The sequence below is a fragment of the Castanea sativa genome, chromosome 12, assembly GCF_040712315.1.
Source record: "Castanea sativa cultivar Marrone di Chiusa Pesio chromosome 12, ASM4071231v1".
Classification (NCBI taxonomy): domain Eukaryota; kingdom Viridiplantae; phylum Streptophyta; class Magnoliopsida; order Fagales; family Fagaceae; genus Castanea; species Castanea sativa.
In genome coordinates this window covers 28,679,370-28,751,458 of record NC_134024.1, presented here as the reverse complement: position 1 = coordinate 28,751,458, position 72,089 = coordinate 28,679,370, and the positions used below count along the sequence as shown (strand labels likewise).

At 34.0% G+C, this 72,089-nt stretch overlaps 2 protein-coding genes across 3 annotated transcripts; both read right to left on the bottom strand.

The window, feature by feature from the left end:
* Positions 1 to 29,477: 29,477 nt before the first annotated feature.
* LOC142620490 (cardiolipin synthase (CMP-forming)-like) lies at positions 29,478 to 32,380 on the bottom strand (the record flags this gene model as incomplete). The annotated part of the gene is made up of 7 exons (XM_075793855.1): positions 29,478 to 29,981; positions 30,062 to 30,156; positions 30,519 to 30,593; positions 30,719 to 30,804; positions 31,760 to 31,811; positions 31,940 to 32,010; positions 32,221 to 32,380. Coding segments are annotated over 7 exons (633 nt in total), but the record flags the coding sequence as incomplete, so codon positions are not given.
* A 14,228-nt stretch (positions 32,381 to 46,608) lies between these two features.
* Positions 46,609 to 57,777, bottom strand: LOC142619917 (metal transporter Nramp7.2-like). 2 transcript variants are annotated; one of them, XM_075793294.1, is made up of 14 exons: positions 57,571 to 57,777; positions 57,359 to 57,437; positions 57,226 to 57,266; positions 56,243 to 56,321; positions 56,018 to 56,122; positions 55,743 to 55,852; positions 53,581 to 53,762; positions 53,388 to 53,457; positions 52,669 to 52,842; positions 52,375 to 52,479; positions 52,125 to 52,256; positions 51,930 to 52,025; positions 51,084 to 51,467; positions 46,609 to 46,863 (listed from the first exon to the last, which is right to left on the bottom strand). In XM_075793294.1, exons 1-13 carry the CDS (start codon positions 57,730 to 57,732, stop codon positions 51,126 to 51,128), a joined length of 1,677 nt encoding a protein of 558 aa, XP_075649409.1. In that variant the 5' UTR covers positions 57,733 to 57,777; the 3' UTR covers positions 46,609 to 46,863; positions 51,084 to 51,125. The 2 variants fall into 2 exon arrangements, with proteins under 2 accessions (XP_075649409.1, XP_075649408.1); XM_075793293.1 differs by lacking the exon at positions 46,609 to 46,863 and having other exon boundaries at positions 50,834 to 51,467.
* Positions 57,778 to 72,089: the final 14,312 nt, after the last annotated feature.

Here is a 72,089-nt window from a genome sequence, read left to right as displayed (position 1 = left end):
ATTAGAAGTCGTGAGATTAATTATTTAGGTGACAATTGTTGATTGAATAATTAATCTCACAGCAGTCCAGTTTAATATGTCTAGATCTTATTAATCTAAATGATGTTCAAGATTGGTGAAAGATGGGCGTTTAGAACCATTATTTTGTTATGTTCCCAGTTTAGAAAACAATCAGGGACAATGCTTAGCTTTACCAAAACGGAAACATTTTTCTTTTGGTCATACTTTTGAGTTTACTTTCCTTTTGGCAACTACTAGGGCAACTGGCTTGTCTAGCTGTTTGGTATTTTAATTCCTCTTCTTACCACTCTTACCTTTCGATTCAGGCTAAGAATTTGAATTAAATCATATTGATCCTAGCCTTAGCTTTTAGGATGTCTTCCGTTGCGTAGAACTCACTCATTAATTCAGATAAAAAAATTTTATTTTCAAAACAATCTGAATTGATCAAATGATTCTAACAAGGACTTGTGGATCATATCCAAATGAAATTAACATTTAATCTCTATATCCAAGAATTCCAATTCATTTTAAAAATATAAAACATTTTTCATAAAATGATATAGAATTGGAACTCCTTAAGCCTTTCTTAGCACTCAATATGATTCATACCAAACATCTCATTTAGACTTAATATAAAGTCTAAAACTAGTACTAACTCCTGCATCTCATGCTTTAGTATAATTGAGATAGAAGCCAATGTAACATTTTAGCATTTCTATGGAGACTATGATCACATCATAAGCTATCTTCCATAAATATGTACTTCAGCTCCTTTAAGTACCATGTCTAAAATTATTTCTTAGTTAATGTGATTATATTAAAATAGTAGTTAGAGAACAAAAATTTATGATAACTTTAATTTGAGACTACGAACTTAATTACAACGACATTATATTTTGCAACCATAACCATATAATATGCAACCCGAAAACCATACTATACTAGGTGCAATGACAGCCTAATCCCACAATTAATATTCCTCAGCATAGAGTGAATATCAACCACTATGATTAGATGAGAATTACTCTCATTATTAATGCTATCATGGTAACTCTTACCAAAAAAAAAATAATTTGCCGCTCTTCCTTTAGCCTCTAAGTAATAATGGCAAGAACTCAGCATAGAGGATACTATCAACTTAGCCTAGTACACCATTGCCTAGACCCATGTGTAGCCACATAACTCTACCCTTGTAAGGTTTAATCTTGTGATACCATGATGCAAAACACCCTCCGCATGGAATGCAAGGCTCGAGGCCAAGACGAGGTACTTGCCCCACACCACTATAAACCGGGAAGTTCAATCTTGTAGTACCATGAAATAAACACCCTCCGTATGGAACGCAAGGCTCGAGGCCAAGCCAAGATGTTTGCCCTACACCACTATGAACTGATAATGGAGGCCGTGAGATCCAACCCTTTAATCTCTCTCCCACTAGAAATTTTAGAACAAGTGGATTGTATTGAAATCATTGTGATCTTATCACAATTTTAACCCTACACATCAAATGTGTTTAATTGTTTAAATTCAATGTGATCTGACTAAGTCACATCACAATAGCGTAACAAACATTCGCGTAATCACAAAGAAGTTTAACCTTGTAATCCATGAAGTAAATACCCTCCGCATGGAATGCAAGACTCGAAGTCAAGACAAAGTATCTATTCACATTACAATAAACTTAACAAAAAGGGTTATTTCAGCACTCCCACTCGTTATTTAGGTTTTTCTTAAATAATTGTGATCCCATCACAACTAAGAACCTTGCACTTGTTAAAGACTCTAATCTCATTAGAATCACTAACTAAAATGGAAGTCCTAAACTATTTAGGATTCCTTAAACACTAATGAATCAAAAATTAGTTATATAGAACTCTATCCTTAATTTACTAGATAAAGTATTCTAATCTCATTAGAAACTATACAACTTTAATTAGAATTTTAATCTCATTAAAAACCTCTAATTAAAATAAATTAAGGACTATAAATCATATAACAATTTAGAACTAAGGGTTCTATTTAACTAATATCTTTGATCTTATTAGGTCTTTTAGTTAGACAATGATTAATAAATCTCCTTAACTTTTAAAGACTATAAAATTAATCACTTTATATATATTTATGTGTAATCTCATCACACATGGCTTTGCACTTTATCTATGTTTTAACACTTGATCAACACTAATCAAATTAGTTTTACATGATAAAAGAAAAAAAAAAAACATTTTGATTATATAAATAAAGATTTATAGATCAAACATTAAGGTTTTCAAGATCAAGATCAAGAACCCTAATAATTCCAAGAACCCTTGAAAATAAAATCCTAATCCCATTAGGAATAAATTTCATTAAAGGATTTTAATCCTAGCATTAATATATATAAATATATAAACCAAGGCAAGCAACAAAGCTAAGTTCATCATTCAGATTTTAATATATATATTTATATATATATCAATCTATTCATGAAGTTAGGCCTTGAATCCTTGTATCAAGAATTTGCATATATATATATATATATATATCTATGATGAATCCTTTATATAATATGCGGATTCAATACATCAAAGAAAGTAGTTTTCATGCTTATAATATATATGACAATTATCACACCATAATGTTAATTGCCTTGTTATATAGCCAAGCGGTGCAAAACATAATTTACATGTATGTGTCATCCAATCCGTAAAAACAATCAACAAATGCAAGATGGCCATCAAGACAATTAACATGCAATTATCTCATGCTTATAAGATGGCCAAGCGGTGCAATAACTTGGTTCACGCACATGATAGTTATTGAAATTCAATAACTATATATCCTTGGTAATCACTATTAAGACATGGCACCATACATATATAACAAACCAAGATGTCCATTGACAACAATAATCAATAGTTATTGAATGAAATTTGTTGGAAAATTTAGACCCCGGTTGATAGAACTAAAAAGTTTTAAATCCAAGTTGTTAATTAGATTTATTATGAATAAACTTGTTAAAAACAAACAAACATCAATATCATGTCACAAATAATGCAACAGAAAAATAAATAATATAAGATATGATGACCTAGGAAAATCAATGAAACTAACTAGTTTCACAGTAAAAAACTTGGAGGAAAACCTTCCTGAAAAGCAATCTACTATAGTAAAGAGAAGTTTCAGATCTAGTACAAAGCCTTTGTCCCTACAATCCTCGTAGATGAACTTACAACAGAAACCTTCTTCCGCATCAGAACCTCTGAACTCTTCAATATATGAACGCCACCCTTTAATGCACGAATCCCCAATATGTGACTAACCAATTGCGCGGATCCCAGTACGCGACTTCAATCACCAACTAGAGAAGAAGATGTTGGCTACAAAGTTCTTCACTTCATCAACAATGAAGATCAAGAAGCACTTGGTTACAAAACCTTAAGGTGCAAAGACGCAGTAGCTCCTCTCAGAGAGAATAAGGCTTCTGTCACCTTTTTCATGTGTTCTCCTTGTATTCTCTTATGTGACGGCCTCTAAAATAAGCCTTATATATGTCTATGGTTGTGAGAAAAGAAACCCTACACAATACAAAATCATGGGCCGAAAACCAGATCTAGAAATCTAAATTCCCATAACCTCGATATATACCTCAATCGATCGAGAAGCTGTCGAGCTTCATTCATTAAATCTCGATAGATAGCTATCTGTCGAGCAGCTGTCGAGTAGTTGTCCGCAGGTGTCCAACAGGTGTTCAGCTATCTGTCCAGCTTTAGTGAGCACTTTTTCTTCACTTGTTTCTTGGTCTAATCTTCATGGCTTTGATACTAGACTTGAACAACATGTTTTTTGAAGTATTAAACGCATCCTAGATCTACCCAAATACTAGACTTAACAATCTCCCTCTTTGGCAATCCGTGACAAAACCACAACAAACAAATGAACATATGAGAGAAGTCATAAATCACTCAACTCATACTCACTTTTTAAATACAATAAAATCTATCCTAACACAAACTCTTGAAAAACTTTGTAAGAAAAGAGTTTATGACAAGTAGACTTTGACAACCTGTATTTCTGAAACAATTTAAACAAAACACATCAAGGCATCTTTGTGTGAAGCAAAAATAATAGATTGCATACAAATAAAGAAACATGTGTATAAAGAGAGAAAAGAAACAACACATGTAAAGGTAGGTGAAGAAAACATACATCATCATATATACCACTTGATAAACATCATGTATGTAAAAATGGTCACAAGACCTAAGGTACAAGAAGAAGAAGCTAAAAATAGCTCCTACAACAACAAGGAGGTAATCACTCCCCCTAACGAGATGAAACACATCTCCCCCTTACAAAGGCATGTATTTCTCCCCCTAACTTGTAGAATCTTAAAGAAAAGAAACCACAAATTCACTAATTTCTCCCCCTTTTTGTCATGATTGACATAGGATACAAGAAGCTAAAAAGCTTCACCCGAGAAACATAAACATGATCAAGGATGATCAAGGGGATACAAAGAATCCATATAGATGCATGAATGTAATGAACCATAATGCTATGGATGATAAGATAAGAGAAATATGCAAAACAAGTGAAAAACAATGCATGCAGAGGATCTCGATGGATCAAGAGGTGTCGAGAAGCTATCGAGCATACCTCGATGGATCGAACAACTATCGAGAAGCTATCGAGGAGACAGGAACTTTCTCGATCGATCCACCTAACTATCGAGAGGTGACGAGATTGCAATAAAAAATCAACTGAAGATCTCGACAGATAAGCCAAGTATAGAGAGGTGTCGAGAAGGTGTCGAGATGGCTTAAAAACAGTTTTTCAAAGAGGAAAAAAACACAGATATGAATGCAATCAAACATGCAACTCAGCTAATGAACCAACCAACATTTTAACCTAAAAAAAAAATCTCTTAAGCAATAAAGAGTTAAGCATTTAGCTCCAAAAACACACACACAAACACACACACACACACACACACACACACACACACACACACACAACAAGTCTAACCAATTTTATATTTCAAAAACAAGTTAAGACAATTTAGTGAGCATACATCAACACATGTTAACCTTGTGATGGCCAAATCACATTGTACCTACACATGTATCAAGAGTAGCAAAGAATATTGCGTGTTGAGTGTGAAAAACATCACTAGATTGCACAAGTGTCTCAATGTTATGATGATTTGAGATATGAGAAAATCACTTTAACTCACACACAATCATAATTGTTTGATGGGGACTATCACCTTCGAGGTACATTCTATAACTCCTACATCTCCTAGAAAACACGCTTGCAATCATATTTAAAGCATTTTGTTCTTTTTGCTTTTATTTCTTTGCATATTTTCTTTTTATTAAGCAAACCATGCATGGGTATACAAAGGATAGAAAAGAAATACCCAATTATGTTAAGCTTTTTGACATTGCACTTTTGCTATGCCGAAGCATACAAATGTCATTGTCATGATTGGCGGGTAACAGTGGTGAGATGGTTATTTATGCCTTTCTCTTAGGATTTTTTAGTTCTTCCCGTCAAAAAGAGTGATACGAGTGTTAAGTACAAGAGATCACTTAACCTTACTTATCACAAACAATGAGCCACAAAGCTCATTTTCTTAGTTGTGCAAAAGAATTCTCATCTAAGCTACAAGAGATACAAAGTTTAGAAAACTCTGTTTCAATGGCCATCCAAGGTGTACAAGCACCAATGTACACAAACACACACTGTTTTTTTATTTTTTCCTGATTTTTCATTTTTATCATTATTTTTTAAAAAACAACACAAAATAAAAACTAAACAACCAAACAAAAACAAATAGACAACATGAAAGCATGAAAGAAAGATGCAAATGCATGAAAACATGATAGAAAAATGCAGATAAGAAATCAAGCAAGAAAGTCCTACTATAGATAGAAAGTATTAAAGTAGAGGACAAACTAAAAAGACAGTTAAGTTTTAGGCTCCTTTCTCACCCACACAGCACGAGTTTTTGGCCGTGAAGATAAAAAGGCACGTGTCCTAGTATGTCTACTAAAGGACATAAAAGAATTAAGATTCTTCTGAAATTGAGTTAAAAAGCTCAAGACTTTTAATAACTCTCCAAAAAAAGGTGTAGGTCCTTGAAAGGAAACCTGTGAACTTTTGGACACTTGCTTTTGAGGATACAACTTAAAGCAATTAGGACGAATGTGTCTAGAAACACCACAATGGTGACAAACATGAGGTCTAGCAAAGGATTTAGAATTAGCCAAAATAGTTTTGGATTTCATACCTTTATTACCTTTCTCGGATTGAGGCACAATGACAGTCTTTGATCCAGAAGCTGTGGAAGAGGAGGGGTCGGAGGAGACAGCATATCCTAAACCAGTCTTGTCAGAACTAGGTTTTTGAGCACTCAAGACCTCTTCAAGCTTTGCACTAGACATCCTCTCTATTTGAGTTCTAGCTTGACTAAGCTCAACTTCAAGATCCTTGACCTTCTCTTCTAATGAGGTGTTCTCCACATAAGAGTCTCAACTAACCTTGTAGTTTCATCCAGTTTGACTAACATAACAAAATTTTCAGTTTTTACCTCATTAAGCTCTTTTCTACAAAGATGAGAAGTCTTTTCAGATTTTATGAATTCAGTGCATAGCTTATCATAGACCTCCTGAAGGGTCATCTAAAGGAAAAATTCTGGTTTTGCATCTCATGCAAAACCCACAGCGGAAGCAACGAACTAGGATCTATTTCATTCATGATTGATAACGTGCACAATGTAAATTTCAGAATTTAAGAACAAGATAGCGTACCTTGGTGTGGGAAAATTCAAAACAAAGATTAGAAGCACTTGGGAACACTTTTAATCTTCACTCCAATTCCACTTTACGCCCAAGATGTGTGGTCTCTCAATCAGTTTTTCAAAGGGAGAATGAAAGTGTGTCTCACACTCTCTCACACACCGTTTCTTTTTCTTTTCTAATCTCTTTTAATAAAAAATTCTGTATGTTTCTCCCTTTATAACTAACTGATTATCTAATTGGACTGGCCTATTGGGCCTTTCCAATTGGGCTTTAGTGTGTGGCTTGGAGTGGGACCAAAAGGGACCAATAAAACACTAACTCCAATGGGCCTTGGGCTTTTCCGTCAACTCTTGACAAGTCCAAAGTTACCATTAATTATATTTAATACCACTATTAAATATAATTGCACTCTAGGCCTTATTAATAAATTATATCCCAAGACTTTATTATACACGTAACCCCTTCATAAAATATTCGTAGTAACACAAAGTCATAAACGTAGACTGCCACTTTGTAAATTATTACATCTTATCCTTGAGTACCCGGTTTAATTCTTTAAAGTTATTCATTATATATTTATGAAATCCAATTTCATAAATATATACTTTAGTAATTTCTTACTAAAGTGGTTAGGCCTAACTCTCTGAATAACTGAAACTATTAAACTTATCTCAATGGAATATTTTATATCTCCATTAAGAGACTATGAATTCCATCTTGAGAATATATGTTCCATCAACACTAAATGTGGCTGCCCAACATACTGAGGTTTTGACCGTCACTTCAGATCTTACTCCTCATATATCAAAGCAACCTACACTTCATGATCAGGTCCATTATTCTCTCAGGATTAAGAGTTCATGCAAATAGAAGTCGTGAGATTTATTATTCATTTGACAGTCGTTAGAAGAATAATAAATCTCACAACGGTCCTGTTCAATATATTTTAACTCTTAAAACATATCAACATATCAACTAGAAGTTTCCATTTCCATGATTAAGACAAATCATCTTAGTTGACACGTTATAGTCTTCGCAGATGAAATGCCCAATTTCATCACCGACTACGAACTATAAATTCTGAGTTTACAAAGAACTTGTGATTTACATCTTCTGTGACTTTTCACATAAATCACATACAATGCATCTCATGGACTATATGATAATGTCTCATATTCATGTTACCATTATTTTGGATAATAATAAAATAACTTTATCAAACACAATATTAAGTCATACATCATGTCATACATAATGTCATACATAATATCATACATAGCATCATACAATAGGATTTAAGGGCACAAATCCTAACGATCTCCCACTTGCCCTAAAGACTATTGTGCACTAATCTAACTCCCATTCCCTCCAAATGTGACTCGAAAGTCCTTTGAGGCAAGGCTTTCGTAAAGGGATCTGCTAGATTATTTGCACTTTCAATCTTTGCTACCACAACATCTCCACAAGCAACAATGTCGCGAATGATGTGGTACTTCCTCTCAATGTGCTTTCCTTTCTTGTGATTCCTTGGATCTTTGGATTGTACAACCGCTCCACTATTGTCACAAAATAATGTGATGGGAACTTGCTCCATTCTCACAACACCAAGATCAGAAAGGAATTTCTTGAGCCAAACAGCCTTCTTTGCTGCTTCACAAGCAGCAACGTACTCGGCTTCCATGGTGGAGTCCACAATACAACATTGCTTAACGCTCCTCCAACTTATGGCTCCACCTCCCAAGGTGAAAACACATCCTGAAGTGGATTTTCTAAAATCTAGATCTGATTGAAAGTCTGAATCTGTATAGCCAATGGGAATCAAATCCTCACTATGGTAAACAAGCATATAATCTCTCGTTCTCCTAAGATACTTGAGAATATGCTTTACAACTTGCCAATGTTTTGGTCCTGGATTTGATTGATATCGGCTAACCATGCCAACTGAATAACAAATATCTGGTCTAGTACAAAGCATGGCATACATGAGACTTCCCACTGCAGAAGCATAAGGAACTTGTCTCATCATATTTTCTTCCTCTTGAGTCTTAGGCCTTTGGTCATCAGACAGAGGAACTCCATGTCTAAAAGGAAGCAATCCTTTCTTGGAGTTTTGCATGCTAAACCATTCTAGAACCTTATCTATATATCCAGCTTGTGATAAGCCTAACATTTTATTCTTGCGATCTCGCCAAAGCTTGATCCCTAGAATAAAGTTAGCCTCACCCAAGTCCTTCATATCAAATTGGCTTGACAACCAAACTTTAACCGATGACATTACCCCTACATCATTCCCAATGAGTATAATATCATCAACATAAAGCACTAGAAACATTACTACTTTGTCTCGATGTCTTTTGTACACATATGGTTCATCAAGATTTTGTTCAAAACCAAATGACTTGATTGCTTGATTAAATCTGATGTTCCATGACCTAGATGCTTGTTTAAGTCCATAAATGGACCTATTCAACTTGCATACCATATGCGCCTGGTTCTTTGCTATGAAACCTTCTGGTTGCAACATGTATATTTCTTCTTCAAGATTGCCATTAAGAAATGCAGTCTTGACATCCATTTGCCAAATCTCATAATCATAATGAGCAGCAATGGATAAGAGAATTCTGATAGATTTAAACATGGCTACTGGCAAAAAAGTTTCATCATAATCAATACCTTCTTTTTGTGTATACCCTTTCGCCACTAGTCTTGCTTTAAAGGTTTCAACCTTTCCATCTATCCCTCTCTTTCTTTTGTAAACCCATTTGCAACCAACAGGTTTAATGCCGTTAGGCGCCTTTACAAGATCCCATACATGATTGGAATCCATAGAATCCAATTCAGATTTCATAGCTTGAACCCAATGATGTGCATCTATATCATTCATTACTTCATCATAAGTGTAAGGATCCGATTCAGCCTCTTCTGAGATAGCCTCATAAGTTTCTCCCAAACCTATGAATCTTATAGGAGGCCGAATAATTCTCCCACTACGATGAGGCAGCTGTGTACTAGACATCTCATGAGTAGTATCTTATGGTGTATCTAATACAGTCACATCATCCCTAGTTTCATCCATTGGTTGTTCAACTACAGGTTTATTCATTTCAGCCAAGACAACTCTACTTCTAGGAGTAAAATTATTCATATAGTCATTTTCCAAGAATTTGGCATTTGTGCTAACAAACACTTTATTATCCTTATGACTATAGAATAAACCTCCAACTGTTCCTTTTGGATACCCTACAAAAAATACCACTTCTGTTTTAGACTGTAACTTGTCAGACTTTCATTTCAACACATGTGCTGGACAACCCTAAATGTGGAGATGTCTCATACTAGGCTTACGCCCATTCCACAACTCTACAGGTGTTTTAGGAATAGACTTCGAAGGTACTAAATTCAGAAGATACATTGCAGTATTTAAGGTATATCCCCAAAAAATAAATTGGTAGAGTCGAATAACTCAACATGGATCTAACCATATCTAAAAGAGTCATATTCCTTCTTTCTGCTACACCATTTTGTTGTGGAGTTCCAGGTGCAGTCAACTGGGATATAATCCCATTTTCAGTCAAGTAATCCTTGAAATCACCAAGAAGGTATTCCCCACCTCGATCAGATCGAATGACCTTTATGTGTTTACCCAATTGATTCTCAACTTCAGCCCTAAACTCTTTGAACTTTTCAAAGGCTTCAGACTTCCGTTTCATTAGGTACACATAACCAAATCTAGAGTAATCATCAGTGAAAGTAATGAAATACTCATAGCCACCTCTTGCTTGGATTGACATAGGACCACATACATCGAAATGTACTAGTTCTAGCAAATCTTGAGCTCTTCTACCTTTTGCATTAAAAGGTCGTTTGGTCATCTTACCTTCCAAAAAAGATTCGCAAACTGGAAAACCATCAAAGTCCATGGACTGTAAAAGTCCATCTTTGATTAGTCTTTGAATCCTACTTGAATTAATATGACCCAAACGCAAGTGCCATAGATATGCATCACTAGTAGAAGGAAACTTTCTCTTTAATGATTTTACATGAGAGCTACTATCTAATTCAGAATTGTATAATTCATGCTTATCAGGAGTTGAAATATAAAGACCATCTACAATATTGCCAGAACAGATAAACACTTTATCCTTCTTTACTACAACATTGTCTTTCAGGATAACACAATATCCATGTTTACCTAAGTAAGTTGCAGAAATTAAATTCCTACGAACATTAGGTACATACAAACAGTCTTCCAATATTAAAACTCTAGACTTAAAACACAAATTAAACACTCCAACAGCTTCAACCGGAATCTTGCTCCCATCAGCCAAAGTAAGAAATAGTTCTCCCTCATTCAACTTTCTGGTCTCCTGGAACCCCTGCAAAGAATTGCAGATATGATTAGTACAACCTGAATCTACACACCAGGAATCTGTTGGATTCTGTACCAAACATATTTCAAGAAGAAATGAACTTTTCATACCCTTATTCTTGGCAGCCTTGAATGTTGGACAATTTCTCTTCCAATGTCCTTTCTCACCACAATGGAAACACTTTCCTTTGGTTTTCTTTCCTTTGTTGGCAACCCCTAAGGCAATTTGTTTACCATCTTTCTTAGTGAAGTCCTTCTTCTTCTTCTTCTTACCCTTGCCTTTCGACTTAGGTTGAGAAGTAGAAGCTTCACCCACATTGGCTTCAACACTAGAAGTACCAAGGATGCCTTCCGCCGCCACTAACTCATTCATTAATTCAGACAAAGAATAAATCTTTTTGTTCATATTATAATTGAGTCTGAATTCCTTGAATGATTCTGGTAGTGACTGGAGTATCATATCTACTTAGGATTCTCCATCAATGTCGGCACCTAAAACTTCTAATGTGTTCAGATTAGCCATCATCCTAAGACAATGCTCCCTCACTGAACTTCCTGCAGCCATTTTGGTATTATAAATTTGTCTCATGATTTCTTGCCTTGCAGAACGGTCTTGCTCACCAAACATCTCCTTCAGACTATGTATTATGTCCGAAGCAAGTTCTACATCCTGCATTTGATGCTGTAGAACATTTGAGATAGATGCTAGGATATAGCACTTGGCCATCTCATTAGATTTCTGCCAACGATCATATCGTTGTTTTTTCTCAAGAGGAGTATCTAATGAAGGAAAGTTAGGACATGGTTGAGTAAGCACATACTTGTGCTCTTCAGCAGTAAGAACAATGTCCAAATTTCTTTTCCAGTCAACATAGTTGGATCCAGTCAGTTTGTTTTGGTTAAGAATAGAAACAAGTGGGCTAAATGATGCCATGACAAAATCTGAAAATAATAAACATGAATATAATAAGTAAATTGGACATTATCAATTTAGTATAAAAGCATATAATATGGAACCTTAACAAAACCATAAAATAATATATGCAACGACAACCCAATCTCATATTCAATATCCCTCAGCATAGAGTGAACATAAAATACTATGATTGATTGAGAACTATTCTCATTATTAGTACTATCATGATAACTCTTATCAAATACTAATAATATGCCGTTTTATATTTAGCCTCTAAGTAATAATAGTAAGAACTCAGCATAGAGGATACTATAATACTTAGTCTAGTGTATACCATTGTCTAGAATTATGTGTAACTACATTTCATCCCTTTAACAGGCTTATTTTGTAGTACCATGATAAAACACCCTCCGCATGGAATGCAAAGCTCGAAGCTAAGACAAGGTGTTTATCAAACCACTATAAACCAAGAAATTCAATCTTGTAGTACCATGAAATAAATACTCTCCGCATGGAATGCTAAGCTCGAGGCAAAGACAAAGTATATATTTCACACTACTATGAACTAACAATGGAAGCCGTGAGATCCAACACTTGAATCTCTCTCCCACTAGATATTTTAAAATAAAGGTTTTTAAGGTCAAGAACCATAATAATGCTAGACACGTGAAAAAAATAATCCTAATCTAATTAGGAATAAATTTCATTAAACTAGTATTAACATATATAAATATATATAACGTAATAAAAATCCTTATTATATTATATATAATATAATATACAAATTAATATATATAATATATAATTATTACATTATATATATTATATAATATAAAATAATATACCTACATGTATTTTATTATATATATATATATATAATAAAACTTATGGCCATCAACAATTTGCACACAAAGCCATTCATCCGTGGGCCATAATATATAAGCAAGACAAAAGAAACTTTGAAAAAGTCAAGTCATGCACTCCATGCAATTGGATTAAGTCCAAGCCATGCAAGAATAGACCAAATCATGAAACAAAGTCTAAGCCATGCATGAAAACACCATTTACGTATAACACATAAAGTTATATTATGTATCTTTCATTGACCAAGTCAAACGGTGCAAAGAGAATACAAACCATGCAATAACTGAAGCTGTTTTTTTTTTTTTTTAAATGGTTACTACATCAATTAATAACTACATGGCAATCCGTACATCAACTATGAAATAACAATCAATGCATCAACACTCAATTGTATTCATATCCAAGCACTTTTCTACAAGACACGGCTTCACACAAAAACAATATATCCTTGTGAAGAAACGGATATGTATATACAAGTGATGCAATTCTCTTCATTATATTCATATGATGCAGAAAATTAAAAACACAAAGACAACAATTTTTCTTAAATTCTAAAATTTAATCACATATTATACAATCATGATATGAAAACCTGGCTCTGATACCAATTGAAGGAAAAATTCTGGTTTTACATCTCATGCAAAACCCACAGCGGAAGCAACGAAATAGGATCTATTTCATTCATGATTGATAACGTGCACAATGTAAATTTCAGAATTTAAGAACAAGATAGCGTACCTTGGTGTGGGGAAATTCAAAACAAAGATTAGAAGCACTTGGGAACACTTTTAATCTTCACTCCAATTCCACTTTACGCCCAAGATGTGTAGTCTCTCAATCAGTTTTTCAAAGGGAGAATGAAAGTGTGTCTCACACTCTCTCACACACCGTTTCTTTTTCTTTTCTAATCTCTTCTAATAAAAAATTCTGTATGTTTCTCCCTTTATAACTAACTGATTATCTAATTGGACTGGCCTATTCGGCCTTTCCAATTGGGCTTTAGTGTGTGACTTGGAGTGGGACCAAAAGGGACCAATAAGACACTAGCTCCAATGGGCCTTGGACTTTTCCGTCAACTCTTGACAAGTCCAAAGTTACCATTAATTATATTTAATACCACTATATAAATATAATTGCACTTTAGGCCTTATTAATAAATTATATCCCAAGACTTTATTATACACGTAACCCCTTCATAAAATATTCGTAGTAACATAAAGTCATAAACGTAGACTGCCACTTTGTAAATTACTACATCTTATCTTTGAGTACCCGGTTTAATTCTTTAAAGTTATTCATTATATATTTATGAAATCCAATTTCATAAATATATACTTTAGTAATTTCTTACTAAAGTGGTTAGGCCTAACTCTCTGAATAACTGAAACCATTAAACTTATCTCAAGGGAATATTTTATATCTCCATCAAGAGACTATGAATTCCATCTTGAGAATATATGTTCCATCAACACTAAATGTGTCTGCCTAACATACTGAGGTTTTGACCGTCACTTCAGATCTTACTCCTCATATATCAAAGCAACCTACACTTCATGATCAGGTCTATTATTCTCTCAGGATTAAGAGTTCATGCAAATAGAAGTCGTGAGATTTATTATTCATTTGACAGTCGTTAGAAGAATAATAAATCTCACAGCGGTCCTGTTCAATATATTTTAACTCTTAAAACATATCAACATATCAACTAGAAGTTTCCATTTCCATGATCAAGACAAATCATCTTAGTTGACACGTTATAGTCTTCGCAGATGAAATGCCCAATTTCATCACCGACTACGAACTATAAATTCTGAGTTTACAAAGAACTTGTGATTTACATCTTCTGTGACTTTTCACATAAATCACATACAATGCATCTCATGGACTATATGATAATGTCTCATATTCATGTTACCATTATTTTGGATAATAATAAAATAACTTTATCAAACACAATATTAAGTCATACATAATGTCATACATAATATCATACATAGTATCATACAATAGGATTTAAGGGCACAAATCCTAACATCATCTTCTTGGATACTTCATCATAAGAAGAATCCTCACTGTCACTAGCACTCTCCACAATCATCCTATCGGTTGAGGCAGCAAAGGCCATAATGTGACTACATTCATCCACATACTCATCAGAAGAGTCATTCTCAATGTCACTCCAAGTAGCAACCAACCCTTTATCTTCTGACTTCTTGGTCTTTTCCCTCATAAGGTAGTTTGGGATCTCTATCCTTATATGACCAAAACCCTTGCACTCATGGCATTGGATGGGGGGCTTCTTATTCTTATCCTTCCTAGAGGATTTAGACTTCCAAGGAGGTTTGCCCTTATCCTTTTTCCTAAACTAAAGAAGCTTGATAATTTCATCAGTTATGAAGGTTAGATCCCCATCCTCATCCTCATTATCATCTTCATCTTCATCTTCAGAGTTCTCAATCTCTTCCTCTATACCCTTAAGAGCCAAGTTTTTACTTTTTCCACCTTTTCCCATTGAGCCTAATCTCATCTCATGGGTTTGAAGGTTCCCTACAAGCTCAGTCAAAGGAATTTGATCAATGTCCTTTGCTTCTTCAATGGCAGTGATCTTGGCATGGAATATTTTAGGTAAGGACCTAAGGATTTTCCTAACAATTTTGGATTCTGCTATAGACTCTCCAAGGTTGAAGGCAGAATTCACAATATCCTTGAGTTTAGCATAGAACTCATCAAAGGTCTCATCCTCATCCATCCTTATTTCTTCAAAACTACTAGTGAGTCTTTGAAGCTTCACGGTCTTCACTGTCTTGATTCCTTCATAGGTGGTCTCCAGAATGGTCCATGCTTCCTTGGCAACTTTCGTGGATGAAATTTTCTTGAATTCCTCATTGGTTACCCCACAAAACAAAGCATTCAAGGCCCTACTGTTGAAATTTGCCGCTGTAATTGTTGCATCATCCTAGTCCATTGGCGCTTTCTTTGGCTTAATCCAGCCAACCTTAACAGCTTGCCATACTTGTTCACCTAGAGCCTACAAAAACACATTCATACGAACTTTCCAGTACACATAATTAGTGCCATCAAATAAAGGAGGAATCAAAAGAGATTGTCCACGATCCATGACAACGGGGGTCAAGGATCACATTTAAGAAATTAATCCAATCAGAGTGTACCCGCTCTGATATCACTTGTTAGGAAATTTAGACCCTAGTTGATAGAATTAACAAGTTTTAAATCCAAGTTGTTAATTAGATTTATTATGAATAAACTTGTTAAAAACAAACAAACATTAATATCATGTCACAAATAATGAGCGAAAAAATAAATAAGACAAGATATAATAACCTAGGAAAACCAATGAAACCAACCAGTTTCACAAAAAAAAAACTTGAAGGGAAACCTTCCTGGAAAGCAATCCACTATAGTAAAGAGAAGTTTCAAATCTAGTACAAAACATTTGTCCCTAGACTCTACAATCCCCATAGATGAACTTACAGCGGAAACCTTCTACCGCATCAGAACCTCTGAACTCTTCAATATATGAACGCCACCCTTTGATGCACGAATCCTAGTACGTGACTAACTAATTGCGCGGATCCTAGTACGTGACTTCAATCACCAACTAGAGAAGAAGATGTTGGCTGCAAAGTTCTTCACTTCATCAACAATGACGATCAAGAAGCACTTGGTTACAAAAACCTAAGGCGCAAAGACCCAATAGCTTCTTTCAGAGAGAATAAGGTTTCGGTCACCTTTTTCATGTGTTCTCCTTGTATTCTCTTATGTGACGGCCTTTAAAATAAACCTTACATATGTATAGGGTTGTGAGAAAAGAAACCCTACACAAATACAAAATCATGGGCCAAAAATCAGATCTGGAAATCTGAATTCCCGTAACCTCGATAAATACCTCAATCGATCGAGAAGCTGTTGAGCTTCATTCATTAAATCTCGATAGATAGCAATCTGTCGAGCAGCTATCCGCAGGTGTCCAGCAAGCGTCTAGCTATCTGTCCAGCTTTAGTGAGCACCTTTTCTTCACTTGTTTCTTGTTCTAATCTTCATGGCTTTAATACTAGACTTGAACAATATGTTCTTTGAAATATTAAATACATCCTAGATCTACCCAAATACAAGTAAAATGTGTTTTGTCAAAGGATTAGTAAACTACATAAAATATGTCCTTAACAAAATTCAATAACTACTCCCAAGGCCAATAATATCCAAGCCGTGCATAACAAAAGTAAACCCATTCACAAGATGTGTAGATGGTGTCCTGGATGAATAAAAACACCAAAAAAATAAGGCACAAAACAAAAGTTACAGCTGTGTCCTCTTGGAACCATGCAAAACAGTATATCGCATATATTGATTAATGCACACAGGGTTTATGGAACAATAACTTTATGCAGAAATTTGAAAACACAAAGATAACAGTTTTCTTAAATTCTAAAATTCAATCACATGTTATACAAACATGATATGAAAACCTGGCTCTAATACCAATTGTTGAAAAATCTGGTTTTGTATTTCATACAAAACACATAGCGGAAGCAACAAACATGAATCTATTTCATTCATGATTGATAACATGCACTATGTAAATTTCAGAATTTAAGAACAAGATAGCGTACCTTGGTGTGGTGAAATTCAGAACAAAAAATTAGAAGTACTTGAGACACTTTTGATCTTCACTCCAATTCCACTTTACGCCCAAGAAGTGTGGTCTCTTAATTAGTTTCCAAGAGAGAATAATCGAATGGCTTCTAACCACACATACACACCATTTCATAATGATGTATCTTTTTTTCTGATAAAAAATTATGTATGTTTCTCCCTTTATAACCAACTGATTATCTTATTGGGCTGGCCTATTGAGCCTTTCCAATTTGGCTTTAATGTGTGGCTTGGAGTGGGACTAAAAGGGATCAATAAGACACTAACCGTAATGGGCCTTGGGCTTTTTTGTCAACTCTTGACAAGTTCAAATTTACCATTAATTATATTTAATACCACTATATAAATATAATTGCACTCTAGGCCTGTTTAATAAATTATATCCCAAGAGTCTAATGATATCATTTGACCTCTCCATGAAATATCCATAGTGAACAAAGTCATAATAAACTGTTACTTTGTAAACAACTATTTTATCCTTGAGTACCCGATTTAATCTTTTAGTTATTTACATTTATTGAAATCCAATTTCAATAAATATAAGCTTTAGTAACTCTATACTAAAGTGGGCACCCTGAATAACCAGTTCTCATTAAACTTATCTCAATAGAATATTTCGTGTCTCTACAAAAAGAGATTATGGATTCTATCTTGAGAATATGTGTTCCCTCAACACTACGTGTGATTACCCAACATACTGAGGTTTTGACCATGAGTATTAGATCTCACTCCTAATATATCAAAGTAACCTATATTTCATGATCAGGTCCACTATACTCTCAGGATTGAGAGTCTATGAAATTAGAAGTCATGATATTAATTATTTAGGTGACAGTTGTTGATTGAATAATTAATTTCACAGTAGTCCAGTTCAATATGTCTTGTTCATAATTCTTAACTATTACATTGAGGTTACCACTTAAATATGCTTTCAATTATTTTTTACAATTATTAAATTCAAGGTTTTTAATTTAAGTATGCACTTTAATTATGCAAACTCCCTTTATATTTTTTTAGGCATCTCCTTTTTATATCAGTTGCATAGTTATTTACCATATTCGATTCAATTAATTTTGGACTTATATATGATTTTTTTTTTTTATAAAAACTTAATCTTACACAATATGCATTCATTATATAACTTAAAGTAAAAGGTAACTTTATTTATAAAAAAAATAGAGTAAAAGATAACTTGGTGCAACCACGACTTCTAAGCCCAACATTTATTATATAGTATATGATTTAATTTTAATTAAAAATATTTTTTTTCATTAATTTACACATGATTCTTGATTAAGCCGTGCATCGCACGGGCATAATACAAGTAAAAAATATAGATACATTAATTTAGAAAATCTAATATATTGTATCAAATACTTTATTAGAAAATAATCACACCATTTTAAGAAGGGATTGAGACTAACACTTATAAATATCATCTATTATTTTCATTTTTCACTAAACAAAAAAACAAATCATTTGATTTTTCCGCACATCACATGGGTTTGGGTTAGTTAAAATAAAATATAGTAGAGGAAACAATATTGGAAGACGTATCAAAGAGTATCACTTTTTATGAGCAAATGCCAAAGTAGTTCACATGAGCAAGCTCTTTGATTTTTTTTTTTTTTTTTTGATGTGAGGTTAGGCAAGAATTCTTGAGTGAAAAATCCTAGTAAAAATTTCAAATAAAATTCTAAAATAAAAGAAATAAGCAAGAATTATAGGGCACACAGACAATAAAACAACTTACAAAAGACGTATCACAATCATTTTTGTTGTAAACTATAAGAATTACACTTTTTCACCATTGATTATATCTCATTTTACACTTATCCCCTAAACTACAAGAATACACAATTTAACTCTCTAAACTAAAACTCATGTAACATGTGTCTCATAATCAATTAAATCTAACGGAATGTAGCATTAGAAGACCAATTTACCATTCCCTCTAAAACACAGACAATAGAGGGTAAATTGGTCTTTTAATGCTAAATTTTTTTTAAACTTAATTTCAAAACAAAAGGCAGGGGATTAAGTAGTACATGGTTATAACTTTTTTGGGGGGGGGGGGGTCATAGTTCAAGGGGTAAAATGTAAAATTTAGGGTTCAATCATGCATTTAAAATTTTCAATACAGCCGTTACCTACTTCAAATGTCATGTTCAACTCTTCAGGGAATGCACAACTTACTCTCAATCAACCAATGCTTTGACTTGTATATGGTTCTAGCTCTAGGTTAGGTTTTAAAAAAAATTAAAAAGAAAAAAAGGAGAGAGAGAGAGAGAGAGAGAGAGAGAGAGAGAGAGAGAGAGAGAGAGAGAGAGTACATTATACAAGTTCTAACCACACATTACATTATTTACAAAATATCTCACTTTATATAATAATTGAATGTAAAATGCATTATATTTCCTGAAAAAAAATTATAAAATTTAAAACACTTTCAAATAACAAATTCTAACCACACATTACATTATTTACAAAATATCTCACTTTATATAATAATTGAATGTAAAATGTATTATATTTCCTGAAAAAGATTTATAAAATTTAAAACACTTTCAAATAACAAATATAAATAGATTAATTTAGAAAATCTAATATATTTTATCAAATAATTTGTTAGAAAATAATCACGTCATTTTAAAAAAAGATTGAGACTAACACTTATAAATATCATCTATTATTTTCATTTTTCACTAAACAAAAAAAAAAAAAAAAAAGTATCACATTGCATGCTTTTATTAGCAAATGCCAAAGTAGTTCACATGAGCAATCTCTTTGATTTTTTTCTAATGTGAGGTTAGGCATGAATTCTTGAGTGAAAAATTCAAATATTGAAGTTTTATGTCTCCTAGTAAAAAGTTCAAATAAAATTCTAAAATAAAAGAAATAAGCAAGAATTATAGGGCACATAGATAATAAAACAACTTATTGAGACATATCACAATCATTTTTGTTGTAAACTATAAGAATTACACATTTTCACCGTCAATTATATTTCATTTTACACTTATCCCCTAAACAACAAGAATGCACGTTTTAACTCTCTAAACTAAAACACATGTAACACGTGTCTCATTATTAGTTAAATCTAACGGAGTGTAGCATTAAAAGACCAATCTACCCTTCCCTCTAAAACACAGACAATAAAAGGTAAATTGGTCTTTTAATGCTAAATTTTGTTAAACTTAATTTCAAAACAAAAGGCAGGGAATTAAGTAGTAAATGCTTATAACTCTTTTTTTTTGGGGGGGAGGGGTTATAGTTCAAGGGGCAAAATGTAAAATTTAGGTGTCAATCATGCATTTCAAATTTTCTATACAGCTGTTATCTACTTTCAAATGTCATGTTCAACTCTTTGGGGAATGCACAACCTACCCTCAATCATCCAATGCTTTAACTTGTATATGATTCAAGCACTAGGTCAAGTTTTTAAATAAAAAATAAATAAAAAATAAAAAAAATAAAAAACAGAGAGAGAGAGAGAGAGAGAGAGAGAGAGAGAGAGAGAGAGAGAGAGAACATTATACAAGTTCTTAATTTTATGATTCAATTACTTTTGGTGATCCATTTATGTGCTAGAAGCGAAAAGGGCGGAAAAGGGTTAAATGGATTAGTCAAGAAAGCTTAAATTTGAAATAGGAATTATTTTTTCCCAAAGCAAATTATACTTTCAAATTAGGGGTCATTCTACCGTACCCCCCACAAAAAAAAAAGGGGGTACAGTACCCACCTATATCTGAGCCGTTAATTTACTTTGGTTTTGATCTTGACCGTTGATATAATTTTAAAGGTTTTTGGTTACCGGTGAAACCGGTTTTATATATAAACAAAAAATTAAAACATTCTTTTCAGCCCTTCCTCCTGTCTCACATTTGCTTCTCTCATCATTTGCTCATTGTTGTGCTTGCCTCTCTAAACAAAACCCTCAAATCAGACATTTGATACCACATCTGAGGTGCACCCACAAAGCCCTCAAAGCCCGGTGCACCCACAACCTCAAATCGGAGGCGCTTCATCTCATCCAATCCAAGTCGTCGGCGCCGCTCTCTAGCTTATTCTCTTCCAATCCATATTCAAATTAGCGGCGCACTCATATCCAATCCAACTCGGCAGCGCTTCATCTCTTCCCATACGACTCGACGACGCTTCTTCTCTTCCATTCTAAATCAGGGGCGACACCCACAATCTTCGAGTTCTTTGTTTCCATCTCAATCTCCAACTTTTATTGACTATTCTTTCTTCTGGGTTCAACTAATCACTATGAAAGTTTAGGGTTTATATTGGGTTTTTCATTATACCACGATTGGTTGCTGAGAAAAAAAGGTAGGAATCGAAAAAATTAAAGTTGGGTTTTTTTTCTTTATCTAGGTCTTATAAAAGCAGTAATGTGAATGTCCACTCAATTTTGCCCAACAAACAGTTTTGGAGAATAGGGCGTTAAAGACAGGATTTTTTGTTTGGGGTTTTCTTGATTATGTTTTGAGTAATCAAATAGGGTGTTAATGTTCGTAAAATTGCACTTGGGTTTATATTATTTCTCTAAACTTTGTGGGTTTATGATATTATTGTTTTGTTTGATTTTCGATTCTTATATATTTGACAAATTAATCTTTACACCGAAGGGCTTTGGCAAAGAAATCTCGGGTTGGGCTAGAACTAGAACATCAGTTTTGGGTTGAAGACTTACCTGGGGACATTATCCCCCTTGCTCTGTTTGATTAGTTTTCTTATGTTTTAATAAAAGCATCGGTCTGTCTCATAGACTGGTTTCTCAAAAAAAAGAAAAAAAAAATCTTTACACTTTTGAGTTTGGTATGTGAGACGTGAAACTTGAGTGAGACGTGAAAACTCTTATCCATAAGTTGGGGTAAAATTAACACTTTTAGAAACATAGTCTGAGGCTGAGGTTGAGGCTGAACCTAGCTACCAGCATATACTCAAGGTATGGCCTCTCTTATATAAATTAATGCATTACAAGTGTTTTTTAAAGACTTTAGAAAGTTAGGAATATTAAATGCAGACCATAAATGATTTGAGTCATCTAGGTGTTTGAATGCGGTACATGCTACATAATGATGTTAACATGGACCACCTAGTCGGTGAATTCTCTCCCACAATCAGAATGTCTGAAAAATAGTTTTAGAAATCATTCAGTTCACATTTGAACATACTTTAAAATGGTCATTTGCTTCCCCATTTAAATAAAATCTAAGTTAAGCCTTCCCTGCAGAGTAATTGATTACAAAGATATAAGTGAGCGCTAGGATTTTTCTAAACTAGGAGTTGTAGAAGATGTCCTTATTAGTTGAAAAAAGAATCTAACCATCACATATTAAATTTTATAACTAAGTTTATTATAGGGTAATGCACCATTTGCTGGTTCTACCAACTTCTTTGGCATTTTCAAGTTTTGAGTGGCAGAGATTGAATTCTCAAGTGATTTGGTTAGGAGTGTAGGAAGGACACGATTCTATGAACCAATGGACTTGGGAGTTTTTTTTTTTTTTTTCAACCACCTTGACAGTAAGAACACCAATTTTAGTGTAGGTTTGTGCTATATTTTAGAGTTGGTTTCCAATTTTAGAGTTGGTTTCTCTAAAATTTATAATTTGAAAGAAGCCTGGTGTGTTTACTCAGAGTTTCAGGAGCAGATATTTTATCTGGATAATGCAGGGTTATGCTACCCCAGAATATGTAGCTACAGGTAGATATTACCTTTTTGGTAAATCTTTAATATGTTTGTCTTTTATTAGTAAGTTACATTTGTGGGTCGGACACAGATAGAGAGAGAGAGAGAGACTTATTTTTTGTTTCCTAAAGAAGAAGAAAGAAACCAAAAAACTAAAACAATAACAAAGAAGATCCCATGGTACGCCTATCCTGAACAACTACGTAGTTTTTGTTTTGTTTGAATATTTATTTATTTTGGCTCATTATTGCTTCATGGAGAGGCTAGGGCCCAAAATCCTGATATTTATTAACTTCCTGCATTGGATCTTAGGCTGCCCCAACTGATATCCTCAAAATTTATATAAGAAGCTTCAATGAAATAGTAAGACGAATGTTTCTAAGATCTAGTGCAAGGAATTGAGGACCAACCCCCAACCAGGATCCTAACAACTCCCCAATTTTGCTGAGTTTCTCCTTGATTTTAGATTTAATTCAATAGTACTCTCTCCCCCCCAAAAGAGAAGCAGAACATGGCTGCTCTAACTCCTATAATCTCAGGGTTAGAATACCCTGAAATGCTTGACCAGGCAATTTTGAATATGCAGTTAAAAAGAACCCACTAGGTTGCTGCATTTTTCAAAGCCTCACCTTTCTGTTTGTCTTCTGAACATATAATTTTCATCTTATATATGAACTGTAGAAAGAATGAGGAGTTAATAGCATAAGTAGGCCCAAACAGATTGGCTTATGATTTTGGGTCAAGTGTTGTCCCTAAATGTTATATTAACTACCTGACAGAAAGAAACTTAACGTCGAATTCAAGAGCTGTCTTTAAAGACTTGTATAAAATAATATACTCCGAGAGTACGGCAACGTGATACTCTTTCCTCTCACATAACATTGGATCACACACTAATTTTTTTTGTCTTTAAAATTTCTTATAGTTAACAAGTTCATGCAATTACCAAACCAATTGAGGAAAAATAAAAAAGAAAGAGAGAGAACCTCGTATAATCGAATGACATTAGGATGCTTGATTAACTTCATTGTTGCTATTTTCGCCTGATCTGTAACATTATGGCAAAGAAAAGAGAAATCGCCAATGGTGTATATATATATACATACATAAATAATAAAGCAATCAAGAAATGAATGAGGGTACCTGTTCAGCCATCTTGTGTTTGAGAACCTCCTCTTTGTCAAGGATCTTAAGAGCCACAGGTTCTCCAGTCTCAGAATTTATGGCAAATTTCACTTTGGCAAATGTCCCCTCACCAATTGTTCTTCCAACCTCATATTTGCCTACCCTCCTCTTCACTTTTGGTTGACTCATTCTCCTCCTTATTTCTACTGTTTTCAACTACTGTTCTTTGGGGTAGCTACTTCAACAAATCTGCCTCAAACACATTACCAAAACACCAGTGAGTTCTATGAATCAAAATTATCATTTGTTTTAATTATTATTATAGAGTCACTATTATAATTTTTGCATGTCACTAACATTATCTCCTATAGATCAAGAAATCCAAAACAAAAACCCAACAAAAAAAGAAGCAGCAAGATTCATTATCTCCTATAGGAACCTCAAACTTTTTTACCCAAAAGAATCAAGATCACAAAAAACAAACCTTTTTTCTTTATCTCTTTTTTCTCAGTTTTTAAGAGTAACAAGAGCAAGAGCTGTTGGGGACATATTTTTATGAAATTGGCATATCCTTTGACAAAATGCACTTTACTTGTATTTGGGTAAATCTAAGAGGTTCAAGATGATCAGTACAAGTGGTTAAATTGAAGACATGAAGATTACTCAAGAACTGCTCAAGAAAAGTGCAAACTGCTCAAGAAAAGTGCAAACTGCAGGTCTCAATACCTCCTCGACAGAAGCTCGATCTGTCGAGATTCATTAAAACTCGACAGATGTCCTGATCGATCGAGCTTACGGGATTCAGTTTATAGCCAGCAACGTTTTTACTCTAAAAAGCTATTTGTTTATGGGTTTGTATAATTCTTATTAGACTAGGAAAGCCCAAGGTTTGTGTAAACCTATTTGAAATAGGAGAGCCCATTAAGCTCGTATTTAAAGGAGGTGAAAAAAGAAAAACCTAACCCTAGAGAGCTTCATAAGGTTTTCTTTTTGAAACCCTCGCCTCCTCTTACAAAAGAAAGAATTCTTGCTGCGTTTCTTGTACGCCTTTGGGTTTTATAACCAAGCAAAGTCTCTTGCACCAACGTTGAAAATCTTATTGGTGTTTCTATGTGAAACTGCTGTAAATCAACTACAACAATTAAATGGTTGCTATGGAGTTAGTCACGTACTGGAATTCATGCAAAGGAGTAAGCCGCGTGCTGGGATCTGCGCAATTGGCTAGTCACGTACTTGGAAGTCGTGCATTGAAAGGAGAGATTGTCACTACAGAACAAGTCCAATTGGGTATTGGGGTAAAGGTTCAACTGTAGGTTGGTAAAGTACTTGGGATTCTTTTACTTATAACCGTTTGTTGTGATAATAGTGGAATTTCAAGAGTGGTGATCTTAAAATCACCTGGTGGAGTTTTTGCCGTGTAGGTTTTCCCTATTCGTAAACAAATCACCATGTCATGTAATTTCCACTGCATACTTAGTTTAATTGGTGATTTGTTTGTGCTACCACGCGCTTTGCATGTTAATTTGAATAATTAATAACTTGACTAATTAATCAACTTAATTCATCACAAGGGGTCAATACGTTTTTGGCTTATCAAGAGCAAACCAATAATGTTTGATTTCTTATAACATAAGATGAGTACTCAGACATGAAAAGGACAAGACAAGACAAGACAAGAGAGAAACCAATCACCTTCCGTACTACAACAACCGGAAATTCAGTACAAATCCGAACTAAGAAAAAGAAGCAAAAGAAAAGAGACCCAATATAAAAACAAGAAAGACCCGGTAGAGCTGAAAGCACACCACCAACTAGTCTTGAAAATATGGCAGAACCCTCAAACTGTAAGAAAAATAGTAAAAAAAAAAAATTTTGAAAGCAAAACAGGGAGGTTCACGAGCTAGTGAGGAGTTGTAAAGGGCTTTAGATAAGAGATCAGAAAACTTAGAATAAACCCATTAGCAAAAGAAACAAATTGGGATACAAAGAAGCTTAAAACAATTCAAAGAACCAAATCAGGCACATATTTATAATAGAAACAAGATCATGAATTGTTTATTAGAAGCAGAAGGATGATGATGACACAATAATATTATATATATATATAAATATATATGAGAGAGAAAGAGAAAGAGAGAGAGAGAGAAAAAGAGGATATACTTGTGGTTTTAGAGATAAGAAGAAAGGAAAGTGGCAAAGGTTCTTGGGTCTGGGTGAATACTGAAAAAGCTTTCTTTTTTATGAGTTTTGCTTTCAAAGTCAGTGTATATATGAATGACAGATTTTGATCATTTCTGGGACTGTGTATTCTGTAATTCTGTATCACTACTAACAGACAAAACCAACGCGGTTACAATTATTAAATGAAATTAAAAAAAATTTAAATCTCATATTTGGGATATGAATCTTGTTAATGTCAATTTGTTGTTGGTATTGGTACATGTAATTTTATATTTCTAATAGAGGTATTATAGCGTGTGTATGACAAGCACAGTTAGTTGAAAGAACTCTATCTAGCTAGCATGTGTAATTGTAATTAGCATTCTACATATATGAAAGGTAGTGTTTTGAAATTTTTAAATAGAATATTTTATTATCTATCTTATCATTCGGCGTGTGTAATGGTAATTAGCGTTCTACATATATGAAAGGTAGTGTTTTGAAAGTTTTAAATAGAATATTTTATTTTCTTTCTTATCATTTGGGGTGTGTAACAATAATTAACATCTTAATCTTCTGAATCTTTTGACCAAAATATTTTACTCTTTGTTCATAAAAGATTACTCAAAAATCCCACATGCAAATATGCTAATAGAGTGGTGGACTAAATGTCTCTAACTCAAAATTCGCATATGCTAGATTATATGCTAGATTATTAACTTGACCATTTGCATGCTGACTTTGGAAGAGAGAAAGTATAAAGAACTATATGCGTGGCATTTGCCAACACATTTCTTGGTAAGTTTGCTTTATTATTTTTGGTTGTGCGTATAGTATTTAATTGACACATTACTTTTCATTTTTTATATATGTTTCGGGTTGTGCTTATAGTATTTAATTCCTTAGTTATTTCTTTATATATATGTTTGTAGCAAAAAATGATTAAAGAAGATGGCAATCCCACACTGGAATGGTTTAAAAAGACATATAGGGACAATGACAAGTATATGTCAAGATTGATGTGTTGTGAACAGGTAAATTTACTCAACACACTTGTGTATTTTAAATTAACACATGCTAATACATTGCTTGTTTGTACTTGTAGATTTATATCCCTATGAATGACAATAATAGTCACTGGTACTTATGTGTCGTTGACTTTAGTTCAAGAAAAAAATGCATACATATATTGGACTCCTTGCCAAGCACAACTAGGCAAGACATTCGAATAAAAAATGTGCAAACAGTGGTATTGTCTCTTTTTCTATTGATTTCAATAATAATTTTGATATGTGGTTTTGTTAAGTTTTGTACTTAATAATTGCGTATAATCTCACTTTGCGATAGGTAAAAGGCCTTGATAAGTTATTGAGTTATTTGGAGAAAGACAACTATACTAATAGTATTACCAAATTTCCATTGCAATCACCACTGTTGAATCCCATACAAAATAATGGGTACGTACTAAATTTTAGATTTGCACATACAGATAACTATTGTGTGAATCTTTAGGTTTTTTAAGTTTTAACTGTTTTCGTATTTCAGGTATAATTGCGGCATGTATGTTATTAAGCACATGTATGCAAAAATTTTCAAACAGAATCTACTCTTGTTGGTAATAATTTATTGGAAGTATGTTTTATAGTTTTTGCATAATTTGCTTAAGCTTCTTTTTCATCAACAATGTCTACTTTTTGTAGGAGAGCTGGGCGGAACGTATTCAATACAAGTTGGCATCAAATCAAGTGCTTTCAGATGAAAATGAACAATGTTCAAAAATAATAGAAAATGCTAGAAATACTCCACTACAAGATATTTTTTGGTCACTAGAATGACAGTGATTTTATAATTTGATGACTGAATTTTTTGGAAACCTGATTTTATAATTTAATGTTATATTAACTACCTCTACGGTTGATGTTAACCTGGTTTGGATGCAACTAAACATCCTTGAGTCACTTTTTGTCAATTGCTAGAGAAACTTCTGATTGAAAACAGTTTTGTAATCGGTATTTATTAATTGCACATGCGCCTGATGGGTTTTGAACCCATGACTTTACCTTCCATTTTGCTCTTACAAGTAGAAAGGTCATTTAAGCCATTGCTCACTGGCACTTTTGACTCTTTGACATGTTGGTAAAGAAGTTAGCAACTAACCTTAGCCTCATCTTTTGTGTTTCTCAACAACTTTTGCTTGGAATGTATTTTTCATCTATGCATTTTCATTAATGTTGAAAGCCAGTCAAGAACCATTTTGAGTTGCTAGGAGGAAGCAATCACAAAGCACGTTGAGCTTGATTATGCTTCCAAGCTACCAATCACAACTTATGTCCCAATATAAGGGATCATGTTATAAATTAAAAGTGCATTGTATCTAATCAGGTCATATGCTGATTCAAATTTCACAATTACTGGAGGCCCTTTAATCTTATTGGAAAGGCTTAGTGAAAGATCCCATTTGTAAATTAGAGAGCTGGATGATCATTCATTCACAAGATTGTTTGATTAAATACCATATCCAAGATTTGGGGCATTAAATAATGCCTACTCTATACCTATAAAGATAAGCTAAAAAGTACAATATTTTAAACAGGGTGAAAATGATGTCATGCACATAGGCAATATTCTTATTTGAACCCAGTTGGGTTGGGTAACCTGGCAATATTCTCGTTTGAGGATATAAGGATGCAAAAGCAATGTAGTAGAAAACATAATCTCATAAGATCCAGTATCTTAAACCAAAAAAGTCAAATCTTCCTGCCAGTCTAGTTTTTTATTTTTTAAAGTTTCAATCGTATACTGAATTGCAGGGCTTGCAAGGTTTTCTCAATAGCAGAGCCTCGGGTAACAAAATGAGAAATCAATTATATCGGCTAGTGGTTATAAAACAGAACAAATTCTACATCTTTTATTATCATTCTTTTCAAAATTTGGCATTGCCAAAGTTTAAAAATTACAAACACATTGGCAATAACAATTTTGCTCATAACCACCCCCCTCCCAAAAATAAGGAAACAAGGAAAAAGAAAAAAGAACTGCTATCATTCTGCACTGTTAACCAAGTTTTGCAATTTTCTGCGTATTTGTGTGTAATCCCAACAGGCCAAAACTCAATTATGATATCTGGAACTTGTAAAAGATGACCTTGAAAAGTTTTAACTTGTGGATCAGTATACAGATACACAACCCTGGTACCACCATTACTTCTTCTAATCCTTCGATGCTGAGACCCAGTACATATCTCAAAAATGATGGTGTTATCTCAGTTGTCTGCAAGGTAAAGGTTGAAACTAAGATTTTCTACTAATCAAGGCAGATCTCTTCCTCAAGTGTTGTGCTCCATATGCTGCACTAGAACCCACTGTTGTTGATGCCACTAACCTTCTGCACGGAATTAAAAGGACTTGAGTTATTCAACATTATCAGATTCAAAATTCAGACCACCAGAGTTGTGGCTGCATTACCTCAAATATGTGATGTGTGGCTGAGTTTCCTGGGTTCCAAATTCTGGTTGAAGAAGAGCTGCAGCTACTAATACCAACTGGAAAACTATATTAACCTGTCAAGAATAATACTCTCCATGTTAATCAACTTGACAGGGTTTAAAATCAATCAACCTAATTGCAAGCTTGCTGTGCTAATTATCTTTTACTACAGTGTATGATATCAGTTACACTATGCTGATCAAAATGCTTTTTAGAAATTTTGTGCTTAACTAACTAACTAAATATTTCATAAAAATATTCATCAGAAAATAGGAAGAGGAGTTTTTAAAGCTTTACTAGTTTACCATATAACCTATTCCATAAAATCCCAAATCCTAGACCACATTGCACAACATAGATACACTAAACATTCTAATACATGCATCATATAGGTTTTTAAAAAAAACAACAAAAAAAAAAAAAACTCAAAGCTTACCTTGCTAATAAAGAGAGGCTCAACTTTTAGGGGACAGGTACTGTCTATATTGATGAAATCAAACCAACTCTTCCACTGAAAGAAGGAAAAACTTGACAATGCCAATCAACATTTCAACTTGATAACTAACAGACAGTCAATTGAAGAAAAAGATCCAGAAAAAGTCCTATAACACACAATCTCAAGTTAAACTATGTTACCTCCCAACCTAAGCTACTAGCCCTTTGATATACTGCACCACCGACAAGGAAGACATCTTGCAACACAATGAGTCCAACAAGTCCAGCTTCACAACGCAAAAACCAAATAAGAAATTCATTTCCCCCAAAATATATACACAAGATGATGCATACAGATCAAACTTACGTGCTCCACAACATTTTATTATAGATGTAAATATCTACAGCCATGTGACATCTACTATACAAATTACATTCATTTGTAGTGTTAATCCATGCATCTTGAAACAGAAGGATAAGGACATATTGCATTTTGATTGGTAAGTTAGACATGCACCCTATGGCTCTTCAACCCTTGACCTTATCCTTCCATCCCATTATAAAGGGACGACGAAGTGCCATTTAAGCTAAAACTCATTGGCATAAAGGGCATAATTTTAAATTTCATCTGTATTAAATACGCACTAGTTCAAGCAGCAAGTTTGAAAACTTAGTAATTTTAAATTGGCTATGTACATTAGTGACATCTAGTTTTTTAAATACTGGAATAAGCATAGCGGGCTGGCGTCATTACATTAAATAAGAGAAATTTTTGGGTGCTAAGAATAAGAATGTGGAACAAAAGTATAGAGTGCTTATCTTGGTAGAATTAGATTTGGAATTGCTTGCATGCATATATATATATATATATATATATACAGTCCAGTGATAATCACCCAAAAATGTTAGCTAATGTGGCCTGTTACTTGACTCAAGCAACCATTCTATGTTTCTGCTATGGTTATATTGGATAATATCAGCATTGTGTGTGTCTGTGCGTTGTTGAATGTAGCCTATTTATTGGACTCAATCACATCCTCTTCTATATTTTCACTATCCTCCTTATGATTGATAATATTAGCATCTTGTGTGTGTGTAGCCAGGAGGGGGGGGGGGGGGGGGGGGAGAGGAAACTTGTCATAGCTTAATATTATATGTTCAAATGCAAAAGCAAGACTATGAGCTTACACCACCACTATTTCACTACCAAAAAATTGAGGGGGAGGGACTATGATCACTTACGGTGCAGAAGATCCATATGCACCATTGCCAAAGCAACAGATCCAATAAGAACCTGTATCAAGAAGAGGGAACAAAAACATAATTCAGCTACAGGGCAAACTAAATGAGCCAAATACAACCTGCAACGAGCAACTGGCCAATTATACTGAGCTCAGAAGCAAGAGAGGCTTGAACTTATACCTTGTCTGCAAGGGGATCAAGGTAGGAACCCACTACAGAATTAATTCTCATCTTCCTAGCCATGTATCCATCTAGCTACATAATGAATGAAGAAAAATAAAAGCATTTAACATCTCATTAGGGTGGTAGTGCCATAACAGTGCTACCACAGACCCTAAGATAGTCACAGAGCTAAAAAGCCAAAGAAAATAATAGTAATAACACAAGCACAGATTCCTCATCAGTAAAAACACAAAAACCAGAAACACAGATTCTGAGATTTTAAAGGATAGATTAAATACTTGAGTGTGAAGGCTGGAGCAGATCAAAGCCAGCAGCGGCGTCACGGCAAGATGGGTGTCGCGTGGTGGGTGTGGCTGTGTGGGTGTCGCGTGGGTTTGCGAGATGGGTCTCACCGCTCTCGCGTGGTGGCGGCGTCACGGCGTGGGCAGCAGCAAGATTTCAAGCTCTGACCTCGCGTTTTGGCAGCTTCACTCACGGCGTGGGCAGCGACAAAGTCTCTCTCACTCTGAGTCTCTCGCCTCTCACTCTGTCTTTTTTTTTTTTTTTTTTTTGAAAAGCCTCTCACTCTCTCTGTCTTGCCTTAGCCTTAGGTTTTCTTTTCTTTTTTCTTATGTTTTTCCGTTTGGACTTTGGAGACTGGAGTCGGACTGCCGGGTTTACATTTTGGACTAAACTTTTTTTTTTTTTTTTTTTTGTTACCTGTGGGCTGCCGGCTAGAACGCAAGGGGGGCCAAGTCCTTTTTAAAAAAATAAAAATAAAAATTAACCTACTTAAAAAATAAAAAATAAAAAAATAAGTTGTGTTTAACCACAAAACTTTTTACTTTATTTTGACAAAATATTTGTCCTTTTTTGCAATTTATATTATTTTTTCAGTTTTGTAGGTAATATTAGAGATTTTTTAAACTTTTTCTAACAAAATTTTTTGTCTTTTTTTGCACTTAACAAGTACCAAATGGTGGTTGTTAACATTCTCCAAAAAAAATTAGGCCAAGGGAGCCTAGCCCCACCTGTGTTTAGGGGTGTGCATGCTCGGCAAAAAATTAACCGACTTACCACCATGCTGATTGGAACAAAGTATAGAGATGCAAATTGACCTTTTAATAGCCAATTATATTCAAATTACACGTTCCAATATTTTATAGGAATAAATACCAAATGGCTTTAGAATGACGAGTTTGTATAAATTTTGCGAAACCCTGAGAGAGAGAGAGAGAGAGAGAGAGAGAGAGAGAGAGAGAGAGAGAGATAATTGCATTGTGAAATCAATAAGTCTTCAACAACGAAAACATTTCATTTCTATTAGGACTCTCTCAGACTTAGCTAGTGGAGGCTCTGCTGACTCAAATGAGGCTCACACTTATCATTGTAGTCAATATGCTAAACTCCCAATGACAATTATTTTGATAATTGTTTTTAAAAGGACTGGGTTGTTCGTTTTTTGTAAAATCAGTCAATTGTGCTTAATTGTTTTTAGCTTTTCTATTGGTAATTTTTGTTATTGTGGAAATTTTTTGGGATGTTTATTTTGTTTTAGATGAGTCTAAATATAATAATAATTTTATGAAACAAAACTGCATAGACACTTTAGTTGGGGTGGTTATACTCGTGTTGGACACAGTCATTTGACACTTTTGCACATGTGGATCTAATGAAAATGCCTAAAAAATATAAAACCTGGTGTAGTATCTTTGATTGATGACTATATCATACTGGATCTGTAGTTTCAATTCAAGTGTTTACTAAAAATTTTAAAATTGTTAACAATCTTTGTATTGGTTTTTTTATATAACTTGCTAATTGTATAGTCACCCTATTTCCAACCTTAGACACCACAATAAACACACAACTGTGATTAAGTTGCAGATGTTGCATAAGAAAAATTAAATAGCACATAAGGTTATACATCTTCGGTTTTAAAGTATATATTGATGATGCACAGAAAATCAATAGGCTGAATGTTTCGGGCTTCAATGGGTCTGAGATTGCTTGGAAGGCCTGAAAAGAAAGAAGCACAAGATCAAAGGCGACCGGGGTGAACTGGCCAAGAACCCTCCGATACTTAAGTAAGTTTTCTCTCTTGAACTCAAGAATTCCAACTCTATAAGTGGTGAAAAACTTACTTTGACTTCATATGGCTAAGTTATTTTTATAGTGAGTTTTGAAGTGGTTACTTGTTTAGTAACTTTCTCAACGTGGATGGAGTTAGAAAGTTTAGACTTAACTTCTACAACTGCCATCAAAAGTTAAGAACTTTGTGGGAAGTTAGAGCGATGAACAAGAATTTTGCTTCTACTTCAGAATAGTAGAGCGTGGTCCGAATCATAAGCTTTTGGATATAGATTTACTCTGAAAATTTCTAAGTGTTTGGCAGTCGTCCAGGTGACTCCATGTTGGACGTCCTTCTTGCACTTGGATGACCTTTCTAGTCTTGGACGACACTATAGACGAATTGGAGATAGTCTAATTTTTGGTTTACCATCATATATAAATAATAAAAATATAAACATCAAGAAAATGACCTCAACTATGTTATTTTATAGGGAGGTATGCCCCTGAAAGTGATGGAAGCTACCAAGGGAGATACGTAGAAAGTTAATGAGTATATTCAAATATTTGTGGAAGAAACTAAGATAATTCCAGCTGATTTTTTTTGTGAACAAGAGTAATTATTGTGATTGGGCTAATTTCATGGGATGCTTTCTTTTTTTTCTTTTTTTTTTTGTTTTCGATTTTAGATCTAAATTTCTTAATAACTTAAAAAAATTACTATTGTGCTGAGCAATTATTAGTAAGTAAAAAAGAGACCTCAGTGATAAGCCTAAATGTAAAATTATGGTCAGATGTGATATTGGTACTGCTTACTATGACAATTGAACTATCAATTGTAAGGAAAAAAAATAATGTACCACCGAATGTGACAAAGTACGGTCAGAAGTAATGCAAGTACTGCCCAATGTAATAATGGAACGGTCAAATTTGAGAATAAAAAAAATAGGGTACCACTAAATATGACAAAGAAAGAGTCAGATGGGATGTTGGTACTACTTAATGTGATAATGGAACCGTCAAGTGTGAGAAAAAAGTAAGGAAACCACCAAATGTAAGAAAAGAATTGCCACATGTGATGTTAGAACTGCATAATGTGAGAAAGAAACCGTCAAATGTGAGAAAAAAAAAGTGAGGGAACTACAAAATGTGAGAAAAAAACTGTCACATGTGATATTGGAACTACATAATGAGAGGATGGATCTGTCAAATATGAGAAAAAAAAAATAAAGGAACCACCAAATGTGACAAAAGAACTGTCACATGCGACAAAAGAACTGTCACATGTAACCAAAATAGAATAGATGCAATGTTGGTACTACTTAATATAACAATGGAACCATCAAATTTGAGAAAAAAATAAATAAAGGAACTACTATATGTGATAAAAGAACTGTCAAATATGATATTGGAACTACACAATGTGATTAATGGAAACGTCAAATGTGAGAAAAAAATAAGAGAACCACCAAATATGAGAAAAGAACTGTCAAATGTGATATTGGAACTGCACAATGTGATGATAGAATCGTCAAATGTGAGAAAAAATAAGGGAACTACCAAATGTGACAAAAGAACTGACACGTGTGATATTGGAATTGCACAATGTGAGGATGGAACCATCACATGTGAGAAAAAAAGTAAGAGAACCACCAAATGTGAGAAAAGAACTTGCACAAGTGATGTTGGAACTGAACAATGTGAGGATGAAACCGTCAAATTTGAGAAAAAAGTAAGGGAACCATACAATGTGACAAAAGAACTGTCATATATGATGTTAGAACTACACAATGTGAGGATGGAACCATCAAAAGTAAGAAAAAAAAATAAGAGAACCACCAAATGTGAGAAAAGAACTGTCACATGTGATGTTGGAACTGCACAATGTGAGGATGGAACCGTCAAGTGTGAGAAAAAAACTAAGGGAAACACCTAATGTGACAAAAAAACTGTCATATGTGATGTTAGAATCACACAATGTAAGGATGGAACCGTCAAATGTAAAAAAAAAAAAAAAAAGTAAGGAAACCACCAAATGTGAGAACAAAATGGTCGCATATAATGTTGGAACTGCACAATGTGAGGATAGAACCGTCAAATGTGAAAAAAAAATAAGGGAACAACTAAATGTAACAAAAGAACTGACACGTGATGTTGGAACTGCACAATGTGAGAATGGAACCGCCAAATGTGAGAAAAAAAGTAAGGAAACCACCAACTGTGAGAAAAGAACAGTCACATGTGATGTTGGAACTGCACAATGTGAGGATGGAACCGCCAAATGTGAGAAAAAAAAGTAAGGGAACCACCAAATGTAAAAAATAACTATCACATGTGATGTTGGAACTGCACAATGTAGGGATCAAACCGTCAAATGTGAGAAAAAAGTAAAAGAACCACCAAATGTGAGAAAAGAACTGTCACATGTGATGTTGGAACTGCACAATGTGAGGATGGAACCGTCAAGTGTGAGAAAAAAGTAAAGGAACCACCCAATGTGACAAAAGAACGGTCATATGTGATGTTGGAACCGCATAATGTGAAGATGGAACCATCAAGTGTGAGAAAAAAAGTAAGGGAACCACCAAATGTGAGAAAAGAACTGTCACATGTGATGTTGAAACTATACAATGTGAAGATGGAACCATCAAATATAAGAAAAAAGTAAGGGAACCACCAAATGTGAGAAAAGAACTGTCACATGTGATTTTGGAACTGTACAATGTGAGGATGAAATTGTCAAATGTGCGAATAAAGTAAGGGAACCATTCAATGTGACAATAAAACTGTCATATATGATATTGGAACTGCACAATATAAGGATGGAACCATCAAGTGTGAAAAGAAAATAAGGGAACCACCAAATGTGAAAAAAGAACTGTCACATGTGATGTTGGAACTGCAAAATGTGAGGATGAAACTGTCATGTGTGAGAAAAAAGTAAGGGAACCACCTAATGTGACAAAAGAACTGTCATATGTGATGTTAGAACCGCACAATATGAGGATAGAACTGTCAAATGTGAGAAAAAAAAGTAAGGGAACCACCAAATGTGAGAGAAGAATTGTTACATTTGATGTTGGAACTGCACAATATGAGGATGGAACCGTCAAATGTGAGAAAAAAGTAAAGGAACCACCAAATATGAGAAAATAACTGTCAGATGTGATGTTGAAACTGCATAATGTGAGGATAGAACCGTCAAATGTGAGAAAAAAGTAAGGGAACCACCAAATGTGAGAAAAGAACTATCACATGTGATGTAGGAACTGCACAATCTGAGGATAAAACCATTAAATGTGAGAAAAAAGTAAAGGAACCACCAAATGTGAGAAAAGAACTGTCACATGTGATGTTGGAACTGCACAATGTGAGGATGGAACCGTCAAGTGTGAGAAAAAAACTAAGGGAAACACCCAATGTGACAAAAAAACTGTCATATGTGATGTTAAAATCACACAATGTAAGGATGGAACCGTCAAATGTAAAAATAAAAAAAAAAGTAAGGAAACCACCAAATGTGAGAACAAAATGGTCGCATATAATGTTGGAACTGCACAATGTGAGGATAGAACCGTCAAATGTGAAAAAAAATAAGGGAACAACTAAAGGTAACAAAAGAACTGACACGTGATGTTGGAACTGCACAATGTGAGAATGGAACCACCAAATGTGAGAAAAAAAGTAAGGAAACCACCAACTGTGAGAAAAGAACAGTCACATGTGATGTTGGAACTGCACAATGTGAGGATGGAACCGCCAAATGTGAGAAAAAAAAGTAAGGGAACCACCAAATGTAAAAAATAACTATCACATGTGATGTTGGAACTGCACAATGTAGGGATGAAACCGTCAAATGTGAGAAAAAAGTAAAAGAACCACCAAATGTGAGAAAAGAACTGTCACATATGATGTTGGAACTGCACAATGTGAGGATGGAACCGTCAAGTGTGAGAAAAAAGTAAAGGAACCACCCAATGTGACAAAAGAACGGTCATATGTGATGTTGGAACCGCATAATGTGAGGATGAAACCATCAAGTGTGAGAAAAAAAGTAAGGGAACCATCAAATGTGAGAAAAGAACTGTCACATGTGATGTTGAAACTACACAATGTGAAGATGGAACCGTCAAATGTAAGAAAAAAGTAAGGGAACCACCAAATGTGAGAAAAGAACTGTTACATGTGATTTTGGAACTGCACAATGTGAGGATGAAATTGTCAAATGTGAGAAAAAAGTAAGGGAACCATTCAATGTGACAATAAAACTATCATATTTGATGTTGGAACTGCACAATATGAGGATGGAACCATCAAGTGTGAAAAGAAAATAAGGGAACCACCAAATGTGAAAAAAGAACTGTAACATGTGCTGTTGGAACTGCACAATGTGAGGATGAAACTGTCATGTGTGAGAAAAAGTAAGGGAACCACCTAATGTGACAAAAGAGCTGTCATATGTGATGTTAGAACCGCACAATGTGAGGATAGAACTGTCAAATGTGAGAAAAAAAAGTAAGGGAACCACCAAATGTGAGAGAAGAATTGTTACATTTGATGTTGGAACTGCACAATATGAGGATGGAACCGTCAAATGTGAGAAAAAAGTAAAGGAACCACCAAATATGAGAAAATAACTGTCACATGTGATGTTGAAACGGCATAATGTGAGGATGGAACCGTCAAATGTGAGAAAAAAGTAAGGGAACCACCTAATGTGAGAAAAGAACTGTCACATGCGACAAAAGAACAGTCACATGTAACCAAAATAGAATAGATGCAATGTTGGTACTACTTAATATAATAATGGAACCATCAAATTTGAGAAAAAAATAAACAAAGGAACTACTATATGTGATAAAAGAACTGTCAAATATCATATTGGAACTACACAATGTGATTAATGGAACCGTCAAATGTGAGAAAAAAATAAGGGAACCACCAAATATGAGAAAAGAACTGTCAAATGTGATATTGGAACTGCACAATGTGATGATAGAATCGTCAAATGTGAGAAAAAATAAGGGAACTACCAAATGTGACAAAAGAACTGACACGTGTGATATTGGAATTGCACAATGTGAGGATGGAACCATCACATGTGAGAAAAAAAGTAAGAGAACCACCAAATGTGAGAAAAGAACTTGCACAAGTGATGTTGGAACTGCACAATGTTTGGATGAAACCGTCAAATTTGAGAAAAAAGTAAGGGAACCATCCAATGTGACAAAAGAACTGTCATATATGATGTTAGAACTACACAATGTGAGGATGGAACCATCAAAAGTAAGAAAAAAAATAAGAGAACCACCAAATGTGAGAAAAGAACTGTCACATGTGATGTTGGAACTGCACAATGTGAGGATGGAACCGTCAAGTGTGAGAAAAAAACTAAGGGAAACACCCAATGTGACAAAAAAACTGTCATATGTGATGTTAGAATCACACAATGTAAGGATGGAACCGTCAAATGTAAAAAAAAAAAATAAAAAAAAAAAAAAAAAAAAAAAAGTAAGGAAACCACCAAATGTGAGAACAAAATGGTCGCATATAATGTTGGAACTGCACAATGTGAGGATAGAACCGTCAAATGTGAAAAAAAAAAGGGAACAACTAAATGTAACAAAAGAACTGACACGTGATATTGGAACTGCACAATGTGAGAATGGAACCGCTAAATGTGAGAAAAAAAGTAAGGAAACCACCAACTGTGAGAAAAGAACAGTCACATGTGATGTTGGAACTGCATAATGTGAGGATGAAACCGCCAAATGTGAGAAAAAAAAAGTAAGGGAACCACCAAATGTAAAAAATAACTATCACATGTGATGTTGGAACTGCACAATGTAGGGATGAAACCGTCAAATGTGAGAAAAAAGTAAAAGAACCACCAAATGTGAGAAAAGAACTGTCACATGTGATGTTGGAACTGCACAATGTGAGGATGGAACCGTCAAGTGTGAGAAAAAAGTAAAGAAACCACCCAATGTGACAAAAGAACGGTCATATGTGATGTTGGAATCGCATAATGTGAGGATGGAACCATCAAGTGTGAGAAAAAAAGTAAGGGAACCACCAAATGTGAGAAAAGAACTGTCATATGTGATGTTGAAACTACACAATGTGAAGATGGAACCGTCAAATATAAGAAAAAAGTAAGGGAACCACCAAATGTGAGAAAAGAACTGTCACATGTGATTTTGGAACTGCACAATGTGAGGATGAAATTGTCAAATGTGAGAAAAAAGTAAGGGAACCATTCAATGTGACAATAAAACTGTCATATATGATGTTGGAACTGCACAATATGAGGATGGAACCATCAAGTGTGAAAAGAAAATAAGGGAACCACCAAATGTGAAAAAAGAACTGTCACATGTGATGTTGGAACTGCACAATGTGAGGATGAAACTGTCATGTGTGAGAAAAAAGTAAGGGAACCACCTAATGTGACAAAAGAACTGTCATATGTGATGTTAGAACCGCACAATATGAGGATAGAACTGTCAAATATGAGAAAAAAAGGTAAGGGAACCACCAAATGTGAGAGAAGAATTGTTACATTTGATGTTGGAACTGCACAATATGATGATGGAACCGTCAAATGTGAGAAAAAAGTAAAGGAACCACCAAATATGAGAAAATAACTGTCATATGTGATGTTGAAACTGCATAATATGAGGATGGAACCGTCAAATGTGAGAAAAAAGTAAGGGAACCACTAAATGTGAGAAAAGAACTGTCACATGTGATGTAGGAACTGCACAATCTGAGGATGAAACCATTAAATGTGAGAAAAAAGTAAGGGAACCACCAAATATGAGAAAAGAACTGTCACATGTGTTGTTGAAACTGCACAATGTGAGGATAGAACCGTCAAGTGTGAGAAAAAAGTAAAGGAACCACCCAATGTGATAAAAGAACGGTCATATGTGATGTTGGAACTGCACAATGTGAGGATGGAACCATCAAGTGTGAGAAAAAAAGTAAAGGAACCACTAAATGTGAGAAAAGAACTGTCACATGTGATGTTGGAACTGTACATTGTGGGGATAAAACCGTCAATTATGAGAAAAAAGTAAGAGAATCACCAAATGTGAGAAAAGAACTGTCACATGTGATGTTGAAACTGCACAATATGAGGATGGAATCGTCAAGTGTGAGAAAAAAGTAAGGGAGCCACCCAATGTGACAAAAGATCTGTCATATGTGATGTTGGAAGCGTACAATGTGTGGATGGAACCGTCAAATGTGAGAAAAAAAAGTAAAGGAACCACCAAATGTGAGAAAAGAATTGTCACATGTGATGTTGGAATTGCACAATGTAAGGATGGAACCGTCAAATGTGAGAAAAAAGTAAGGGAACCACCAAATGTGAGAAAAGAACTGTCACATGTGATGTTAAAACTGCACAATGTGAGGATGGAATCGTCAAATGTGAGAACAAAGTAAGGGAAGCACCAAATGTGAGAAAAGAACTGTCACATGTGATGTTAGAACTGCATAATGTGAGGACAGAACCGTCAAATGTGAGAAAAAAGTAACCTGGTGTAGCAGGTTACCTATTAGTGGGTACCGTACCCCCTTTTTTTTGGGTGGTACCATAGAACTACTCTTAAATTAGTGTTCGAAACAGATCTGGTTGATTTGGTAAATTTGGTAAATTAGGTAAACGGATCTGGTTGTCCAACTACTTGGTAAATTTGTCACCAACTATTGGATTTTTTTGGGTAACAACCCCATCTCTTGGAAGTTCAATAAGTAAACTTGTTTCTCTCACTCCTCTTCTTAAGCCGAATATTATGTCATGACCTCCAGATGTGAACTCATTTTACTTCAATAGCTTCTCAGGGACCTTGGCATAAACCATAATGGCCATATGAGACTTTATTGTGGCAACCAAGTAGTACTCCATATTCTTGTTAATCTCATCATCATCCGCTAGCAAACCAAACATATTGAACCGGATTGCCACCTTATTTATGAAAGGATTAAAGCTAGATTAATATGAACTTCTCGTATTGCTAGCTTCTGCACTAAGCCTCTTGGCAAAGATCAATTTTGTCACCTCGATTACAAGTTTGACATTCATGCTCTAACTTGAGGAGAGGGTTGGGAGACAAAATATTTCCTTTTTTAATTTTGTTGACTGACTTATTGAAATCAAATCTCTAAAATTTCTTCCATTTTCTTTCCTTATTCTCCTATATCACAAGGAGACTTAAGTTTATCAATGATTTATCATGAGACTAAATAGCTATTATGAAATGTCGAATTTCATTGAAGGCAAACTAAAAGGTTCAACATAAACTTACAATTGAATAATGGAAACTACAATAGGTGGTTTGAAATTACATACAATTTCCATAGGAAGAAAGCCTTAGATGAACTTGAAGAAAGTTGAAGTCACAATTAACTGGGAGCTGTTGGAAAAACATAGTTTGTATTGCATACAAAACATACGCAGCAGAAAATTAACGGATCTACTTCATTAGCAATTGATAACAAGTACTATGTAAATTTTAGAATTTAAGAACAAAAGAGTGTACCTTGGTGCGGTGAAATTCAAAACCATAGATAAGGCTTACTTTGGAACACTTTTAATCTTCACTCCAATTCCACTTATGCCTAAGAAGTGTGGTCTCTCAATCAATTTATATGTGTGTGTTCAAGGGAGAATAAGAAAGTGGCTTACACTCACATACACACCATTTCATTCCACACAAAATTCTGTATGATTCTCTCTTTATATCTAACTGATTATCTAATTGGACTAGCCTTTTGTGCCATTCCAATTGGTCTTTAGTATGTGGTTTGGAGTGAGACCAAAAGAGAACAAATAAGACTCTAGTTCCAATGGGCTTTGGGCTTATCTGTCATCTCTTGACAAGTCCAAAGTTACCATTAATTATATTTAATACTACTATATAAATATAATTACACTCTAGGCCTTATTAATAAATAATATCTCAAGACTTTATTATACATGCAATCCCTTCATTAAAATATTCATAGTAATACAAAGTCATGAATGTTGACTGCTACTTTGAAGATTACTACATCTTAATCCTTGAGTACCCAGTTTAATCCTTTAAGTTATTCATTATATATTTATGAAATCCAATTTCATAAATATATACTTTAGTAACTTCTTACCATAGTAGTTTGACCTAACATTCTAAATAACCAAACTCATTAAATCTCAAGGGAATATTTTATATCTCCGTTAAGAGATTATGAATTTCATCTTGAGAATATATGTTCCATCAACGTTAAATGCGGTTGCCCAACATACTGAGGTTTTGATCATGACTTTAGATCTCACTCTTGATATATCAAAGTAACCTACACTCCATGGTCAGGTTCATTATTCTCTCAGGATTGAGAGTTCATATAAATAAAAGTTGTGAGATTTATTATTCATTTGACAGTCGTTAGTAGAATAATAAATCTCACAGCGGTTCAGTTTAATATGTCTTAACTCTTAAAACATATCAATAAATCAACTAGAAGCCTCCACTTCTATGATCAAGACAATTCATCTTAGTTGATATGTTATAGTTTTCGCAGATGAAATGCCCAATTTCATCACAGACTACGAACTAAAATTCTGAATTTACAAAGAACTTGTGATTTATATCTTCTGTAACTAAATCACATACTATGCATCTCATGGACTATATGATAATGTCCAAATATTCATGTTACCATTATTTTAGATAACAATAAAATAATTTTATTAATCATAACATAATATTATACATAATGTCATACATAGCATCATATAATAGGATTTAAAGGACATATATCCTAACAATCTTCTACTTGCCCTAACGATTATTGTGCACTAATCTAACTCTCATTTCCTCCAAAATGAGACTCAAAAGTCCTTTGAGGCAAGACTTTGGGAAAGGGATCTACTAGATTAATTGCACTATCAATCTTTGCTACTACTACATTTCCTCAACCAACAATGTCTCGAATGATGTAGTACTTTCTTTTAATGTGTTTTTCTTTCTTATGATTCCTTGGATCCTTGGATTGTGCAACCACTCCACTATTGTCACAAAACAATGTGATAGGAACTTGCTCCTTTCTCACAACTCCAAGATTAGAAAGGAATTTCTTGAGCTAAACAGCTTCCTTTGCCGCTTCACAAGCAATAACATATTCAGCTTCCATGGTGGAGTCAGCAATACAAGATTGCTTAACACTCCTATAACATATGGCTCCACCTTCCAAGGTGAACACACAACCTAAAGTGGATTTTCTGAAATCAAGATATGATTGAAAATCTGAATCTATATAACCAATATGTATCAAATCCTCTCATTGAAAACAAGCATATAATCTCTCATTCTCTTTAGATACTTGAGAATATGTTTTACAGCTTGCCAATGTTTAAGTCCTAGATTTGATTGATATTGGTTGTCCATACCAACTGAATAACAAATATCCGGTCTAGTACAAAACATGGCATACATAAGGCTTCCTACTGCAGAAGCATAGGGAATTTGTCTCATCATATTTTATTCCTCAAGAGTCTTAGGCTTTTGGTCATCAGACAGAGGAACTCCATGTTTGAAAGGAAGTAATCCTGTCTTGGAATTTTTCATGTTAAACCGTCTAGAACCTTATCTATATATCCAGCTTGTGACAAGCCTAACATCTTATCTTGAGATTTCACCAAAGCTTGATTCTTAGAATAAAATTAGCTTCGCCTAAGTCCTTCATATCAAATTGGCTTGACAACCAAATCTTTACTGATGGCATTACCCCTACATCATTTCCAATGAGTAGAATATCATCAACATAAAGCACTAGGAGCATTACTACTTTTTCTCGATGTCTTTTGTACACACATGGTTCATCTAGATTTTCTTCAAAACCAAATGGCTTGATTGCTTGATCAAATCTGATGTTCCATGATCTAGATGCTTGTTTAAGTCCATAAATGGACCTTTTCAACTTGCATACCATATGCTCTTGATTCTTTGCTACGAAACCTTTCGATTGCATCATATAGATTTCTTCTTCAAGATTGCCATTAAGAAATGTGGTCTTGACATCCATTTGTCAAATTTCATAATCATAATGAGTAGCAATGGATAAGAGAATTCTGATAGATTTAAGCATTGCTACTAGCGAAAAAGTTTCTTCATAATCAATACCATTTTTTTGTGTATACCCTTTCGCTACTAGTTTTGCCTTAAAGGTTTCAAATTTTCCATCTATCACTCTCTTCCTCTTGTAAACACATTTGCAACCAATAGGTTTAATGCTATTAGACGCCTATACAAGATTCCAAACTTGATTGGAATACATAGAATCCAATTCAGATTTCATAACTTTGACCCAATGATGTGCATCTATATCTTTTATTGCCTCTTCATAAGTGTAAGGATTAGATTCAGCCTCTTTTGGGATAGCTTCATAAGTTTCTCCCAGACTTATAAATCTTATAGGTGGCCGAATAATTCTCCCACTACGATGAGGCACCTGTGTACCAATCATCTAATGAGTAGAATCTTGTGGTGTATCTAATACAGCCACATCATCCCTAGTTTCATCCATTAGTTGTTCAATTACAGGTTCATTCACTTCAACTAAAACAACTCTACTTCTAGGAGTAAAATTATTCATATGGTCATTTTTCAAAAATTTAGCATTTGTACTAACAAATACTTTGTTTTCATTACAACTATAGAATAAATAACCCCTTGTTTCTTTTTGATAACCCAAGGGTAAACATACTTCTGATTTTGGTTCCAATTTATCAGGCTTCCCTTTTAGCACATGTGCTGGACAACCTCAAATGTGGAGGTATCTCATACTAGGCTTATGCCCACTCCACAATTCCATGAGTGTTTTGAGAATAGATTTTGATGGAACTAAATTTAAAAGATGTATTGTTGTATTTAAGGCATGCCCCCAAAAGAAATTGGTAGAGTTGAATAACTCAACATGGATCTAACCATATCTAAAAGAGTTATATTCCTTCTTTTTGCTACACCATTTTGTTGTGGTGTTCCAGGTGCAGTCAACTGAGATATAATCTCATTTTCCATTAAGTAATCCTTGAAATCCCCAAAAAGGTATTCGCCACCACGATCAAATCGAATTGCCTTTATGCATTTACCTAATTAATTCTCAACTTTAGTCCTAAACTCTTTGAACTTTTCAAAACTTTCAAACTTCCATTTCATTAGATACACATAACCAAATTTAGAGTAATCATCAGTGAAAGTAATGAAATACTCATAGCCACCTCTTGCTTGGATAGACATTGGACCACATATAGCTGAATGTACTAGTTCTAGCAAATCTTTGGCTCTATATCCTTTTGCATTAAAAGGCCTTTTAGTCATTTTACCTTCCAAGTAGGATTCACAGATTGAAAATTCATTAAAATCTAAAGGTTCTAAAAGTCCATCTTTAACCAGTCTTTGTATCCTATTTGAATTAATATGACCTAAATGTAAATGCCAAAGATATGCATCATTAGTAGAAGGAAACTTTCTCTTTAATGATTTCACATGTGAATTATTATCTAATTCAGAATTGTATAATTTATGCTTATCAGGAGTTATAATATAAAGACCATCAACAATATTGCCAGAACAGATAAACACTTTATCCTTCTTAATTACAACATTATCTTTCAGAATAACACAATATCCATATTTTCCTAAATAAGTTGCAAAAATTAAATTCCTACAAGCATTAGGTACATATAAATAGTCTTCCAATATTAAAACTCTAGAACCAAAACATAAATTAAACACTCCAACAGTTACAACTAATATTCTGCTCCCATCAGCCAAAGTAAGAAACAGTTCTCCCTCATTCAACATTCTGGTCTCCTAGAAACCCTGCAAAGAATTGCAGATATGATTAGTACAACCTGAATCCACACACCAAGAATCCATGAGATTTTGTACTAAACACTTTATCCTTCTATATTACAACATTTTCTTTCAGGATAACACAATATCCATGTTTACCTGAATAAGTTGCAGAAATTAAATTCCTACGAACATTAGGTACATATAAACAGTCTTCCAATATTAAAACTCTAGAACCAAAACATAAATTAAACACTCCAACAACTACAACTGAAATTCTGCTCCCATCAGCCAAAGTAAGAAATAGTTTTCCCTCGTTAAACATTCTGGTCTCCTAGAACCCTTGCAAATAATTGTAGATATGATTAGTACAACCTGAATCCACAAGCCAAGAATCCGTGGGATTTTGTACTAAACACTTTATCCTTCTATATAACAACATTATCTTTCAAGATAACACAATATCCATGTTTATCTGAATAAGTTGCAGAAATTAAATTCCTACGAACATTAGGTTTATATAAACAGTCTTCCAATATTAAAACTCTAGAACCAAAACATAAATTAAACACTCCAACAGCTACCACTGAAAGTCTGCTCCCATCAGCAAAGTAAGAAACAGTTCTCCCTCATTCAACATTCTGGTCTCCTAGAACCCTTGCGAAGAATTGCAGATATGATTAGTACAACTTGAATCCACACACCAGGAATCCGTGGGATTTTTTACTAAACATATTTCAATAAGGAATGAACTTTTCATAAGCTTACTATTGGTAGCTTTGAATTTTGGACAATTCCTCTTCCGATAGCCTTTCTCACCACAATGGAAACGCTTTCCTTTGACGTAGTCGTTTTTCTTTCCCTTGTTGACAACTCCTAAGACAATTTATTTACAACCTTGTTTGGTGAAGTCCTTCTTCTTTTTCTTTTTACCCTTGTCTTTCGACTTAAGTTGAGAAGTAAAAGCTTCAACCATATTAGCATTAATACTGGCTGTACCAAGAATGTCTTTCGCTACCACCAACTCATTCATTAATTCAGATAATGTGTGAATCTTTTTGTTCATGTTATAATTAAGTCTGTATTCCTTGAATGATTCTAGCAGTGATTGGAGTATCATATCTGCTTGGAATTCTCCACCTATGTCGGCACCTAAAACCTCCAGTGTATTCAGACGAGAGCTCATCTTAAGACAATGCTCCCTTACTAGAGTACATTTAGACATTTTGGTATTATAAATTTTTCTCATAGTTTCTTGCCTTGCAGAATGGCCTTGTTCACCAAGCATCTCCTTCAGACTTAGCATTGTGTTTGAAGCTAGTTCTACATCCTACATTTGATGCTGTAGAACATTTGAAATAGATGCTAGGATATAGCATTTGGTCATCTCATTAGATTTCTACCAACGATCATATCGCTGTTTTTCCTCAGGAGGAGTATCTAATGATGGAAAGTTAGGACAAAGTTGACTAAGCATACACTTATGCTTTTCAGCAGTTAGAACAATGTCCAAATTTCTTTTCTAGTCAACATAGTTGGATCCAGTCAATTTGTTTTGATTAAGAAGCAACAAGTGGGCTAGAAGATGCCATGATTTAAATCTAAAAATAACAAGCATGAATATAATACGTAAAACCGGACATTATTAGTTTAGCATATAAACATATAGTATGGAACCTTAATAAAATCATAATATAAAATATGCAATGACAATCCAATCCCATGTTTAAAATTCCTTGGTAGCAAGTAAATTATAAACACTATGACTGATTGAGAACTCTTCTCATTATTAGTGTTGTCATGATAACTCTTATCAAACACTAATAATATGTCTTTTTTCCTTTAGCCTCTAAGTACTAATGACATAGCTCCATAGGGAGGTTAACATTAAACTTAGTCTAGTGTACACCATTATCTAAAATCTATGTGAGTCCTTAAGTAACTTCATGGTAGTGTGGTCGTTCTTAATGTAAAAACATATATCATCTATCATTAAGAAGTTTAATCTGTAGTACCATGAATTAAACACTCTCCGTTGGGAGCAAGGTATATACGCCAAGGTGAGATGCTTAATCACACTACTATGAACCGACAATGGAGGCTGTGAGATGCAACCGGTGTATCTCTCTCCCACTAGATATTTTAAAAGAAAGGTTTTTATTTGGAAAACATGTGTAATCTCATCACACATAGCCTTGCACTTTTAAATGTGAAAACACTTACTGAAAATTAAAAATTCACAACTTTCGATCAATCGAATGTATCCCTTGATTGATCGAAATTATGAAGAAAATCTTAACAAACTTTCGGAAAGACTCGATCGATTCTCGATTCCTCTTCGATCGATCAAAAAGGAAAATCTGATTGATCGAAAGGAATAATCGATCGCTCGAAAAATTGAAGAAATCCATCACAAAGTCTCAGGTTGACTCGATCGATTTTCGATTCCTGTTTGATCGATTGAAAAGGAACATTCGATTGATCAAAGGGAATTCTCGATAGGTCGAAACTCGTGAAAATGAATTTTTCAAAATTTTCACCAAACAGTTTTCAACGGTTTTTCATGAATAAACTACCATCATATGAACATAATTGGTTGAGTTTGAGATTAAAACTGAATTTCATTGATGTTATAGCCTTAAAGTTCAATATAACATACTTAATATCAAACTTAAACAACATCATAACATCAATATCAGTTTTTATCAAATAATAATTTCAATAACCATGCAGAAAATTGAGTGTAGAATCTTCTAACATCATGAAATTACTATCTTTAATTCCAAAACTCACAAAACATGTTATACAAATTTGAAATTGAAGACCGCTCTAATACAAATTGTTGGTAAAACATAGTTTGTATCGCATACAAAACATACGCAGCGGAAAATTAACAGATCTACTTCATTCGCAATTGATAACATGTACTATGTAAATTTCAGAATTTAAGAGCAAGAGAGTATACATTGGTGTGGTGAAATTCAAAACCAAAGATTAGAAGTACTTGGGAACACTTTTAATCATCACTCTAATTCCACTTGTGCCAAAGAAGTGTGGTCTCTCAAGTAGTTTATATGTATGTGTTCAAGGGAGAATAAGAGAGTGACTTACACTCACATATACACCATTTCATTCCACACAAAATTTAGTATGATTCTCTCCTTATATCTAACTGATTATCTAATTGGACTAGCCTTTTGGGCAATTCCAATTGGGCTTTAGTATGTGGCTTAGAGTGGGACCAAAAGGGAACAAATAAGACTCTAGCTCCAATGGGTCTTAAGCTTATTTGTCAACTCTTGACAAGTTCAAAGTTACCATTAATTATATTTAATACTACTATATAAATATAATTGCACTCTGGGCCTTATTAATAAATTATATCCCAAGACTTTATTATAAATGCAACCCCTTCATTAAAATATTCATAGTAATACAAAGTCATGAATGTTGACTGCCACTTTGAAGATTACTACATCTTAATCCTTGAGTTCTCGGTTTAATCTTTTAAGTTATTCATCATATATTTATGAAATCTAATTTCATAAATATATACTTTAGTAACTTCTTACTAAAGTAGTTAGGCCTAACATTCTAAATAACTAAACTCATTAAACTTATCTCAAGAGAATATTTTATATCTTTGTTACGAGATTATGAATTTCATTTTGAAAATATATGTTCAATTAACATTAAATGCGGCTGCCCAACATACTGATGTTTTGATCATGACTTTAGATCTCACTCCTGATATATCAAAGTAACCTACACATCATAATCAGGTTCATTATTCTCTCAGGATTGAGAGTTCATGTAAATAGAAGTCGTGAGATTTATTATTCATTTAACAGTCGTTAGTAGAATAATAAATCTCACAATAGTCCAGTTCAATATGTCTTAACTCTTAAAAAATATCAACATATCAACTAGAAGTTTTCACTTCCATGATCAAGACATATCATCTTAGTTGATATGTTATAGTTTTCACAGATGAAATGCCTAATTTCATCACCAATTGCGAACTAAAATTCTGAGTTTACAAAGAACTTGTAATTTATATCTTCTGTGACTAAATCACATAAATCACATGCTATGCATCTCATGTACTATATGATAATGTTCAAATATTCATTTTACCATTATTTTAGATAATACCAAAACAACTTTATTAATCATAACATAATATCATACAATAGGATTTAAAGGGCACATATCCTTACAGGAGCTCCCTACCACTAACTATATACCTTGGCTTGGCTGTTGTTGCATTTGATCTAGAAAAAAGCCCTTCACTCTGGTAGTGGGATATCAGCCAAATCCTCTCTGTAAGGAATGTGATCCAACTCGCCCACCTCACAAGAATTACCTAGCCCGTGTTCCATGTTGTTTTGGGCTACTGGGTGGCCATGCTTTATAGGCTCAACAAATGTTACAACAGTGTCTTTTCGGAAGGTAAGATAGATGACTGCTAAGATATAGATGAGCATTAAGGGAAACACTAGGAGCCCAATGAACACATTTGCAACCTTTGGTAAATTGCTGTGAATTAGCCAACCGACAAAGCCTGTACTCAGGTAGTAGATGTTGATGCCAATGATTCCCATCCCTAGGATCCACGAGATCACAATAACCTACAGGCATAATTGTTCGATGCTTAGATAATAAAAGGATGTTTGCCTTACTCTTTCATTCTTTCTTCTTTTGTGTGTAAGAGAAACAACAATGTAGTTGTTTTCCTTAATGCTTTGCTTGCTTTGGCCATCTAATTTCATACTTTTAAACTTAGATATGGTTACCTAGATGTTTTAAATTATGTTTTTCAATTAAATTCAATCATGTCACTGTATTGATTAATAAACTAGATTTAATTGTTGTTAATTTTGTTTATACTATATTGAGCAATGTAATCATATAATTGAATTTAATTGATGAATCTAAAATATAACACCTAAATTTTATACATATAAATTGCACTTATGGGCTTCATAAATTCCCCCTATCACCCTAGTCAAGACCCACTATAATGATTGTACCTCAATTAGTCATCTAAAAGCAAAAGTAGAAAAAGAAACAAAAGTACGTAAACAACTTACATATATTGAATTCTTGTGTGGTCCCATCTTGGTGGCGCTGCTACTAAATTTTAGGAGGGGGATTAGAGCAAATGGAAGCTCAAATGAAAGTATCATCTGCAAAGCAAAACCCATTAAATGTTTATCCTATGTTTGAATATATGTATCAATGTTAAAAAAAAAAAAAAAAAAAAACTGAGATCACAAGTTACAAACCGATGCGATGATGATAAGTCGGGCTGAACCATTAGATCCTCCAATAATGGAAACAATAAGACTAGGTGTAATGGCAATGCACCTTGTCATCAGGTTTCTAATCCATTTTTTCATCTTAAGATCCAAGAAACCCTATAAAAGCCACACCATCCTTAAATTAATTTAATATTTAATCCCAATTAATTAGGGTAGCTTCACATGATATAAACATATGTTTGTGTGTGCATGTTGTATGTTTAGTTTTCAAGACCTGCATGATGAATTGCCCTGCATAAGTGCCTGTGATGGTGGAGCTTTGCCCTGAGGCTAGTAATGCAATGGCATAAATGGTTGAGCTTGACCGACCCAATACATTCTAAATCAATAAAATTATATAAAAATAAAATAAAATATATGTTAGACCTTGTATATAAACATGCTAATTGCATTCAAATTGATAGACTACTATTTGTCCCAAAAGTTTAAATTAAAAAAAAATTGTTGAATTTAATTATTTTACCATTATTCTAATGTAAAATAATTTCATATATATATATATTGGTACCTTGAGAAGGAAAGAGGCTGAGTTGATGTTAAGATCATTGCATTGATTTGCAGTCTCATTTGAGATGTTATTGGCTGAGCAAACAGTGCCCGATACCGAGACAATTGCAACATTGATTAGAAATGCAACAAACAATGCGAATCCGCTCTCTATTAGGAAATATCGACATGCATCCTGTGATATAGTACAACAAGGCAGAACACAAGCATTTTGACACATTAGCAAAAGGCAATTATTTTGGAAAATAAAGAAAGTATTTATCTGTCCTCTACAATTTAATAAATTAAACTAGTTTTACCATCTATGATTATGATCATTACAGGAGTTTGGAGCTCATTTGTATATAATTTTTTTTTTGATTAAATTACAGATTACATCTTCTAATTTGTCTAAAATTCAATTCAATCCTGTAACTTCTGAAATATTCATACTAGTAAAAAAATTTATACTTTGATTCAATGTAGTCTTTCCATCTAATTCCATCAAACAGTGCTGTTAGGTGTCTTAAAAATGATGTCGATCGGTTTAGAAATTAAAAAAAAAAAAAAAAACCAAAATTACATTGTTTTGGGACATGTAACTAGCTACCATCCTAACGAAAGGACTACATTGAAACCGAATGGATGTTATTGGAGTGAGTTGAATAAATCAAAAGTTATATACTAAATTGAATTTTGAATAAAATTAAAAGGGGCAATTTGTAAGCACTAGGTTCTTACATTGATACCATGGACAGAATTTGGTATTTTCCTGGATAGCACAAGAGCTGAGTGGAGAAAGAGATTATGCCTATTGATCAAAAGAAATGGAATAAATAATAAGGTATAACAAAAATTAATTATTAGAAGGAAGAAAATAAATAGTTATGAAATAATGAAGGACATATATTTAATGAAGTAGTAAATAACGTACGGCATGACAAGGGCACCCAAAAGTGCTATGGCATCCCCGGTGGCTCCTTGGCCACTGAGCTTGGGTATAAACATTCCCTCCAGCACAGGAGCTGCTGGAGGCTTTACATAACCCATTTCTCCAAAGAAACATGCAGCCATTACGAAGACCAGTATTGTTATCAGCAATTCCAGCTTCCTAACCTACCCAAACAAAAATGTTTTAACAAGAATTAAAACTATAGTGGAAAACAGGAAGCAACATGAAATTCAACGTTTTGAACTCCAAGGAGTAGCATGCATAACGCTTGAGTCCTAGGCCTAAAGCTCCCAATTTTGTAATGGTTTTATTCCTTTTAAGATAAATTATCCCAATATCAAGTCGACCTTGAGTTTTTAATGTTTCAATTTATATTTCACCAATTATATATATAATTTGTTTGATTGTATTTTTTTAGGTGGAGCATAAAATAAAGTGACATACAAAAGAAAATTTTTATCTATCTCTGCTACAAAGTGAGAGCAGGTATCTCATGCAGAATTCACTCGCTCACAGTGAGAGTTCCATATATCTCAATGACTCGTGTTGTGTAAGAGATTATGCATCTGCTTGAAGTCAGGGTGATCTAAGCATCTATTTGTTTCTCGTAATTCTAAAAATTCGGTTTCGACTTTCAAGTGAAGTTGCCAAAAACAAATATGCCAAGATTTATATTCTAACGTGTCACAAAATAAGAAATCGTTTTCAACAGATCAATTACTGTACTAATTTACTTGTTTGACTTCGTCAGCAAAAATCACGGAGCAGCCAATTCTAAATCCACGCAATAAAAATTAAAAAAACAAACAAAATACTTAAAGTCTAAAACAATGATGCAATCCTCCACCCAAAGTGGAAAAAAAAAATAAAGTAAAAACTAAAGTCAAATAAACAGTTAAAATGAATACATTATTAGTAACTAATTCACAACTTGATGTATAAATATGCTTCATTCGAGTCAAATAACGTGAAAATTCTTTTGACTAGTAGTACTTGATAGCAACGGAGGGTGTAGTATCATTAGGATTAAAAAACAATATCTCTATGAAGGGATTCAAAATTTTAGAGGGGCATTATGCATCAATGATTAAATGTTTAGGGATAAGAATTGGGTATAGTGTTTTTGTGCAGTAAACTAGTTGTGATATACACACGTCACACGTGACAAATGTTTGATATAGATTCATATTCTAATAAATTCAATGCACAAAAACACTAGATCTAGTCATTTTCCTGTTAAAAGAGGGTTCCAAAAGCTTGAGACAGAGTCAATAGTCCCCCCACCTCCCACCTTCCCCATTGTATTCGTGTATAAACAAATTGTACTACTTGCAAACTATATAGTTTGCAAGTAGTACAATTTGTAATAAAACCTAACTATGGTGGCATTCGGATCTAGCGTCTGCATCTACGTTCAAGTTTCAGTTTTTTTTTTTTTTTTTTTTTTGGGCAGCTTTTAAGGGACAAAGGCTACTGTTCATATACTGTGCATGAACAGTAGCCGCAAAAGTAGACTTTTTAGCCCTTTTCTGTGTATAAGTGGATCCGTGCACTGTTTACAGGACCCACAAACTTCACTTTTCAGCATTTTTTTTAATTAAAAATGGGTCTCACAGTACTATTTACACATTTAAAAATTATTTTGTTACAGTGTTTTCAGTTTTTAGTTTTCAATTTTCAGCAATAAGTTCTATCTAAACGGACCCTATATGGAATAAAACCTAACTATATGTCACACAACGTATGTAGTTTCTGTTTTTTCTTTTTTTAATTATTTGGGTTGGTGGGGTAAGTAGTTTTTTTGTTTTATTTTTTTTTTTGCTGAATACCATAAGTGGATAGTTGAGAATAAAAATATCATACACATTTCTTAAAAAATTAAAGGGCCAAAATAAAATAAAATAAATAATATCACACAAAGAACGTGGATATATAGTTGAGCATAAAAATATTAGACTCAATTAAAAATAAAATAAAAATTAACAGCTAGCCAAAAACGTACGTAGATAACTGATAGTTGGCATAAAAATATCACACAAAGAACGTGGATATATAGTTGAGCATAAAAATTAAACACCCAATTAAATTTCTTAACAAATAATTAATGGAGCAGAAAATTGTAAATAGGTAATAAAATAAATTACCCCGTATCTCTGTAGGCCAAGAAGTAAGAGAGTACTCAAACCAGTGATGAGAACTCCAGTCCAAATTGGGATGTGGAACAATATATTTAGTGCAAAGGCTGTTCCAATCACTGCCACAAATTGAAAAAATTGAAAATTTTTATCCTTTCTTATTTTGAATATGATCAAGGAGACATGGATGAGAGGATAATTCAAGAATGATGAGGCTAGTGCATGCATCAACATAATATGGTAATGATGTCACTTGTCTTTGTAAGTCAATTTTATTGTTTTACCTTCGGGTATGTCAGCAGCTATGACTGCAACCTCTGCTAGCAACCATAGGCAATACTTCAAATATTTTGGGTACTCAGCCTTACATAATTCTGAAAGGTGTTTGCCTGTGGCAACACGTTAACAAAAACTTATCTTGATTCATTACTAGAAGAAGAAGAAAATTGAAGCAGAAACTATAGTAACTTCTAGATTTTGTTCTAGAATTTGTTTGATGTGCATCTTACCAGTGCTTACACCAAGATTTGCAGCCAGAGATTGAATTATGAGCGCAAAGATCAATCCAATAAGTATCACCCACAGTAGCTGAAAATAGCAAATAGCACGACCATGCTTAATATTTCTCTTGTAAACTAATTTCGAATTATTTGGGCTATTTATGTTTGATTCAGTTTCTCAAAAAAAAAAAAAAAAAAAAAATTGATTCAATATATTTTAGGTCCTTAAGTTTTGGTTTATTTTCATTTTACTCATTTATATTTCAAAATTTTTATTTTAATCCTCCATGTTTGATTCAGTTTTCTGTTTGTCCTTTTACTTTTTAAAATTTTCAACAAAAATAAAATTAAAAAAAAAAAAAAAACTGAAGAGGCCAGTATGAAGATTGAATCCAATATGAAAAGTCAAAATGTAATATTTAAAACTAAATTGGCCAAAATGAAATAGTTACAAACTTTAAGAGTCAAAAGTGCACTTTATTCTAAAAGAAAATGAATACTCTTCATTAACTTTTCATTGTAACAAAACTTTACATTTATGTCAAAGTATTAATTTATTTTCATGTATTAATGGGATAAATACAATTAATTTCATATATTAATCTATAAACGGTTCACTAATTATTCGTGTAAAATGAATTTATATAAGAAACAATTCATTCAGAATTTGACATTATTGTTCAAGTTTTGACAGCAATTGAAACTAAAAATAACAAAATGCAACCAAAAAAAAAAAAAATATATCATATGCGTGAGTTCACTCAAGAAATAAATTAATATTTCAAATTATATTAATCTAAAATTTTAATATTTCCTCTCTTTTTAAAGAGAAGTAATATAATTAAAACTTCTATAAGCAGTAAAAGTAATACTTCTTAGGAAATGTTTCAAAATAAACCTATAATATATCTAAACTTTTGTTAAAGGCCGACTTTCTCTCTTCATAAATTTTCGTGTAATAGCTAGTTCCATCTTTTTTCTATTTGATTTACCTCAAATCTGTGACTTGCTCCAGCTTGCAGATCAGTTTCCACTGCAATATGGTAAAACTGACATTACTTTGTCCAATACACACACATGCACACAAACACATAGAGACAAAGGGAGAGGCAGAAAAAGACTCACAATTGCCTGGGTCAAGATAAGCTAAGGAGACAAGGAATCCAGGGCCTACATGTGATAGGAACTTTCTCCACCCAGGTTTCTGGAACATCAATCATATATACTCAAATGTTGATTCTAACAAGATAATCTATCCAAACATATAGAACCAAGAAATTTAAAGATAGAAAAATGCATAGCATAGCTAAGAAAGCACGAAAAGAGGTGAGAAAAACCTGAGAGTCCTCATCATGATGATCAAACTGTTTATGATCAGGACTATCAGTGATATTGGGGGGTGGGGTTCCCTCTAGATTAAGGGCAGCTATACGGTTGCTCCCTCCACCCCATGATGGTACGACATCACTTACTTGCTGCGGTTGTTCTTGGCTTCTCATTCTTTTTATCTTTCTCTCTCTCTCTGTTTCTCTCTTTCGACTTTGATTAACTACTGCATGTGAAAGTTTCAAATGGAGCTCCATTATTTATAGTGCAATGTGGCATGAATCAAGCAATATGTTTGGTAATTGAGGACGGCTTAGCATCACTCCACACTAACTCCAACTTGTCTCCAGCCTCATCGCCAAATATGGACATGTCACTTTCTTCTTTTCTTTTCTTTAAAAAAAATATATAAAAAAATCTTTGTTGAGAAATAAAAATTTCACTTCCTTTCGTCTTGAAGAGGTCTACTATTTAAGAATAAACAAAACATAAAGATATTCTAAGAATGATGTTTCCACTCCTTGGCTAATATGTTCCTCTTTTGCATTCTATATTTGGAAGAACTCTCCCTGCATTTTCTTTTCTTTTCTTTTTGGCAAAGAAATACCTAACCCTGTATCATCCATTTGATCAAGACAAATGAACAGGTAGATTAGCCCCATTTTTTTTCGTAACATGACTTGCTTTTGCTCATGTCTGTTTATAAATTGTCTCAATGTAACTTGGTTGAGATCGGGTGGGCTTCTCATCACAATTTCTGCCCATTGAATTTCAAAACAAGGGTGTGAAAGAAAACCCATGAAAAATAGGATCTCCAAAGTTTAACTTTAAATTTATTTTTTATTTTTTATTTTTTTTTGGTCAAGTGGTAAATACATTGCATGTTTATATATTACAATTTGCATGCTATTGGCGGTGGTGGTTAGTAGTGATGACAATGATAGCATGAATAATGAACGGTGGTAGTGAAGAACAGATGGCTAATAATAGTGGCAATAGTGGTAGCAACATCTGTGTTAATAGTGTAAAATAAATAGTAATGATATTAAAATAATGACATTAGTTGAATTTGCACACTGAAAAATCCCTCTTATCAAACCAATAAACGGAAAAAAAAAAATTTATCATAATTTTCTAATTATAATTTTCATATACCCACTATTATTTGGTTACACACAACAAATAGGTATAAAAATTTTCACTATCTCAAGAGAGCTTTATACCAAGACAATGGTTTCAAGTACCAAATTTCTCAATTAACTTTGACCTTGCATTCCAATTACATTTGGACCCAGGTTTTGAATTTTGTTTAGAAGTCCATCCCAGATTGACTACTAGAACCGAATATTTTAGTATTGGTGCACTATTACGAAATTATGCACTATATATATTACTTATTTCTATTATAAGCTAGTTGATTTATATTAATTGATCTAATTTAATGTTTATAAATAAATCTTTATAAAGAGTGATGAGATTAGTTACTTAAAAAATTAAGCTAAAATGCAAATTGCACCCTCTAATTCTAACTAAAATTCATTTAAGTTCTCTAAGTTTACTTTTGTTTAATTGAGCCCTCTAAATTTTAAATTTATTCAAGTCAGTCTTTTTGTCTAATTTCTTTAAAAATTTGTCATTAAAAAATATTTTTCTCACATGAAAAAATTATATAAAATTAATAAAAAAAATTTATAGATTTTTTAATTTTTATGTGAATTTTTTTTTTCTATTAGTTAATTGCATACTAAACGACAAATTTTTAATAGAATTGGATGAAAATGTTTGAATTTCGTAAATTTGAAACTTAGAGAACTCAATTAAAAAAAAGTAAAATAAATTTTAGTTAAACTTAAAAGATTCAATTTGCATTTTGACCTAAATAAAATATATTCAAATATTGTATTCTTGGAAATAAAAAGTATACAAGAAGTTACGAAAGAGTACGAAGCTTCCAAGAAGTTTCATCTTTACTTTTAAAAGCACTCTCACGTAAGCCTGGCTTCACTTTCTAATATCTCACTCTCACCTTCTTCAGCTTTCCCTTCTTTTTTTTTTTTTTTTTTTTTTTTTTTATGTCTCATCTTGATTCTAAATAATATGGTTATTAATGAAATTGAATAAGTATAATAATTTTTATTAATAATCTTGTTTAAGATTCCAATTGAACCGAGAAAAAAAAAGGGGAGGAGAGCAAGAATCCACCTCATGAAATGCTTATTATTGATGAATCACCGTCCATTATAGGAAAAAAATTCTTCTCTTATCAGTTTAACCTTTGAATAACATCAACATCAAGAGTTTAGGCTATGATATTTTGCATAAAGGAGACAATCATGTTATTATTCTTCGTGCCCGTTTGGGAGGTACTTTTTTGGTTAAAATAAGAGTTTGGGAAGTACTTACAAGCTACATTGTTATCTAAATTTTTTATTTTTTTTACTATTTGCAGGTCCTACATAAGTGACCTACTTTTTTTTCTACTATTTGCGGATCCAACGTAAATCATTTATTTATTTTATTTAACTTTTATCTTTTTTTTTTTTTTAGAGTTTACAATTTACGACATCCACTTCTAATAATTGTGTTCTTTATCATTAGATAAAGTCAAATTAGTTTTTAGTATAGGCAATGATTGAACCCCAGATCTCTTATTCAATTATCAGAGACTTTTGTTGATGCCCACTTTTGACAAAAGGGCCCAATCGTAGAAGAAGCTCAACAATATAAAAAAGATGGGGAAAGAAAATAGTAAAGTAAAGACCATCAAGCAAATGGGCTGAGGAAACCCAAGGAATGAAGTAGTAAACCCATGAGAATTATAAGAGATGGAGAAAAAGTAAAATGGGCCGGGGAAGCCTAAGAAAGGATTAGTAAATTCATAGGGTTGACATAAAGGCCAATAAGCCTGAAAGGTAAGGATGTGGTAATCGGGAAGCCCAAAGGATTTAGCAAAAACTCATGGGAGTGAAAGAGGTAAGGAAGAATGAAATGGGCCGAGGAAGATCAAGGAATGAAATGGGTCAAGGAAGCCCATGGCATGGAACGGGCTGGCCTAGTAGGAATGCTAGCCAGTAAAGCCCAAAAGAAGAAAGAATGTAAGAAATGGACTGGTAGGAGCTTCAACCTATAAGCCCAGAGGTAACAACAAGGTAAAAGGATAAGTGATATCATAGCAGGAGTAGTGTAGTGGCATGGCAGGAGCATTAGCCAGCCCAAGGACACGAGACAAAAGGGGGCATGGGCCAGGTAAGAGGGAGAGGGCCCACACCCAAACATTGCCCAGTCCGAAGAGGAGATGGAATGCAGAAAATGAAAGCCCAAAGGCCCATGTATCATTCACGCTGCAAGAGTTAAACAAATACCAAAACGTGCAGCAGAATCAGACAAACGCGGAGGCAATGGCAAATGCAAGAAAGCCAGAAAATTAATGGATTCAGACGGAAGTGGAGCATGCACATAGGCCTCAGGCACCACCTACTTGTACCTAGCCAATATAGGGAAGGTGGGCCATGGGCCAGACATATGAAAGGGTGTGGTCTGGTGGTGGGGAGAAGGGGGAGCCTGTTTTGGGGTTTCCGCTCAAGCTCTTTTGGGAGAAATGTCCTATTGGGATAACATTTTACCCAAAAGAAGTAAACATAAGCTGGAATCACTAGATGCATGACATAAAGGTTGCTAAGGGAGAGGTTTAACCCTTATCTGGATGAGAGTATTAAGAGAGGTAAGAAACAAAGCAAAACCACTTTTGTTTGGGAATGAGGTGTGGTGCAACCAACGCAATGTAGTGATGGTAGCTAGGCAATCGACAGGCCAGTGAGCAATCTTAGAAAGATGCTCACAACAAGCCAAAAGTGGTTGAAGGGTAAAATGGTAAATCCTGTCACAGCAAGCAATATAAAAGCCTATAGTTGTGAACAGTGAAAAGGAGGGAGAACAACGGCAAACAAAAAACAAAAAGATAGAAAGAAAAGAAAAGAAAACAAAGTAAACAAAGAAGAAAATGAAAAGTATAGAAATCTCAAAGAAAGGGAAGAAACATGAGTGCTAGGAATAGAGGCATGCATCAATAGGTTACCCATTTCTCTCCCTTTCAATAGACCCATTCCTTGATAAGCTAAGAACTCAAGTTTCATCCATCTAGGTCATTTTTCCAAAGTGTGTAATCTCTTCAACAGGAATTCCCTCTGAGGTTACCCACATTGGAGATTGGCTCCCTTTTTGGGCTTGTGTCCGCTAAACAGTTAAGCCAATTCCTTTGGCAAATGAATCCTATTTTTTTGCTGATAAATGACTAACTCATTATCCTACTAATAGACTATTTGTCGTAGTCTTGTTATTCGTAATTATATTGCTCTACTCTCCCTTGTCGTGTTATTTATGTATTATTGTTAATTGGTCGAAATGTTTTAGTTATCTTACCACATCGTGCCTTCTGCTGTAACATTTGTAATAGTCGTTCATGTCGTGAGTACGCAGTACATCTAAGGCTCCTGCCAAGGCGCGTCTATGTGGGGATGGCCCAACTTGCGCACAAGCTAGCCTAAGGTGTGTTTCAGTTAAGCCAGCCCTGACTCTCCTACCCTAGAATCATGAGTCATGGTATAGTAGGAGAAATCCAGCCCAAAACACAAAAAAGGCCCACCACAACTTTCTCAGATGAGCTAACTAGAACCCACTAACTTTTACCTTTTATTTATAATGCTTTCCACAAAAGCTAGATAAATTGTTCACAAACAGACATTATTATTTCCTTTACGTCATTGTGCTTAATAGGGTTTGGCCATGTGCTCTAATATACAAAATTACGGTAGGTATAACTAATCCATTTCCTTAATTAGCTAAGTATATCAACAAAATGACAATATTTTTTACTTTCTTTGTGTACTTTTTTCTACTAATGGAAAACGACCATATCTCTTTTCAAGAATCAAGCATCACTCATATCAACATTAGATAAATTTCTTTCGAAAGTTATACATGAAGTAGTAATACTTTTTGGTCAAAATGAAAAACTCACCCTTTAAGGCTACGTTTGGTTCAGTGTAAAATATTTTCCGAGTGTAAAATAATTTCAGGTGAAAACATTTTCGGGAAAGGAAAATATTTTCTAGTGTTTGGTTGCATTTTAAAAATTATGTTGGAAAATAATTTCAAGTGTTTGGCAACATTTTGAAAATGCAAATTTTCTACTAGTTTCTCACATTTTCTCAGCCATTTTCTCAGGTTCCAAACAAATTTTATAATAAAAAATTGCAATAATCCACCACCGGCCACCACAAACCCAGCCATCGCCGGCCACTACAAACCCATCCACCACATAACCAATAATCTAAAAAATCATAATCAAAATCAAAGCCCATTAATCTCAAACTCAATATCAAAACCATCTACCAAAACCCATAATCCACCACCATTGAAACCCACAAAGCACCATAGCCAATGATCCACCACCCCAATCGACCACCATCAATGCTTAAACTCACCCCCAACCCACCACCACTGAAACCCATGAGTCACCCCAACCACCAATCCTCCAAAACCAAGCAAAAATGCTATTTTACAATTAAAAAAAAAAAAATATATATATATATATATATATATATATATATATATATATATATATATATATATATATATATATAAGGCAGCAACGGCATGGGTGGGGGACTGGATCAGATCGACGATGAGTGAGAGAGAGGACGAAGGTGAGGCAGATGATAAACTACCTTCACCGGCCGAGGGGCTTACAGGCACGACGGTTGGGGATTGGGATGTGGTGAAATCGAGGTGGGTTTAGCTGGGTTCATCGGAGATGGGTTTGAGCACGATGGAGGAGCTGAGCCGACGTGATAAGATCGGTGATGGGTTTGAGCGGCGCGATCGGACAGGCGGGGCTGTGGGTCAGGGACTAGATTTGGTCTTCACCGGCGATAGCTCTCTCCGTCCTTCGGCTTGGGCTTGGCGTGAGTGATGAGAGCGAGTGAGGAGAGAAATTTTCTAAGTAGATGGAAATGGTTTGAAGTGAAAAGAAGAAGTGAAAATATTTTACGCCTTACAACCCTTATTTTACAGTCAACCCTGAAAAACATTTTCAGTTTGACCCAATTTTCGGTAACAACCAAACACACACTTTTACGGAAAAGCATTTCCGAAAGTGGTTTGAAGCCAAAACAAACGGACCCTAAGTTTCTCAATTTTTCATTTCAATCCTCTAAGTTTGGGTTTTGTCATTTCAGTTCTCTAAGTTTAATTCATTTCCAATTGATTCCTCTATTAGTACTCTGTTAGTTGTTGCTGTCAACTTACCAAAACGACGCCGTCTTGGACTTTAGTTAATATTTATTTATTTTTTCTTAATTTTAGAAAAACTTTAATTTAAAAAAAAAACATTAACTAAATTAGAGGGAACGATGTCGTCCCCTCCCCCATGCCTAAAGAACAAAATTAAACCCCACCCACCAATACCCTAGCTCAATACTGATTATTAAGAGATTGAGGAAGAAAGAGGGGCAAAAAGAGAGAAAGAGAGATCAAAAAGGGCAAGAGAGACTGAGAGGGGGAAAGAGGGAAAGAGGGAGAAGAGAGACTCGTGTTTACGGCGACTTGGTCTAGGAATACTTGATGGCTCTACTCTGGTCCAGGAGGTGTACTTGGCAGCGCCGCTCCAATAGGTGTACTCAGCAGCTACGAAATTGTTTGGGTAATTTGAGCTAGATTTTCAGTTTCTGTTCTTATGGGTATTAGCTTAATTGTGGGAGCATTTCTTATTTTCAAGCATGTATTCTAAGAAATATTTTTCTCTCTTAAAATAATTCAGACATAACCCATTGTATTATATCTCTTAGATCAATGAGCCATTAATTATTGTCATTAATTCAGACATAAACCCACTCTAGTTATCATACCTAGATTAGATCTCCTTAACTCCGCATAGTAGCGTCTTACCTTGGTGTATTGCTTACCAAAGTCCTATCTTACCATGCCTCTAGCAATTTCTCTAGCTCTATATGCCTTAGACAAGGCAAGCTATACTTGTGCATCCCTCACCACTGCAGCTAACAATTCTTTAGTTGTGTAATCAATATTAGCCCAAAATTGGTCAACATACTTTTCTACCATCCAATTTACAGAAACCCGCTTGATATATAAAGACCTACTACATGTATGAGTATCATATATGCACTAATCCAAAAGTTTGCATCCTTATCAATACCTTCAAACACCTTCCAAGGACAAACTTCAACACAGTTATACCTCAACCTAGACTTCTCATTATTGGACAATAATATGCCATATCCATGCTTTAACTTGTAAGCTTGCACAAACTCTTTGAACTGCTTGTTGTCCCTAAAGGACATCCCTAACACAAATTCAAGATCTTTTAAGTATTCATGCTTGAATTCAGGTAATTTTTTTTTTTCTGTTGCTCACCATCAGAATTGTTAGAAGAATGCAACTAGCCTAAGGATGCATAGTCAGATTCACTTGATATTTCATCCAATGGACAATTAAAAAGAGTTGGAACTAGATCTAGGTGTAATAATGATTGGTTTGCAATACTAGGTGGGTGTGCAATATTAGAAGTAGTTTCTTGTGAGCCTGACCATTATGTGGGTTGATGGGCTGTCCTTTATATGGGCTGGTAGGCTGACTAGCGTTGCCATCATTTCATTCATAGTAATTTCATATAATTTTTCATTGGCTAGGTCTATATATGGCAAAACAGGTTAGAATTTGTTGACCTAACCCGACTCGAAAAATACCTAACCCAAACCCGGATTTTTGACCCGAAGCAAGAAAAGATTGACCTATGACTCAACCCATTTTTTTTGACCCAACCCATGACCCAAACCATTTTTTAAAACATTTTTTTGGTAAAAAAATAATAAAATTAAGAATACTTGTTTATTGTTTGTTGTGAGCTTTAAGGAAACAATTAAGACCTTTACATAATTACATGTAAATGAATTGAAAGATAAATGGTTAAGGCATTCTGTAATGAATAAAGATTTTTAGATATCAAATAACAAAGTACATGCCAAGATAATCTGGTTACAGTAGAGTTAAAAACATATATTTAAAATTATAGACATGTCTAAGAAATATTCATAAGTGTGAAAAAAGTGAAGTCAAAGTATCAATTAAATTAGCATAAATTAGGAATGCTTAAGCCTATTTTTAACAATTCATGTCTAAAATATACTGCTTTTCAAAAAAATTATGATATTTTCTAGAGTGTGCATTGCTTAACAATGACATGATATTCATAAAAGAAACTATTTATAAATAAGCAAACAATCAAACTTTAATGTATATTCTCAAATTAAAAGAGTGCCTAGCACAATTGATAGTAGATTATAAAATTAGTTTTCATGATTATAAATTTCTTATATGTTTTTATTCTTTGTCAAATTAGTTATCCAATAAGGCATTTGTAATTTTTTTTTTTTAAATATTTTGGGATGTTGATATTGTGTAGAAATGAAACTTGTGTATTTGTTTTACTTATCATTAGTGCTATTTTATTTTGATTAGTAATGCTGGGATTTGTATAATTTTAAAATTATTGAACAAGTATTAATTTGTTTAGCTGAGCCTCTTCTTGATATGTGTGGTAAATTCAAAGTAATACATTTTACATCAAGTAATTTGTTGAGTGATTTTCCAAATGGCAAATACATGTTGTTTTCTTAAACATTTTTTTTATAATTCTATGTGAAAAATACAAGTCAACCCAACCCGAAACCTGATTAACCCAACCCATTTCTAACTGCTTAAAATGACCTATAACCCAATTGACCCGACCCACCTGTTTGCCACATCTAACTGGGTCATCTCAGTCAGTGTTATACCAGTCATAAGTCACATCCCCCATATCACCATTCCCATCATGACCCATAGCATCATTCCCTTCATCCACCAAATTACCACCCTCCTCAAACTCATCATCAACAAGAGCCTCATCCCTATCCTCCAAATCAACATCATTATCATCATCAAAGTCATCAACATCCACATCCACATCTTCCACACCAACACCATAACCAACCAAATCAAAAGCATCAACAACATTGATATCCCTTATTAATAATTTTTTCTGAACAGGGGTTGCATGTTTAACATAAATGTCTATTTTAGGATCAATGACGTCAAGACACTTAAATAGTTCCTGAGTATCAACGTCATTGGACAGATATCTTAGGTCATTGTGAAGAACCAACCCATGCACAACAAAATAAAACTCGACATAATCTGATACCCCTAATTTCGCACAATAATGCTTAACCTCTGGTACATAAAAGCAATCTGAATCCACATTATCATATATTTTCACCTTACCACCTATATACTTCCTCTTACCCAAGTGGTGCAATACTCCATTGTAATGAATAAACAATGTAAAATTCTAACCAAGAATCTTTCTTGTGAGAGTTGTAAATTAAAAGGAAACCCACAACACCAATATATTAGCCGAAAAATACAATGTTAAGTACCCCACACAAAGCAAACAACTCTAAGTGGGGTCCAAGTTGTTTCAAAATAATAAAACTGCATGTGAAGATGTTCAAAAAACAGACATATAAAGTAGATCATCCACACAAAAAAAAAAACAAAACAAAACAAAGCAAAAACATTAAGATAAAGTAGATTATCCACACAAAAAAATAATAATAAAAAAGACAACTAAAGTAGTTACAAAGCATTTAATCTCACCTATCAGTCAACAAAATCCAACATAAACAAACAAAATGAATCAAAGTACCTCTTCAACAAAATTAAAAAAAAAAAAAAAATTATCTTTGGTCTCTAGCTTTAAAGAATACACAACAAAACCAAGCACAAAACCCAAAACAAATTGAAAACTGAAAGTTCTAAATTTTCAAAACTTACCCAAAGCTATATTGGTCAGAGCCACCTCCTGAAGTAACAAAGTAAAGCCACTGAGTAAACCCTAGATTGATGGAGCAGAGCGGAGCTGCCGAGAACACCCACCTCCCTCTCTTTCTCCCTTACGATCTCCCTTTCTCCCTCTCGATCTCTCTCTTTCCCCCTTTTTCTCATTCTTGGTTTCTTAGATAGTGGGTGGGTGGGTGGGGTGGGAATTAATTTTTTTCTTCAAGCATGGGGGAGGGAACGATGTCGTTCCCCTCAAATTTAGTTTCCGTTTCTTTTTTTTAATATTTTTCTAAAATTAAGAAAGAAATAAAAATAAATATTAACTAAAATTCAAAACGGCGTCATTTTGGTAAGTTGAAGACAGCAACTAACAGAATACTAACGAAGGACTCAATTGGGAATAAATGAAAATTAGAGGATTGAAATGACAAAACCCAAACTTAGAGGATTGAAATGAAAAGTGGTAAAACTTAGAGGGTGAGTTTTGCATTTTGCCCTTTTCTTTTCTTTTTCTTCTTTCCCTAAATAGGAATCAATCATAGTACTTGTCAATTTAGTTTAGAGAAAAGTAATTTAAATATTCACTACCAAATGTTTCTTTATTTACTGAAATAAAGAAAATTTCTAGATGTCTTCTACTATGTATATTGTATACAATTTTATTGTGACTGCACATATACTGGTAGAGAATAATTCATTAAATGAATTTTGAAGTGCTTGATTAAACTCCTCTAGCACTAAAAGGACGAGTGCAGATTCTTTTATGTCAAACTATTGATTTTCACAAAAACTTAAATTCTTAAGAAATTGTGAATTTAAAAATCATTTAATTATTAATCTCATATTCTCCCCCACATGGGTTTAGTTTCCTCCATAATAAATGAAACTTAATTAACATGTGATATTTTTAAATGGAAGGTGTAAACACCACATTTTGTACCCCTTACGATTCTGGCTCTTGTTCCTCAATGATGCTTGAACTTTAAGGCCCAAAGCTAGTTTAGAGCCCAATCATATATCAAACTGACTTAAGGAATGTTAAAATGGAAAATACAACCTCTTAAATAAGCAAAAATATATATTTGGAAATAAAAGACCAAAGTGGCCCTCGACCCACGTACGTGAGCCAAAGCATGCATACACAGGCACATTCTTGTGTAAGCATCTATGGTTTCTGAAAGATGGGAAATGCAAGTTTTTTGCAATAATGACATAGGTTTGGAATGACTCCCACATCGTTTGGGAGCTGTTCCAAACCCCATTTTTTTAACTATAAAAAGCCTTATATGATACATTTTCAAAACATGTTAGGGTTATATTTTAATGTAATTAGCTAATCTTTTGACAAAATGTACTTTACTTGTAATTGGGTAGATCTAAGGTGGATTTAGTACTTCAAGAAACATGTTGTTCAAGTCAAGTATTAAAAACATGAAGATTGGTTCAAGAAACAAATGAAGAAAAGATGTTCATTAAGTCTTGACAGATAGATCGACAAATGCCTGCTATCAAGACTTAATGTAAAGCTCAATAGATAACTCGACAGCAGCTCAATCTATCGAGAATTACGATTTCAGAATTTTCAGATCTGAAATTCGGCCTAATCTTGTATGTTTGTTTGGAGTTTCTTTTCTCACAACCCTAGACATATATTAGACCTATTTTAAAGGCCATCACACACAGATATAGAGACCACAAGACTTATATTCGCCATGTGAAGCTACTGCGTTTGTATACCATAGGGTTTTGTAACTGAGTGCTTCCAAATCTTCATTATTGATGAAGGGAAGAACTTTGCAGCCAACAACATCTGTTCAAGTTGCTGGAGTTAGTCACGTACTTGGGATCTGTGCCAAGGGTTAGTCACAAATTGGAGGTTTGTGCATCAAGGGAAAGAAGGCTACAAGATCAAGTCCAATTGGATATTGGAGCGAAGATTCAACTGTAGGTTGGTATTTCGAGATAGGCCAAGGGTAGTTGGTAAGATTCCTTATACTTATAACCGCTTGATTGTTGATTAGTGAATTCTTGAGAGTGGTGACCTTAAAATCACCCGGTAAGATTTTTTCCTTGCAAGGTTTTCCCTATTTGTCAACAAATCATCATGTCAAATTTATTTTCTACTGTATTTAGTATTTTTGGTGATTTGTTGGTGCCTTCACGATTTGTATGCAATTAAACCTAATTAATCAACTTGGGTAATTGAATTAATTAACCAGGGTCAAGCTATCTTAACCCAACAAAACACCTAGAAATCCCAAGGGAAAATCTAAGATTCACCAGAAAGTAGTGAGTCAAAAGAGAGTTTTTCACAAAACACCCTCGAGTCAATCTTATTTGATTGGGACTTTTTTTGGCCCCAATCCTTTTAGTTCTACAGTGCTAATCGCTTGTTTAATGACTTGTGATAGATTTGACTGAGGTGAACGGTCAAAATCAAAGCTTAGGAATTCTTTTTTGAGGTATCAAGCTTCAACTCTTCCTTTTAATTTTCTGCTTTTTCTTTCTGTTTTAATCTCGTTTCTTTGCTTAGTTTATATTTTTATATGCCTGTATAATTTAGTTTTATGCTTGTTTGATGATTATAAGCATGCTAGGTTGTTAGAATTAGGGTTTTCTTTTATTCTTTGTTTTTCTGTTTCGTGTTTCTAGGTTAGGGTTTTGAACAAGTCCCACGCACGCATGCCATAAGCATGCGTACGTAGATTGAACCCTGCATACACAGGCCTCTGGCTACGCACGTAGGTACTTGCCTAGAAACACTAATTCAGATTTCTTATGTTGTTTGGTTCGCTTGTTCCATATGTTTTGTCTCTGTATAAACCCTTTCCTTATTTTTATACATAACCTGAGTCTCTGTCTTGTGTGCTTGCCTATCTTTAATGTATTTAGATTAGGGTTTCATGTTTATGTCTCATTTAAACACCTTGATAATTCATTCACATGTCCATGCACAATGTCATAGGTGCTGAGATGCTACAAGGTAAGCAAAGTAAGTCACGCATTCATATGTACATGCATGTTGCTTGTTTAATCCTCTCTTTATATGTGTACGAAGTTGGTACCTCATTTTTTATTCATGATATAACTTTCTTGCTGCCATATTGAAGTTTATTGCTTTGTTGCTGTAAGGTTGAAATTTATCAACCATTTTGTTGGCTTTATTCCGTGCCAATTTGCATGTAATTCAGCACTTAAAAACCTTGTATTTAGGTGGGATTCATGTAAGGATAGTGTGTGAGAGAGTGTGAAGAAATGTTCAAAATTGTTGAGCAAAGCAGGGACTCGCGGCTGGATCTCGCGGGTGGCTCGCAGCTTGCAAGCCACCAGATGATGCACACGAGTGAAGAGTGTAGAGAAGTTGAACAGTCACGTCAGCTGGAGCACTATAGGACAAAAAGTATAGTCTGGCCATTCTGTTTGCTCGCGGCTTGAACTCGCGACTCAGTCAAGTCGCGAGGCCAAGTTGCCAGCCAGCCCTGTTTGGAAAAGCTTGACTCTTCGCATTCCATTCTCACTCCAGTATAAATACCCCTTATACCCACGAAATGTAGAGAGCTTACAGAGAGAATTTTGAGAGAGAAACCCTGGAGAAAAACAAGATTCATTCATCCACAATCTTCACATAGAGACTCTACTTTCTTCCTCTCCATTGTTACATCCTTGAGAGGTACATTACCAAAACCTTTTCTCACCATACCCATATCTATGAGAAGGTTGTTTGATACTTTGGGAAGTAGTTGAGTGTTAGGATTAGTGCTCTTAAATCCTATTGTATGATGCTATGTATGTTATTATGTATGACATTATATATGACTTAATGTTGTATTTAATAAAGTTGTTTTATTATTATCTGAAATAATGGTAACATGAATATTGGGACATTATCATATAGTCCATGAGATGCATAGTATGTGATTTATGTGAAAAGTCACAGAAGATATAAATCACAAGTTCTTTGTAAACTCAGAATTGTAGTTCGTAGTCGGTGATGAAATTGTGCTTTTCATCTGCGAAGACTATAACATATCAACTAAGATGATTTGTCTTGATCATGGAAATGGAGATTTCTAGTTGATATGTTTTAAGAGTTAAAACATATTGAACTGGACCAGTGTGAGATTTATTATTCTCCTAACGACTATCAGATGAATAATAAACTCATGACTTATATTTGCATGAACTCTTAATCCTGAGAGAATAATGGACTTGATCATGAAGTGTGAGTTGCTTTAATATATCAGGAGTGAGGTCTAAAGAAACGATCAAAACCTTTAGTATATTGGGCAACCACATTTAGTGTTGATGGAACATATATTCTCAATATGGAATTCATAGTCTCTTAACGGAGATACAAAATATTCCCTTGAGATAAGTTTAATGGTTTTGTTGTTCAGAATGTTAGGCCTAACTACTTTAGTAAATTGTTGCTAGAGTATATATTTATGAAATTGGATTTCATAAATATATGATGAATAACTTAAAGGATTAAATCGGGTACTCAAGGATAAGATGTAGTAATTTACAAAGTGGCAGTCTATATTCATTACTTTGTATTACTACGAATATTTTATGAAGGGGTTGCATATACAATAAAGTCTTGAGATATAATTTATAGATAAGGCCTAGAGTG

What these genes read in the sequence shown, in the direction of transcription:
- LOC142619917 (XM_075793294.1), bottom strand. Translation starts at nt 57,732, where the DNA reads ATGAGAAGCCAAGAACAACCGCAGCAAGTAAGTGATGTCGTACCATCA. An exon ending in ATCATGATGAGGACTCTCAG is followed by an intron (nt 57,438 to 57,570) that starts GTTTTTCTCACC and finishes TTGATGTTCCAG; the next exon opens with AAACCTGGGTGGAGAAAGTT. An exon ending in AGCTGCTGACATACCCGAAG is followed by an intron (nt 55,853 to 56,017) that starts GTAAAACAATAA and finishes AATTTGTGGCAG; the next exon opens with TGATTGGAACAGCCTTTGCA.